Source organism: Spermophilus citellus (genome assembly GCF_964194105.1).
Source record: "Spermophilus citellus genome assembly, chromosome: 5".
Taxonomy (NCBI): Eukaryota; Metazoa; Chordata; class Mammalia; order Rodentia; family Sciuridae; genus Spermophilus; species Spermophilus citellus.
This window is the reverse complement of record NC_138186.1, coordinates 30,868,589-30,940,677: the sequence shown is the minus strand read 5'-3', so window position 1 is coordinate 30,940,677 and position 72,089 is coordinate 30,868,589.

The following is a 72,089-nucleotide window of genomic DNA, read 5'->3' as shown; positions in this document are numbered from 1 at the left end:
ATAGAAGAACGAAATTTGGTGAACCAAGTGGGCTTAGTGTACTGATCATTACCTGAAAGTATCATCCAGTTTGGGTGACAAAATATTTGCTGAGATTTCTGGAGATTCGTAATTTTTGGACGCTTGGCAACCCGTTTCCATGAAAATGTTTCTCGCCAGTCACTGCTAAGGGCTACATCAAGAGGAAACAAAACATAGAGACAGAACGTGAAACTACTTTATTGTGTCAAGTTTCAAGAAACTAGCACAAACCGTGTTGGATTTAGAGTTCCAAATACATCTATCAATATAGGAGAAAATAGAGTGAAACCTAAAAATTCAAACTGTTACTGGAAATGAACGCTTCAACATAGAAGGACGAAGTTGCGGGAACCAAGTCGCCTTAGTGTACTGATCATTACCTGAAAGTATCATCCAGTTTGGGTGAAAAAATATTTGCTGAGATTTCTGGAGATTCGTAATTTTTGGACGCTTGGCAACCCCTTTATATGGAAGTGTTCCTCGCCAGTCACTGCTTAGGGCTACATCAAGAGGAAACAAAACATAGAGATAGAACATGAAACTACATTATTTTGTCAAGTTTCAAGAAGCTAGCACAAACCGTGTTGTATTTAGAGTTCCAAATACTTCTATCAATATAGGAGAAAACAGAGTGAAACCGAAAAATTCAAACTGTTACTGGAAACGAACGCTTCAACATAGAAGAACGAAATTTGGTGAACCAGTGGGCTTAGTGTACTGATCATAACCTGAGAGTATCATCCAGTTTGGGTGAAAAAATATTTGCTGAGATTTCTGGAGATTCGTAATTTTTGGACGCTTGGCAACCCCTTTATATGGAAGTGTTTCTCGCCAGTCACTGCTTAGGGCTACATCAAGAGGAAACAAAACATAGAGATAGAACGTGAAACTACATTATTGTGTCAAGTTTCAAGAAGCTAGCACAAACCGTGTTGGATTTAGAGTTCCAAATACATCTATCAATATAGGAGAAAACAGAGTGAAACCTAAAAATTCAAACTGTTACTGGAAACGAACGCTTCAACATAGAAGAATTAAATTTGGGGAACCAAGTCAGCTTAGTGTACTGATCATTACCTGAAAGTATCATCCAGTTTGGGTGAAAAAATATTTGCTGAGATTTCTGGAGATTCGTAATTTTTGGACGCTTGGCAACCCGTTTCCATGAAAGTGTTTCTCCCAGTCACTGCTAAGGGCTACATCAAGAGGAAACAAAACATAGAGACAGAACGTGAAACTACTTTATTGTGTCAAGTTTCAAGAAGCTAGCACAAACCGTGTTGGATTTAGAGTTCCAAATACATCTATCAATATAGGAGAAAACAGAATGAAACCTAAAAATTCAAACTGTTACTGGAAATGAACGCTTCAACATAGAAGAACGAAGTTTCGGGAACCAAGTCGCCTTAGTGTACTGATCATTACCTGAAACTATCATCAAGTTTGGGTGAAAAAATATTTGCTGAGATTTCTGGAGATTCGTAATTTTTGGACGCTTGGCAACCCCTTTCCATGAAAGTGTTTCTCGCCAGTCACTGCTTAGGGCTACATCAAGAGGAAACAAAACATAGAGATAGAACGTGAAACTACTTTATTGTGTCAAGTTTCAAGAAGCTAGCACAAACCGTGTTGGATTTAGAGTTCCAAATACATCTATCAATATAGGAGAAAAAGTGTGAAACCTAAAAATTCAAACTGTTACTGGAAACGAACGCTTCAACATAGAAGAATGAAATTTGGGGAACCAAGTCGCCTTAGTGTACTGATCATTACCTGAAAGTATCATCCAGTTTGGGTGAAAAAATATTTGCTGAGATTTCTGGAGATTCGTAATTTTTGGACGCTTGGCAACCCCTTTATATGGAAGTGTTTCTCGCCAGTCACTGCTTAGGGCTACATCAAGAGGAAACAAAACATAGAGATAGAACGTGAAACTACATTATTGTGTCAAGTTTCAAGAAGCTAGCACAAACCGTGTTGGATTTAGAGTTCCAAATACATCTATCAATATAGGAGAAAACAGAGTGAAACCTAAAAATTCAAACTGTTACTGGAAACGAACGCTACAACATAGAAGAACGAAATTTGGTGAACCAAGTCAGCTTAGTGTACTGATCATTACCTGAAAGTATCATCCAGTTTGGGTGAAAAAATATTTGCTGAGATTTCTGGAGATTCGTCATTTTTGGACGCTTAGCAACCCCTTTATATGGAAGTGTTTCTCGCCAGTCACTGCTTAGGGCTACATCAAGAGGAAACAAAACATAGAGATAGAACGTGAAACTACATTATTGTGTCAAGTTTCAAGAAGCTAGCACAAACCGTGTTGTATTTAGAGTTCCAAATACGTGTATCAATATAGGAGAAAACAGAGTGAAACCGAAAAATTCAAACTGTTACTGGAAACAAACGCTTCAACATAGAAGAATTAAATTTGGGGAACCAAGTCAGCTTAGTGTACTGATCATTACCTGAAAGTATCATCCAGTTTGGGTGAAAAAATATTTGCTGAGATTTCTGGAGATTCGTAATTTTTGGACGCTTGGCAACCCCTTTATATGGAAGTGTTTCTCGCCAGTCACTGCTTAGGGCTACATCAAGAGGAAACAAAACATAGAGATAGAACGTGAAACTACTTTATTGTGTCAAGTTTCAAGAAGCTAGCACAAACCGTGTTGGATTTAGAGTTCCAAATACATCTATCAATATAGGAGAAAACAGAGTGAAACCGAAAAATTAAAACTGTTACTGGAAACGAACGCTACAACATAGAAGAACGAAATTTGGTGAACCAAGTCAGCTTAGTGTACTGATCATTACCTGAAAGTATCATCCAGTTTGGGTGAAAAAATATTTGCTGAGATTTCTGGAGATTCGTAATTTTTGGACGCTTGGCAACCCCTTTATATGGAAGTGTTTCTCGCCAGTCACTGCTTAGGGCTACATCAAGAGGAAACAAAACATAGAGATAGAACGTGAAACTACATTATTGTGTCAAGTTTCAAGAAGCTAGCACAAATCGTGTTGGATTTAGAGTTCCAAATACATCTATCAATATAGGAGAAAACAGAGTGAAACCTAAAAATTCAAACTGTTACTGGAAACGAACGCTACAACATAGAAGAACGAAATTTGGTGAACCAAGTCAGCTTAGTGTACTGATCATTACCTGAAAGTATCATCCAGTTTGGGTGAAAAAATATTTGCTGAGATTTCTGGAGATTCGTCATTTTTGGACGCTTGGCAACCCCTTTATATGGAAGTGTTTCTCGCCCGTCACTGCTTAGGTCTACATCAAGAGGAAACAAAACATAGAGATAGAACGTGAAACTACATTATTGTGTCAAGTTTCAAGAAGCTAGCACAAACCGTGTTGTATTTAGAGTTCCAAATACGTGTATCAATATAGGAGAAAACAGAGTGAAACCGAAAAATTCAAACTGTTACTGGAAACGAACGCTTCAACATAGAAGAACGAAATTTGGTGAACCAAGTGGGCTTAGTGTACTGATCATTACCTGAAAGTATCATCCAGTTTGGGTGACAAAATATTTGCTGAGATTTCTGGAGATTCGTAATTTTTGGACGCTTGGCAACCCGTTTCCATGAAAGTGTTTCTCGCCATTCACTGCTAAGGGCTACATCAAGAGGAAACAAAACATAGAGACAGAACGTGAAACTACTTTATTGTGTCAAGTTTCAAGAAACTAGCACAAACCGTGTTGGATTTAGAGTTCCAAATACATCTATCAATATAGGAGAAAATAGAGTGAAACCTAAAAATTCAAACTGTTACTGGAAATGAACGCTTCAACATAGAAGGACGAAGTTGCGGGAACCAAGTCGCCTTAGTGTACTGATCATTACCTGAAAGTATCATCCAGTTTGGGTGAAAAAATATTTGCTGAGATTTCTGGAGATTCGTAATTTTTGGACGCTTGGCAACCCCTTTATATGGAAGTGTTTCTCGCCAGTCACTGCTTAGGGCTACATCAAGAGGAAACAAAACATAGAGATAGAACATGAAACTACATTATTTTGTCAAGTTTCAAGAAGCTAGCACAAACCGTGTTGTATTTAGAGTTCCAAATACTTCTATCAATATAGGAGAAAACAGAGTGAAACCAAAAAATTCAAACTGTTACTGGAAACGAACGCTTCAACATAGAAGAACGAAATTTGGTGAACCAGTGGGCTTAGTGTACTGATCATAACCTGAGAGTATCATCCAGTTTGGGTGAAAAAATATTTGCTGAGATTTCTGGAGATTCGTAATTTTTGGACGCTTGGCAACCCCTTTATATGGAAGTGTTTCTCGCCAGTCCCTGCTTAGGGCTACATCAAGAGGAAACAAAACTTAGAGATAGAACGTGAAACTACATTATTGTGTCAAGTTTCAAGAAGCTAGCACAAACCGTGTTGGATTTAGAGTTCCAAATACATCTATCAATATAGGAGAAAACAGAGTGAAACCTAAAAATTCAAACTGTTACTGGAAACGAACGCTTCAACATAGAAGAATTAAATTTGGGGAACCAAGTCAGCTTAGTGTACTGATCATTACCTGAAAGTATCATCCAGTTTGGGTGAAAAAATATTTGCTGAGATTTCTGGAGATTCGTAATTTTTGGACGCTTGGCAACCCGTTTCCATGAAAGTGTTTCTCCCAGTCACTGCTAAGGGCTACATCAAGAGGAAACAAAACATAGAGACAGAACGTGAAACTACTTTATTGTGTCAAGTTTCAAGAAGCTAGCACAAACCGTGTTGGATTTAGAGTTCCAAATACATCTATCAATATAGGAGAAAACAGAATGAAACCTAAAAATTCAAACTGTTACTGGAAATGAACGCTTCAACATAGAAGAACGAAGTTTCGGGAACCAAGTCGCCTTAGTGTACTGATCATTACCTGAAACTATCATCAAGTTTGGGTGAAAAAATATTTGCTGAGATTTCTGGAGATTCGTAATTTTTGGACGCTTGGCAACCCCTTTATATGGAAGTGTTTCTCGCCAGTCACTGCTTAGGGCTACATCAAGAGGAAACAAAACATAGAGATAGAACGTGAAACTACTTTATTGTGTCAAGTTTCAAGAAGCTAGCACAAACCGTGTTGGATTTAGAGTTCCAAATACATCTATCAATATAGGAGAAAAAGTGTGAAACCTAAAAATTCAAACTGTTACTGGAAACGAACGCTTCAACATAGAAGAATGAAATTTGGGGAACCAAGTCGCCTTAGTGTACTGATCATTACCTGAAAGTATCATCCAGTTTGGGTGAAAAAATATTTGCTGAGATTTCTGGAGATTCGTAATTTTTGGACGCTTGGCAACCCCTTTATATGGAAGTGTTTCTCGCCAGTCACTGCTTAGGGCTACATCAAGAGGAAACAAAACATAGAGATAGAACGTGAAACTACATTATTGTGTCAAGTTTCAAGAAGCTAGCACAAACCGTGTTGGATTTAGAGTTCCAAATACATCTATCAATATAGGAGAAAACAGAGTGAAACCTAAAAATTCAAACTGTTACTGGAAACGAACGCTACAACATAGAAGAACGAAATTTGGTGAACCAAGTCAGCTTAGTGTACTGATCATTACCTGAAAGTATCATCCAGTTTGGGTGAAAAAATATTTGCTGAGATTTCTGGAGATTCGTCATTTTTGGACGCTTCGCAACCCCTTTATATGGAAGGGTTTCTCGCCAGTCACTGCTTAGGGCTACATCAAGAGGAAACAAAACATAGAGATAGAACGTGAAACTACATTATTGTGTCAAGTTTCAAGAAGCTAGCACAAACCGTGTTGTATTTAGAGTTTCAAATACATCTATCAATATAGGAGAAAACAGAGTGAAACCGAAAAATTCAAACTGTTACTGGAAACGAACGCTTCAACATAGAAGAACGAAATTTGGTGAACCAAGTCAGCTTAGTGTACTGATCATTACCTGAAAGTATCATCCAGTTTGGGTGAAAAAATATTTGCTGAGATTTCTGGAGATTCGTAATTTTTGGACGCTTGGCAACCCCTTTATATGGAAGTGTTTCTCGCCAGTCACTGCTTAGGGCTACATCAAGAGGAAACAAAACATAGAGATAGAACGTGAAACTACATTATTGTGTCAAGTTTCAAGAAGCTAGCACAAATCGTGTTGGATTTAGAGTTCCAAATACATCTATCAATATAGGAGAAAACAGAGTGAAACCTAAAAATTCAAACTGTTACTGGAAACGAACGCTACAACATAGAAGAACGAAATTTGGTGAACCAAGTCAGCTTAGTGTACTGATCATTACCTGAAAGTATCATCCAGTTTGGGTGAAAAAATATTTGCTGAGATTTCTGGAGATTCGTCATTTTTGGACGCTTGGCAACCCCTTTATATGGAAGTGTTTCTCGCCCGTCACTGCTTAGGTCTACATCAAGAGGAAACAAAACATAGAGATAGAACGTGAAACTACATTATTGTGTCAAGTTTCAAGAAGCTAGCACAAACCGTGTTGTATTTAGAGTTCCAAATACGTGTATCAATATAGGAGAAAACAGAGTGAAACCGAAAAATTCAAACTGTTACTGGAAACGAACGCTTCAACATAGAAGAACGAAATTTGGTGAACCAAGTGGGCTTAGTGTACTGATCATTACCTGAAAGTATCATCCAGTTTGGGTGACAAAATATTTGCTGAGATTTCTGGAGATTCGTAATTTTTGGACGCTTGGCAACCCGTTTCCATGAAAGTGTTTCTCGCCATTCACTGCTAAGGGCTACATCAAGAGGAAACAAAACATAGAGACAGAACGTGAAACTACTTTATTGTGTCAAGTTTCAAGAAACTAGCACAAACCGTGTTGGATTTAGAGTTCCAAATACATCTATCAATATAGGAGAAAATAGAGTGAAACCTAAAAATTCAAACTGTTACTGGAAATGAACGCTTCAACATAGAAGGACGAAGTTGCGGGAACCAAGTCGCCTTAGTGTACTGATCATTACCTGAAAGTATCATCCAGTTTGGGTGAAAAAATATTTGCTGAGATTTCTGGAGATTCGTAATTTTTGGACGCTTGGCAACCCCTTTATATGGAAGTGTTTCTCGCCAGTCACTGCTTAGGGCTACATCAAGAGGAAACAAAACATAGAGATAGAACATGAAACTACATTATTTTGTCAAGTTTCAAGAAGCTAGCACAAACCGTGTTGTATTTAGAGTTCCAAATACTTCTATCAATATAGGAGAAAACAGAGTGAAACCAAAAAATTCAAACTGTTACTGGAAACGAACGCTTCAACATAGAAGAACGAAATTTGGTGAACCAGTGGGCTTAGTGTACTGATCATAACCTGAGAGTATCATCCAGTTTGGGTGAAAAAATATTTGCTGAGATTTCTGGAGATTCGTAATTTTTGGACGCTTGGCAACCCCTTTATATGGAAGTGTTTCTCGCCAGTCCCTGCTTAGGGCTACATCAAGAGGAAACAAAACTTAGAGATAGAACGTGAAACTACATTATTGTGTCAAGTTTCAAGAAGCTAGCACAAACCGTGTTGGATTTAGAGTTCCAAATACATCTATCAATATAGGAGAAAACAGAGTGAAACCTAAAAATTCAAACTGTTACTGGAAACGAACGCTTCAACATAGAAGAATTAAATTTGGGGAACCAAGTCAGCTTAGTGTACTGATCATTACCTGAAAGTATCATCCAGTTTGGGTGAAAAAATATTTGCTGAGATTTCTGGAGATTCGTAATTTTTGGACGCTTGGCAACCCGTTTCCATGAAAGTGTTTCTCCCAGTCACTGCTAAGGGCTACATCAAGAGGAAACAAAACATAGAGACAGAACGTGAAACTACTTTATTGTGTCAAGTTTCAAGAAGCTAGCACAAACCGTGTTGGATTTAGAGTTCCAAATACATCTATCAATATAGGAGAAAACAGAATGAAACCTAAAAATTCAAACTGTTACTGGAAATGAACGCTTCAACATAGAAGAACGAAGTTTCGGGAACCAAGTCGCCTTAGTGTACTGATCATTACCTGAAACTATCATCAAGTTTGGGTGAAAAAATATTTGCTGAGATTTCTGGAGATTCGTAATTTTTGGACGCTTGGCAACCCCTTTATATGGAAGTGTTTCTCGCCAGTCACTGCTTAGGGCTACATCAAGAGGAAACAAAACATAGAGATAGAACGTGAAACTACTTTATTGTGTCAAGTTTCAAGAAGCTAGCACAAACCGTGTTGGATTTAGAGTTCCAAATACATCTATCAATATAGGAGAAAAAGTGTGAAACCTAAAAATTCAAACTGTTACTGGAAACGAACGCTTCAACATAGAAGAATGAAATTTGGGGAACCAAGTCGCCTTAGTGTACTGATCATTACCTGAAAGTATCATCCAGTTTGGGTGAAAAAATATTTGCTGAGATTTCTGGAGATTCGTAATTTTTGGACGCTTGGCAACCCCTTTATATGGAAGTGTTTCTCGCCAGTCACTGCTTAGGGCTACATCAAGAGGAAACAAAACATAGAGATAGAACGTGAAACTACATTATTGTGTCAAGTTTCAAGAAGCTAGCACAAACCGTGTTGGATTTAGAGTTCCAAATACATCTATCAATATAGGAGAAAACAGAGTGAAACCTAAAAATTCAAACTGTTACTGGAAACGAACGCTACAACATAGAAGAACGAAATTTGGTGAACCAAGTCAGCTTAGTGTACTGATCATTACCTGAAAGTATCATCCAGTTTGGGTGAAAAAATATTTGCTGAGATTTCTGGAGATTCGTCATTTTTGGACGCTTCGCAACCCCTTTATATGGAAGGGTTTCTCGCCAGTCACTGCTTAGGGCTACATCAAGAGGAAACAAAACATAGAGATAGAACGTGAAACTACATTATTGTGTCAAGTTTCAAGAAGCTAGCACAAACCGTGTTGTATTTAGAGTTTCAAATACATCTATCAATATAGGAGAAAACAGAGTGAAACCGAAAAATTCAAACTGTTACTGGAAACGAACGCTTCAACATAGAAGAACGAAATTTGGTGAACCAAGTCAGCTTAGTGTACTGATCATTACCTGAAAGTATCATCCAGTTTGGGTGAAAAAATATTTGCTGAGATTTCTGGAGATTCGTAATTTTTGGACGCTTGGCAACCCCTTTATATGGAAGTGTTTCTCGCCAGTCACTGCTTAGGGCTACATCAAGAGGAAACAAAACATAGAGATAGAACATGAAACTACATTATTTTGTCAAGTTTCAAGAAGCTAGCACAAACCGTGTTGTATTTAGAGTTCCAAATACTTCTATCAATATAGGAGAAAACAGAGTGAAACCGAAAAATTAAAACTGTTACTGGAAACGAACGCTTCAACATAGAAGAACGAAATTTGGTGAACCAGTGGGCTTAGTGTACTGATCATAACCTGAGAGTATCATCCAGTTTGGGTGAAAAAATATTTGCTGAGATTTCTGGAGATTCGTAATTTTTGGACGCTTGGCAACCCCTTTATATGGAAGTGTTTCTCGCCAGTCACTGCTTAGGGCTACATCAAGAGGAAACAAAACATAGAGATAGAACGTGAAACTGCATTATTGTGTCAAGTTTCAAGAAGCTAGCACAAACCGTGTTGGATTTAGAGTTCCAAATACATCTATCAATATAGGAGAAAACAGAGTGAAACCTAAAAATTCAAACTGTTACTGGAAACGAACGCTTCAACATAGAAGAATTAAATTTGGGGAACCAAGTCAGCTTAGTGTACTGATCATTACCTGAAAGTATCATCCAGTTTGGGTGAAAAAATATTTGCTGAGATTTCTGGAGATTCGTAATTTTTGGACGCTTGGCAACCCGTTTCCATGAAAGTGTTTCTCCCAGTCACTGCTAAGGGCTACATCAAGAGGAAACAAAACATAGAGACAGAACGTGAAACTACTTTATTGTGTCAAGTTTCAAGAAGCTAGCACAAACCGTGTTGGATTTAGAGTTCCAAATACATCTATCAATATAGGAGAAAACAGAATGAAACCTAAAAATTCAAACTGTTACTGGAAATGAACGCTTCAACATAGAAGAACGAAGTTTCGGGAACCAAGTCGCCTTAGTGTACTGATCATTACCTGAAACTATCATCAAGTTTGGGTGAAAAAATATTTGCTGAGATTTCTGGAGATTCGTAATTTTTGGACGCTTGGCAACCCCTTTCCATGAAAGTGTTTCTCGCCAGTCACTGCTTAGGGCTACATCAAGAGGAAACAAAACATAGAGATAGAACGTGAAACTACTTTATTGTGTCAAGTTTCAAGAAGCTAGCACAAACCGTGTTGGATTTAGAGTTCCAAATACATCTATCAATATAGGAGAAAATAGAGTGAAACCTAAAAATTCAAACTGTTACTGGAAATGAACGCTTCAAAATAGAAGGACGAAGTTGCGGGAACCAAGTCGCCTTAGTGTACTGATCATTACCTGAAAGTATCATCCAGTTTGGGTGAAAAAATATTTGCTGAGATTTCTGGAGATTCGTAATTTTTGGACGCTTGGCAACCCCTTTATATGGAAGTGTTTCTCGCCAGTCACTGCTTAGGGCTACATCAAGAGGAAACAAAACATAGAGATAGAACGTGAAACTACATTATTGTGTCAAGTTTCAAGAAGCTAGCACAAATCGTGTTGGATTTAGAGTTCCAAATACATCTATCAATATAGGAGAAAACAGAGTGAAACCTAAAAATTCAAACTGTTACTGGAAACGAACGCTACAACATAGAAGAACGAAATTTGGTGAACCAAGTCAGCTTAGTGTACTGATCATTACCTGAAAGTATCATCCATTTTGGGTGAAAAAATATTTGCTGAGATTTCTGGAGATTCGTCATTTTTGGACGCTTGGCAACCCCTTTATATGGAAGTGTTTCTCGCCAGTCACTGCTTAGGGCTACATCAAGAGGAAACAAAACATAGAGATAGAACGTGAAACTACATTATTGTGTCAAGTTTCAAGAAGCTAGCACAAACCGTGTTGTATTTAGAGTTCCAAATACGTGTATCAATATAGGAGAAAACAGAGTGAAACCGAAAAATTCAAACTGTTACTGGAAACGAACGCTTCAACATAGAAGAACGAAATTTGGTGAACCAAGTGGGCTTAGTGTACTGATCATTACCTGAAAGTATCATCCAGTTTGGGTGACAAAATATTTGCTGAGATTTCTGGAGATTCGTAATTTTTGGACGCTTGGCAACCCGTTTCCATGAAAGTGTTTCTCGCCAGTCACTGCTAAGGGCTACATCAAGAGGAAACAAAACATAGAGACAGAACGTGAAACTACTTTATTGTGTCAAGTTTCAAGAAACTAGCACAAACCGTGTTGGATTTAGAGTTCCAAATACATCTATCAATATAGGAGAAAATAGAGTGAAACCTAAAAATTCAAACTGTTACTGGAAATGAACGCTTCAACATAGAAGGACGAAGTTGCGGGAACCAAGTCGCCTTAGTGTACTGATCATTACCTGAAAGTATCATCCAGTTTGGGTGAAAAAATATTTGCTGAGATTTCTGGAGATTCGTAATTTTTGGACGCTTGGCAACCCCTTTATATGGAAGTGTTCCTCGCCAGTCACTGCTTAGGGCTACATCAAGAGGAAACAAAACATAGAGATAGAACATGAAACTACATTATTTTGTCAAGTTTCAAGAAGCTAGCACAAACCGTGTTGTATTTAGAGTTCCAAATACTTCTATCAATATAGGAGAAAACAGAGTGAAACCAAAAAATTCAAACTGTTACTGGAAACGAACGCTTCAACATAGAAGAACGAAATTTGGTGAACCAGTGGGCTTAGTGTACTGATCATAACCTGAGAGTATCATCCAGTTTGGGTGAAAAAATATTTGCTGAGATTTCTGGAGATTCGTAATTTTTGGACGCTTGGCAACCCCTTTATATGGAAGTGTTTCTCGCCAGTCACTGCTTAGGGCTACATCAAGAGGAAACAAAACATAGAGATAGAACGTGAAACTACATTATTGTGTCAAGTTTCAAGAAGCTAGCACAAACCGTGTTGGATTTAGAGTTCCAAATACATCTATCAATATAGGAGAAAACAGAGTGAAACCTAAAAATTCAAACTGTTACTGGAAACGAACGCTTCAACATAGAAGAATTAAATTTGGGGAACCAAGTCAGCTTAGTGTACTGATCATTACCTGAAAGTATCATCCAGTTTGGGTGAAAAAATATTTGCTGAGATTTCGGGAGATTCGTAATTTTTGGACGCTTGGCAACCCGTTTCCATGAAAGTGTTTCTCCCAGTCACTGCTAAGGGCTACATCAAGAGGAAACAAAACATAGAGACAGAACGTGAAACTACTTTATTGTGTCAAGTTTCAAGAAGCTAGCACAAACCGTGTTGGATTTAGAGTTCCAAATACATCTATCAATATAGGAGAAAACAGAATGAAACCTAAAAATTCAAACTGTTACTGGAAATGAACGCTTCAACATAGAAGAACGAAGTTTCGGGAACCAAGTCGCCTTAGTGTACTGATCATTACCTGAAACTATCATCAAGTTTGGGTGAAAAAATATTTGCTGAGATTTCTGGAGATTCGTAATTTTTGGACGCTTGGCAACCCCTTTCCATGAAAGTGTTTCTCGCCAGTCACTGCTTAGGGCTACATCAAGAGGAAACAAAACATAGAGATAGAACGTGAAACTACTTTATTGTGTCAAGTTTCAAGAAGCTAGCACAAACCGTGTTGGATTTAGAGTTCCAAATACATCTATCAATATAGGAGAAAAAGTGTGAAACCTAAAAATTCAAACTGTTACTGGAAACGAACGCTTCAACATAGAAGAATGAAATTTGGGGAACCAAGTCGCCTTAGTGTACTGATCATTACCTGAAAGTATCATCCAGTTTGGGTGAAAAAATATTTGCTGAGATTTCTGGAGATTCGTAATTTTTGGACGCTTGGCAACCCCTTTATATGGAAGTGTTTCTCGCCAGTCACTGCTTAGGGCTACATCAAGAGGAAACAAAACATAGAGATAGAACGTGAAACTACTTTATTGTGTCAAGTTTCAAGAAGCTAGCACAAACCGTGTTGGAATTAGAGTTCCAAATACATCTATCAATATAGGAGAAAATAGAGTGAAACCTAAAAATTCAAACTGTTACTGGAAATGAACGCTTCAAAATAGAAGGACGAAGTTGCGGGAACCAAGTCGCCTTAGTGTACTGATCATTACCTGAAAGTATCATCCAGTTTGGGTGAAAAAATATTTGCTGAGATTTCTGGAGATTCGTAATTTTTGGACGCTTGGCAACCCCTTTATATGGAAGTGTTTCTCGCCAGTCACTGCTTAGGGCTACATCAAGAGGAAACAAAACATAGAGATAGAACGTGAAACTACATTATTGTGTCAAGTTTCAAGAAGCTAGCACAAACCGTGTTGGATTTAGAGTTCCAAATACATTTATCAATATAGGAGAAAACAGAGTGAAACCTAAAAATTCAAACTGTTACTGGAAACGAACGCTACAACATAGAAGAACGAAATTTGGTGAACCAAGTCAGCTTAGTGTACTGATCATTACCTGAAAGTATCATCCAGTTTGGGTGAAAAAATATTTGCTGAGATTTCTGGAGATTCGTAATTTTTGGACGCTTGGCAACCCGTTTCCATGAAAGTGTTTCTCCCAGTCACTGCTAAGGGCTACATCAAGAGGAAACAAAACATAGAGACAGAACGTGAAACTACTTTATTGTGTCAAGTTTCAAGAAGCTAGCACAAACCGTGTTGGATTTAGAGTTCCAAATACATCTATCAATATAGGAGAAAACAGAATGAAACCTAAAAATTCAAACTGTTACTGGAAATGAACGCTTCAACATAGAAGAACGAAGTTTCGGGAACCAAGTCGCCTTAGTGTACTGATCATTACCTGAAACTATCATCAAGTTTGGGTGAAAAAATATTTGCTGAGATTTCTGGAGATTCGTAATTTTTGGACGCTTGGCAACCCCTTTATATGGAAGTGTTTCTCGCCAGTCACTGCTTAGGGCTACATCAAGAGGAAACAAAACATAGAGATAGAACGTGAAACTACTTTATTGTGTCAAGTTTCAAGAAGCTAGCACAAACCGTGTTGGATTTAGAGTTCCAAATACATCTATCAATATAGGAGAAAAAGTGTGAAACCTAAAAATTCAAACTGTTACTGGAAACGAACGCTTCAACATAGAAGAATGAAATTTGGGGAACCAAGTCGCCTTAGTGTACTGATCATTACCTGAAAGTATCATCCAGTTTGGGTGAAAAAATATTTGCTGAGATTTCTGGAGATTCGTAATTTTTGGACGCTTGGCAACCCCTTTATATGGAAGTGTTTCTCGCCAGTCACTGCTTAGGGCTACATCAAGAGGAAACAAAACATAGAGATAGAACGTGAAACTACATTATTGTGTCAAGTTTCAAGAAGCTAGCACAAACCGTGTTGGATTTAGAGTTCCAAATACATCTATCAATATAGGAGAAAACAGAGTGAAACCTAAAAATTCAAACTGTTACTGGAAACGAACGCTACAACATAGAAGAACGAAATTTGGTGAACCAAGTCAGCTTAGTGTACTGATCATTACCTGAAAGTATCATCCAGTTTGGGTGAAAAAATATTTGCTGAGATTTCTGGAGATTCGTCATTTTTGGACGCTTCGCAACCCCTTTATATGGAAGGGTTTCTCGCCAGTCACTGCTTAGGGCTACATCAAGAGGAAACAAAACATAGAGATAGAACGTGAAACTACATTATTGTGTCAAGTTTCAAGAAGCTAGCACAAACCGTGTTGTATTTAGAGTTTCAAATACATCTATCAATATAGGAGAAAACAGAGTGAAACCGAAAAATTCAAACTGTTACTGGAAACGAACGCTTCAACATAGAAGAACGAAATTTGGTGAACCAAGTCAGCTTAGTGTACTGATCATTACCTGAAAGTATCATCCAGTTTGGGTGAAAAAATATTTGCTGAGATTTCTGGAGATTCGTAATTTTTGGACGCTTGGCAACCCCTTTATATGGAAGTGTTTCTCGCCAGTCACTGCTTAGGGCTACATCAAGAGGAAACAAAACATAGAGATAGAACATGAAACTACATTATTTTGTCAAGTTTCAAGAAGCTAGCACAAACCGTGTTGTATTTAGAGTTCCAAATACTTCTATCAATATAGGAGAAAACAGAGTGAAACCGAAAAATTAAAACTGTTACTGGAAACGAACGCTTCAACATAGAAGAACGAAATTTGGTGAACCAGTGGGCTTAGTGTACTGATCATAACCTGAGAGTATCATCCAGTTTGGGTGAAAAAATATTTGCTGAGATTTCTGGAGATTCGTAATTTTTGGACGCTTGGCAACCCCTTTATATGGAAGTGTTTCTCGCCAGTCACTGCTTAGGGCTACATCAAGAGGAAACAAAACATAGAGATAGAACGTGAAACTGCATTATTGTGTCAAGTTTCAAGAAGCTAGCACAAACCGTGTTGGATTTAGAGTTCCAAATACATCTATCAATATAGGAGAAAACAGAGTGAAACCTAAAAATTCAAACTGTTACTGGAAACGAACGCTTCAACATAGAAGAATTAAATTTGGGGAACCAAGTCAGCTTAGTGTACTGATCATTACCTGAAAGTATCATCCAGTTTGGGTGAAAAAATATTTGCTGAGATTTCTGGAGATTCGTAATTTTTGGACGCTTGGCAACCCGTTTCCATGAAAGTGTTTCTCCCAGTCACTGCTAAGGGCTACATCAAGAGGAAACAAAACATAGAGACAGAACGTGAAACTACTTTATTGTGTCAAGTTTCAAGAAGCTAGCACAAACCGTGTTGGATTTAGAGTTCCAAATACATCTATCAATATAGGAGAAAACAGAATGAAACCTAAAAATTCAAACTGTTACTGGAAATGAACGCTTCAACATAGAAGAACGAAGTTTCGGGAACCAAGTCGCCTTAGTGTACTGATCATTACCTGAAACTATCATCAAGTTTGGGTGAAAAAATATTTGCTGAGATTTCTGGAGATTCGTAATTTTTGGACGCTTGGCAACCCCTTTCCATGAAAGTGTTTCTCGCCAGTCACTGCTTAGGGCTACATCAAGAGGAAACAAAACATAGAGATAGAACGTGAAACTACTTTATTGTGTCAAGTTTCAAGAAGCTAGCACAAACCGTGTTGGATTTAGAGTTCCAAATACATCTATCAATATAGGAGAAAATAGAGTGAAACCTAAAAATTCAAACTGTTACTGGAAATGAACGCTTCAAAATAGAAGGACGAAGTTGCGGGAACCAAGTCGCCTTAGTGTACTGATCATTACCTGAAAGTATCATCCAGTTTGGGTGAAAAAATATTTGCTGAGATTTCTGGAGATTCGTAATTTTTGGACGCTTGGCAACCCCTTTATATGGAAGTGTTTCTCGCCAGTCACTGCTTAGGGCTACATCAAGAGGAAACAAAACATAGAGATAGAACGTGAAACTACATTATTGTGTCAAGTTTCAAGAAGCTAGCACAAATCGTGTTGGATTTAGAGTTCCAAATACATCTATCAATATAGGAGAAAACAGAGTGAAACCTAAAAATTCAAACTGTTACTGGAAACGAACGCTACAACATAGAAGAACGAAATTTGGTGAACCAAGTCAGCTTAGTGTACTGATCATTACCTGAAAGTATCATCCAGTTTGGGTGAAAAAATATTTGCTGAGATTTCTGGAGATTCGTCATTTTTGGACGCTTGGCAACCCCTTTATATGGAAGTGTTTCTCGCCAGTCACTGCTTAGGGCTACATCAAGAGGAAACAAAACATAGAGATAGAACGTGAAACTACATTATTGTGTCAAGTTTCAAGAAGCTAGCACAAACCGTGTTGTATTTAGAGTTCCAAATACGTGTATCAATATAGGAGAAAACAGAGTGAAACCGAAAAATTCAAACTGTTACTGGAAACGAACGCTTCAACATAGAAGAACGAAATTTGGTGAACCAAGTGGGCTTAGTGTACTGATCATTACCTGAAAGTATCATCCAGTTTGGGTGACAAAATATTTGCTGAGATTTCTGGAGATTCGTAATTTTTGGACGCTTGGCAACCCGTTTCCATGAAAGTGTTTCTCGCCAGTCACTGCTAAGGGCTACATCAAGAGGAAACAAAACATAGAGACAGAACGTGAAACTACTTAATTGTGTCAAGTTTCAAGAAACTAGCACAAACCGTGTTGGATTTAGAGTTCCAAATACATCTATCAATATAGGAGAAAATAGAGTGAAACCTAAAAATTCAAACTGTTACTGGAAATGAACGCTTCAACATAGAAGGACGAAGTTGCGGGAACCAAGTCGCCTTAGTGTACTGATCATTACCTGAAAGTATCATCCAGTTTGGGTGAAAAAATATTTGCTGAGATTTCTGGAGATTCGTAATTTTTGGACGCTTGGCAACCCCTTTATATGGAAGTGTTCCTCGCCAGTCACTGCTTAGGGCTACATCAAGAGGAAACAAAACATAGAGATAGAACATGAAACTACATTATTTTGTCAAGTTTCAAGAAGCTAGCACAAACCGTGTTGTATTTAGAGTTCCAAATACTTCTATCAATATAGGAGAAAACAGAGTGAAACCAAAAAATTCAAACTGTTACTGGAAACGAACGCTTCAACATAGAAGAACGAAATTTGGTGAACCAGTGGGCTTAGTGTACTGATCATAACCTGAGAGTATCATCCAGTTTGGGTGAAAAAATATTTGCTGAGATTTCTGGAGATTCGTAATTTTTGGACGCTTGGCAACCCCTTTATATGGAAGTGTTTCTCGCCAGTCACTGCTTAGGGCTACATCAAGAGGAAACAAAACATAGAGATAGAACGTGAAACTACATTATTGTGTCAAGTTTCAAGAAGCTAGCACAAACCGTGTTGGAATTAGAGTTCCAAATACATCTATCAATATAGGAGAAAATAGAGTGAAACCTAAAAATTCAAACTGTTACTGGAAATGAACGCTTCAAAATAGAAGGACGAAGTTGCGGGAACCAAGTCGCCTTAGTGTACTGATCATTACCTGAAAGTATCATCCAGTTTGGGTGAAAAAATATTTGCTGAGATTTCTGGAGATTCGTAATTTTTGGACGCTTGGCAACCCCTTTATATGGAAGTGTTTCTCGCCAGTCACTGCTTAGGGCTACATCAAGAGGAAACAAAACATAGAGATAGAACGTGAAACTACATTATTGTGTCAAGTTTCAAGAAGCTAGCACAAACCGTGTTGGATTTAGAGTTCCAAATACATCTATCAATATAGGAGAAAACAGAGTGAAACCTAAAAATTCAAACTGTTACTGGAAACGAACGCTACAACATAGAAGAACGAAATTTGGTGAACCAAGTCAGCTTAGTGTACTGATCATTACCTGAAAGTATCATCCAGTTTGGGTGAAAAAATATTTGCTGAGATTTCTGGAGATTCGTCATTTTTGGACGCTTGGCAACCCCTTTATATGGAAGTGTTTCTCGCCAGTCACTGCTAAGGGCTACATCAAGAGGAAACAAAACATAGAGACAGAACGTGAAACTACTTTATTGCGTCAAGTTTCAAGAAGCTAGCACAAACCGTGTTGTATTTAGAGTTCCAAATACGTGTATCAATATAGGAGAAAACAGAGTGAAACCGAAAAATTCAAACTGTTACTGGAAACGAACGCTTCAACATAGAAGAACGAAATTTGGTGAACCAAGTGGGCTTAGTGTACTGATCATTACCTGAAAGTATCATCCAGTTTGGGTGACAAAATATTTGCTGAGATTTCTGGAGATTCGTAATTTTTGGACGCTTGGCAACCCGTTTCCATGAAAGTGTTTCTCGCCAGTCACTGCTAAGGGCTACATCAAGAGGAAACAAAACATAGAGACAGAACGTGAAACTACTTTATTGTGTCAAGTTTCAAGAAACTAGCACAAACCGTGTTGGATTTAGAGTTCCAAATACATCTATCAATATAGGAGAAAATAGAGTGAAACCTAAAAATTCAAACTGTTACTGGAAATGAACGCTTCAACATAGAAGGACGAAGTTGCGGGAACCAAGTCGCCTTAGTGTACTGATCATTACCTGAAAGTATCATCCAGTTTGGGTGAAAAAATATTTGCTGAGATTTCTGGAGATTCGTAATTTTTGGACGCTTGGCAACCCCTTTATATGGAAGTGTTTCTCGCCAGTCACTGCTTAGGGCTACATCAAGAGGAAACAAAACATAGAGATAGAACATGAAACTACATTATTTTGTCAAGTTTCAAGAAGCTAGCACAAACCGTGTTGGATTTAGAGTTCCAAATACTTCTATCAATATAGGAGAAAACAGAGTGAAACCAAAAAATTCAAACTGTTACTGGAAACGAACGCTTCAACATAGAAGAACGAAATTTGGTGAACCAGTGGGCTTAGTGTACTGATCATAACCTGAGAGTATCATCCAGTTTGGGTGAAAAAATATTTGCTGAGATTTCTGGAGATTCGTAATTTTTGGACGCTTGGCAACCCCTTTATATGGAAGTGTTTCTCGCCAGTCACTGCTTAGGGCTACATCAAGAGGAAACAAAACATAGAGATAGAACGTGAAACTACATTATTGTGTCAAGTTTCAAGAAGCTAGCACAAACCGTGTTGGATTTAGAGTTCCAAATACATCTATCAATATAGGAGAAAACAGAGTGAAACCTAAAAATTCAAACTGTTACTGGAAACGAACGCTTCAACATAGAAGAATTAAATTTGGGGAACCAAGTCAGCTTAGTGTACTGATCATTACCTGAAAGTATCATCCAGTTTGGGTGAAAAAATATTTGCTGAGATTTCTGGAGATTCGTAATTTTTGGACGCTTGGCAACCCGTTTCCATGAAAGTGTTTCTCCCAGTCACTGCTAAGGGCTACATCAAGAGGAAACAAAACATAGAGACAGAACGTGAAACTACTTTATTGTGTCAAGTTTCAAGAAGCTAGCACAAACCGTGTTGGATTTAGAGTTCCAAATACATCTATCAATATAGGAGAAAACAGAATGAAACCTAAAAATTCAAACTGTTACTGGAAATGAACGCTTCAACATAGAAGAACGAAGTTTCGGGAACCAAGTCGCCTTAGTGTACTGATCATTACCTGAAACTATCATCAAGTTTGGGTGAAAAAATATTTGCTGAGATTTCTGGAGATTCGTAATTTTTGGACGCTTGGCAACCCCTTTCCATGAAAGTGTTTCTCGCCAGTCACTGCTTAGGGCTACATCAAGAGGAAACAAAACATAGAGATAGAACGTGAAACTACTTTATTGTGTCAAGTTTCAAGAAGCTAGCACAAACCGTGTTGGATTTAGAGTTCCAAATACATCTATCAATATAGGAGAAAAAGTGTGAAACCTAAAAATTCAAACTGTTACTGGAAACGAACGCTTCAAAATAGAAGGACGAAGTTGCGGGAACCAAGTCGCCTTAGTGTACTGATCATTACCTGAAAGTATCATCCAGTTTGGGTGAAAAAATATTTGCTGAGATTTCTGGAGATTCGTAATTTTTGGACGCTTGGCAACCCCTTTATATGGAAGTGTTTCTCGCCAGCCACTGCTTAGGGCTACATCAAGAGGAAACAAAACATAGAGATAGAACATGGAACTACTTTATTGTGTCAAGCTTCAAGAATCTAGCACAAACCGTGTTGGATTTAGAGTTCCAAATACATCTATCAATATAGGAGAAAACAGAGTGAAACCTAAAAATTCAAACTGTTACTGGAAACGAACGCTTCAACATAGAAGAATGAAATTTGGGGAACCAAGTCAGCTTAGTGTACTGATCATTACCTGAAAGTATCATCCAGTTTGGGTGAAAAAATATTTGCTGAGATTTCTGGAGATTCGTAATTTTTGGACGCTTGGCAACCCGTTTCCATGAAAGTGTTTCTCGCCAGTCACTGCTAAGGGCTACATCAAGAGGAAACAAAACATAGAGACAGAACGTGAAACTACTTTATTGTGTCAAGTTTCAAAAAGCTAGCACAAACCGTGTTGGATTTAGAGTTCCAAATACATCTATCAATATAGGAGAAAATAGAGTGAAACCTAAAAATTCAAACTGTTACTGGAAATGAACGCTTCAAAATAGAAGGACGAAGTTGCGGGAACCAAGTCGCCTTAGTGTACTGATCATTACCTGAAAGTATCATCCAGTTTGGGTGAAAAAATATTTGCTGAGATTTCTGGAGATTCGTCATTTTTGGACGCTTGGCAACCCCTTTATATGGAAGTGTTTCTCGCCCGTCACTGCTTAGGGCTACATCAAGAGGAAACAAAACATAGAGATAGAACGTGAAACTACATTATTGTGTCACGTTTCAAGAAGCTAGCACAAACCGTGTTGGATTTAGAGTTCCAAATACGTGTATCAATATAGGAGAAAACAGAGTGAAACCGAAAAATTCAAACTGTTACTGGAATCGAACGCTTCAACATAGAAGAACGAAATTTGGTGAACCAAGTGGGCTTAGTGTACTGATCATTACCTGAAAGTATCATCCAGTTTGGGTGACAAAATATTTGCTGAGATTTCTGGAGATTCGTAATTTTTGGACGCTTGGCAACCCGTTTCCATGAAAGTGTTTCTCGCCAGTCACTGCTAAGGGCTACATCAAGAGGAAACAAAACATAGAGACAGAACGTGAAACTACTTTATTGTGTCAAGTTTCAAGAAACTAGCACAAACCGTGTTGGATTTAGAGTTCCAAATACATCTATCAATATAGGAGAAAATAGAGTGAAACCTATAAATTCAAACTGTTACTGGAAATGAACGCTTCAACATAGAAGGACGAAGTTGCGGGAACCAAGTCGCCTTAGTGTACTGATCATTACCTGAAAGTATCATCCAGTTTGGGTGAAAAAACATTTGCTGAGATTTCTGGAGATTCGTAATTTTTGGACGCTTGGCAACCCCTTTATATGGAAGTGTTTCTCGCCAGTCACTGCTTAGGGCTACATCAAGATGAAACAAAACATAGAGATAGAACATGAAACTACATTATTTTGTCAAGTTTCAAGAAGCTAGCACAAACCGTGTTGTATTTAGAGTTCCAAATACTTCTATCAATATAGGAGAAAACAGAGTGAAACCGAAAAATTCAAACTGTTACTGGAAACGAACGCTTCAACATAGAAGAACGAAATTTGGTGAACCAGTGGGCTTAGTGTACTGATCATAACCTGAGAGTATCATCCAGTTTGGGTGAAAAAATATTTGCTGAGATTTCTGGAGATTCGTAATTTTTGGACGCTTGGCAACCCCTTTATATGGAAGTGTTTCTCGCCAGTCACTGCTTAGGGCTACATCAAGAGGAAACAAAACATAGAGATAGAACGTGAAACTACATTATTGTGTCAAGTTTCAAGAAGCTAGCACAAACCGTGTTGGATTTAGAGTTCCAAATACATCTATCAATATAGGAGAAAACAGAGTGAAACCTAAAAATTCAAACTGTTACTGGAAACGAACGCTTCAACATAGAAGAATTAAATTTGGGGAACCAAGTCAGCTTAGTGTACTGATCATTACCTGAAAGTATCATCCAGTTTGGGTGAAAAAATATTTGCTGAGATTTCTGGAGATTCGTAATTTTTGGACGCTTGGCAACCCGTTTCCATGAAAGTGTTTCTCCCAGTCACTGCTAAGGGCTACATCAAGAGGAAACAAAACATAGAGACAGAACGTGAAACTACTTTATTGTGTCAAGTTTCAAGAAGCTAGCACAAACCGTGTTGGATTTAGAGTTCCAAATACATCTATCAATATAGGAGAAAACAGAATGAAACCTAAAAATTCAAACTGTTACTGGAAATGAACGCTTCAACATAGAAGAACGAAGTTTCGGGAACCAAGTCGCCTTAGTGTACTGATCATTACCTGAAACTATCATCAAGTTTGGGTGAAAAAATATTTGCTGAGATTTCTGGAGATTCGTAATTTTTGGACGCTTGGCAACCCCTTTCCATGAAAGTGTTTCTCGCCAGTCACTGCTTAGGGCTACATCAAGAGGAAACAAAACATAGAGATAGAACGTGAAACTACTTTATTGTGTCAAGTTTCAAGAAGCTAGCACAAACCGTGTTGGATTTAGAGTTCCAAATACATCTATCAATATAGGAGAAAAAGTGTGAAACCTAAAAATTCAAACTGTTACTGGAAACGAACGCTTCAACATAGAAGAATGAAATTTGGGGAACCAAGTCGCCTTAGTGTACTGATCATTACCTGAAAGTATCATCCAGTTTGGGTGAAAAAATATTTGCTGAGATTTCTGGAGATTCGTAATTTTTGGACGCTTGGCAACCCCTTTATATGGAAGTGTTTCTCGCCAGTCACTGCTTAGGGCTACATCAAGAGGAAACAAAACATAGAGATAGAACGTGAAACTACATTATTGTGTCAAGTTTCAAGAAGCTAGCACAAACCGTGTTGGATTTAGAGTTCCAAATACATCTATCAATATAGGAGAAAACAGAGTGAAACCTAAAAATTCAAACTGTTACTGGAAACGAACGCTACAACATAGAAGAACGAAATTTGGTGAACCAAGTCAGCTTAGTGTACTGATCATTACCTGAAAGTATCATCCAGTTTGGGTGAAAAAATATTTGCTGAGATTTCTGGAGATTCGTCATTTTTGGACGCTTGGCAACCCCTTTATATGGAAGTGTTTCTCGCCAGTCACTGCTTAGGGCTACATCAAGAGGAAACAAAACATAGAGATAGAACGTGAAACTACATTATTGTGTCAAGTTTCAAGAAGCTAGCACAAACCGTGTTGTATTTAGAGTTCCAAATACGTGTATCAATATAGGAGAAAACAGAGTGAAACCGAAAAATTCAAACTGTTACTGGAAACGAACGCTTCAACATAGAAGAATTAAATTTGGGGAACCAAGTCAGCTTAGTGTACTGATCATTACCTGAAAGTATCATCCAGTTTGGGTGAAAAAATATTTGCTGAGATTTCTGGAGATTCGTCATTTTTGGACGCTTGGCAACCCCTTTATATGGAAGTGTTTCTCGCCAGTCACTGCTTAGGGCTACATCAAGAGGAAACAAAACATAGAGATAGAACGTGAAACTACATTATTGTGTCAAGTTTCAAGAAGCTAGCACAAACCGTGTTGTATTTAGAGTTCCAAATACGTGTATCAATATAGGAGAAAACAGAGTGAAACCGAAAAATTCAAACTGTTACTGGAAACGAACGCTTCAACATAGAAGAATTAAATTTGGGGAACCAAGTCAGCTTAGTGTACTGATCATTACCTGAAAGTATCATCCAGTTTGGGTGAAAAAATATTTGCTGAGATTTCTGGAGATTCGTAATTTTTGGACGCTTGGCAACCCCTTTATATGGAAGTGTTTCTCGCCAGTCACTGCTTAGGGCTACATCAAGAGGAAACAAAACATAGAGATAGAACGTGAAACTACATTATTGTGTCAAGTTTCAAGAAGCTAGCACAAACCGTGTTGGATTTAGAGTTCCAAATACATCTATCAATATAGGAGAAAACAGAGTGAAACCTAAAAATTCAAACTGTTACTGGAAACGAACGCTTCAACATAGAAGAATGAAATTTGGGGAACCAAGTCAGCTTAGTGTACTGATCATTACCTGAAAGTATCATCCAGTTTGGGTGACAAAATATTTGCTGAGATTTCTGGAGATTCGTAATTTTTGGACGCTTGGCAACCCGTTTCCATGAAAGTGTTTCTCGCCAGTCACTGCTAAGGGCTACATCGAGAGGAAAAAAAGCATAGAGACAGAACGTGAAAATACTTTATTGTGTCAAGTTTCAAGAAGCTAGCACAAACCGTGTTGGATTTAGACTTCCAAATACATCTATCAATATAGGAGAAAATAGAGTGAAACCTAAAAATTCAAACTGTTACTGGAAATGAACGCTTCAAAATAGAAGAATGAAGTTGCGGGAACCAAGTCGCCTTAGTGTACTGATCATTACCTGAAAGTATCATCCAGTTTGGGTGAAAAAATATTTGCTGAGATTTCTGGAGATTCGTAATTTTTGGACGCTTGGCAACCCCTTTATATGGAAGTGTTTCTCGCCAGCCACTGCTTAGGGCTACATCAAGAGGAAACAAAACATAGAGATAGAACATGGAACTACTTTATTGTGTCAAGCTTCAAGAATCTAGCACAAACCGTGTTGGATTTAGAGTTCCAAATACATCTATCAATATAGGAGAAAACAGAGTGAAACCTAAAAATTCAAACTGTTACTGGAAACGAACGCTTCAACATAGAAGAATGAAATTTGGGGAACCAAGTCAGCTTAGTGTACTGATCATTACCTGAAAGTATCATCCAGTTTGGGTGACAAAATATTTGCTGAGATTTCTGGAGATTCGTAATTTTTGGACGCTTGGCAACCCGTTTCCATGAAAGTGTTTCTCGCCAGTCACTGCTAAGGGCTACATCAAGAGGAAAGAAAACATAGAGACAGAACGTGAAACTACTTTATTGTGTCAAGTTTCAAGAAGCTAGCACAAACCGTGTTGGATTTAGAGTTCCAAATACATCTATCAATATAGGAGAAAACAGAATGAAACCTAAAAATTCAAACTGTTACTGGAAATGAACTCTTCAACATAGAAGAACGAAGTTTCGGGAACCAAGTCGCCTTAGTGTACTGATCATTACCTGAAACTATCATCAAGTTTGGGTGAAAAAATATTTGCTGAGATTTCTGGAGATTCGTAATTTTTGGACGCTTGGCAACCCCTTTCCATGAAAGTGTTTCTCGCCAGTCACTGCTTAGGGCTACATCAAGAGGAAACAAAACATAGAGATAGAACGTGAAACTACTTTATTGTGTCAAGTTTCAAGAAGCTAGCACAAACCGGGTTGGATTTAGAGTTCCAAATACATCTATCAATATAGGAGAAAATAGAGTGAAACCTAAAAATTCAAACTGTTACTGGAAATGAACGCTTCAAAATAGTAGGACGAAGTTGCGGGAACCAAGTCGCCTTAGTGTACTGATCATTACCTGAAAGTATCATCCAGTTTGGGTGAAAAAATATTTGCTGAGATTTCTGGAGATTCGTAATTTTTGGACGCTTGGCAACCCCTTTATATGGAAGTGTTTCTCGCCAGCCACTGCTTAGGGCTACATCAAGAGGAAACAAAACATAGAGATAGAACATGGAACTACTTTATTGTGTCAAGCTTCAAGAATCTAGCACAAACCGTGTTGGATTTAGAGTTCCAAATACATCTATCAATATAGGAGAAAACAGAGTGAAACCTAAAAATTCAAACTGTTACTGGAAACGAACGCTTCAACATAGAAGAATGAAATTTGGGGAACCAAGTCAGCTTAGTGTACTGATCATTACCTGAAAGTATCATCCAGTTTGGGTGAAAAAATATTTGCTGAGATTTCTGGAGATTCGTAATTTTTGGACGCTTGGCAACCCGTTTCCATGAAAGTGTTTCTCGCCAGTCACTGCTAAGGGCTACATCAAGAGGAAACAAAACATAGAGACAGAACGTGAAACTACTTTATTGTGTCAAGTTTCAAAAAGCTAGCACAAACCGTGTTGGATTTAGAGTTCCAAATACATCTATCAATATAGGAGAAAATAGAGTGAAACCTAAAAATTCAAACTGTTACTGGAAATGAACGCTTCAAAATAGAAGGACGAAGTTGCGGGAACCAAGTCGCCTTAGTGTACTGATCATTACCTGAAAGTATCATCCAGTTTGGGTGAAAAAATATTTGCTGAGATTTCTGGAGATTCGTCATTTTTGGACGCTTGGCAACCCCTTTATATGGAAGTGTTTCTCGCCCGTCACTGCTTAGGGCTACATCAAGAGGAAACAAAACATAGAGATAGAACGTGAAACTACATTATTGTGTCACGTTTCAAGAAGCTAGCACAAACCGTGTTGGATTTAGAGTTCCAAATACGTGTATCAATATAGGAGAAAACAGAGTGAAACCGAAAAATTCAAACTGTTACTGGAATCGAACGCTTCAACATAGAAGAACGAAATTTGGTGAACCAAGTGGGCTTAGTGTACTGATCATTACCTGAAAGTATCATCCAGTTTGGGTGACAAAATATTTGCTGAGATTTCTGGAGATTCGTAATTTTTGGACGCTTGGCAACCCGTTTCCATGAAAGTGTTTCTCGCCAGTCACTGCTAAGGGCTACATCAAGAGGAAACAAAACATAGAGACAGAACGTGAAACTACTTTATTGTGTCAAGTTTCAAGAAACTAGCACAAACCGTGTTGGATTTAGAGTTCCAAATACATCTATCAATATAGGAGAAAATAGAGTGAAACCTAAAAATTCAAACTGTTACTGGAAATGAACGCTTCAACATAGAAGGACGAAGTTGCGGGAACCAAGTCGCCTTAGTGTACTGATCATTACCTGAAAGTATCATCCAGTTTGGGTGAAAAAATATTTGCTGAGATTTCTGGAGATTCGTAATTTTTGGACGCTTGGCAACCCCTTTATATGGAAGTGTTTCTCGCCAGTCACTGCTTAGGGCTACATCAAGATGAAACAAAACATAGAGATAGAACATGAAACTACATTATTTTGTCAAGTTTCAAGAAGCTAGCACAAACCGTGTTGTATTTAGAGTTCCAAATACTTCTATCAATATAGGAGAAAACAGAGTGAAACCGAAAATTTCAAACTGTTACTGGAAAGGAACGCTTCAACATAGAAGAACGAAATTTGGTGAACCAGTGGGCTTAGTGTACTGATCATAACCTGAGAGTATCATCCAGTTTGGGTGAAAAAATATTTGCTGAGATTTCTGGAGATTCGTAATTTTTGGACGCTTGGCAACCCCTTTATATGGAAGTGTTTCTCGCCAGTCACTGCTTAGGGCTACATCAAGAGGAAACAAAACATAGAGATAGAACGTGAAACTACATTATTGTGTCAAGTTTCAAGAAGCTAGCACAAACCGTGTTGGATTTAGAGTTCCAAATACATCTATCAATATAGGAGAAAACAGAGTGAAACCTAAAAATTCAAACTGTTACTGGAAACGAACGCTTCAACATAGAAGAATGAAATTTGGGGAACCAAGTCGCCTTAGTGTACTGATCATTACCTGAAAGTATCATCCAGTTTGGGTGAAAAAATATTTGCTGAGATTTCTGGAGATTCGTAATTTTTGGACGCTTGGCAACCCCTTTATATGGAAGTGTTTCTCGCCAGTCACTGCTTAGGGCTACATCAAGAGGAAACAAAACATAGAGATAGAACGTGAAACTACATTATTGTGTCAAGTTTCAAGAAGCTAGCACAAACCGTGTTGGATTTAGAGTTCCAAATACATCTATCAATATAGGAGAAAACAGAGTGAAACCTAAAAATTCAAACTGTTACTGGAAACGAACGCTACAACATAGAAGAATGAAATTTGGTGAACCAAGTCAGCTTAGTGTACTGATCATTACCTGAAAGTATCATCCAGTTTGGGTGAAAAAATATTTGCTGAGATTTCTGGAGATTCGTCATTTTTGGACGCTTGGCAACCCCTTTATATGGAAGTGTTTCTCGCCAGTCACTGCTTAGGGCTACATCAAGAGGAAACAAAACATAGAGATAGAACGTGAAACTACATTATTGTGTCAAGTTTCAAGAAGCTAGCACAAACCGTGTTGTATTTAGAGTTCCAAATACGTGTATCAATATAGGAGAAAACAGAGTGAAACCGAAAAATTCAAACTGTTACTGGAAACGAACGCTTCAACATAGAAGAATGAAATTTGGGGAACCAAGTCAGCTTAGTGTACTGATCATTACCTGAAAGTATCATCCAGTTTGGGTGAAAAAATATTTGCTGAGATTTCTGGAGATTCGTAATTTTTGGACGCTTGGCAACCCCTTTATATGGAAGTGTTTCTCGCCAGTCACTGCTTAGGGCTACATCAAGAGGAAACAAAACATAGAGATAGAACGTGAAACTACATTATTGTGTCAAGTTTCAAGAAGCTAGCACAAACCGTGTTGGATTTAGAGTTCCAAATACATCTATCAATATAGGAGAAAACAGAGTGAAACCTAAAAATTCAAACTGTTACTGGAAACGAACGCTTCAACATAGAAGAATGAAATTTGGGGAACCAAGTCAGCTTAGTGTACTGATCATTACCTGAAAGTATCATCCAGTTTGGGTGACAAAATATTTGCTGAGATTTCTGGAGATTCGTAATTTTTGGACGCTTGGCAACCCGTTTCCATGAAAGTGTTTCTCGCCAGTCACTGCTAAGGGCTACATCGAGAGGAAAAAAAGCATAGAGACAGAACGTGAAACTACTTTATTGTGTCAAGTTTCAAGAAGCTAGCACAAACCGTGTTGGATTTAGAGTTCCAAATACATCTATCAATATAGGAGAAAATAGAGTGAAACCTAAAAATTCAAACTGTTACTGGAAATGAACGCTTCAAAATAGAAGGATGAAGTTGCGGGAACCAAGTCGCCTTAGTGTACTGATCATTACCTGAAAGTATCATCCAGTTTGGGTGAAAAAATATTTGCTGAGATTTCTGGAGATTCGTAATTTTTGGACGCTTGGCAACCCCTTTATATGGAAGTGTTTCTCGCCAGCCACTGCTTAGGGCTACATCAAGAGGAAACAAAACATAGAGATAGAACATGGAACTACTTTATTGTGTCAAGCTTCAAGAATCTAGCACAAACCGTGTTGGATTTAGAGTTCCAAATACATCTATCAATATAGGAGAAAACAGAGTGAAACCTAAAAATTCAAACTGTTACTGGAAACGAACGCTTCAACATAGAAGAATGAAATTTGGGGAACCAAGTCAGCTTAGTGTACTGATCATTACCTGAAAGTATCATCCAGTTTGGGTGACAAAATATTTGCTGAGATTTCTGGAGATTCGTAATTTTTGGACGCTTGGCAACCCGTTTCCATGAAAGTGTTTCTCGCCAGTCACTGCTAAGGGCTACATCAAGAGGAAAGAAAACATAGAGACAGAACGTGAAACTACTTTATTGTGTCAAGTTTCAAGAAGCTAGCACAAACCGTGTTGGATTTAGAGTTCCAAATACATCTATCAATATAGGAGAAAACAGAATGAAACCTAAAAATTCAAACTGTTACTGGAAATGAACTCTTCAACATAGAAGAACGAAGTTTCGGGAACCAAGTCGCCTTAGTGTACTGATCATTACCTGAAACTATCATCAAGTTTGGGTGAAAAAATATTTGCTGAGATTTCTGGAGATTCGTAATTTTTGGACGCTTGGCAACCCCTTTCCATGAAAGTGTTTCTCGCCAGTCACTGCTTAGGGCTACATCAAGAGGAAACAAAACATAGAGATAGAACGTGAAACTACTTTATTGTGTCAAGTTTCAAGAAGCTAGCACAAACCGTGTTGGATTTAGAGTTCCAATTACATCTATCAATATAGGAGAAAATAGAGTGAAACCTAAAAATTCAAACTGTTACTGGAAATGAACGCTTCAAAATAGAAGGACGAAGTTGCGGGAACCAAGTCGCCTTAGTGTACTGATCATTACCTGAAAGTATCATCCAGTTTGGGTGAAAAAATATTTGCTGAGATTTCTGGAGATTCGTAATTTTTGGACGCTTGGCAACCCCTTTATATGGAAGTGTTTCTCGCCAGCCACTGCTTAGGGCTACATCAAGAGGAAACAAAACATAGAGATAGAACATGGAACTACTTTATTGTGTCAAGCTTCAAGAATCTAGCACAAACCGTGTTGGATTTAGAGTTCCAAATACATCTATCAATATAGGAGAAAACAGAGTGAAACCTAAAAATTCAAACTGTTACTGGAAACGAACGCTTCAACATAGAAGAATGAAATTTGGGGAACCAAGTCAGCTTAGTGTACTGATCATTACCTGAAAGTATCATCCAGTTTGGGTGAAAAAATATTTGCTGAGATTTCTGGAGATTCGTAATTTTTGGACGCTTGGCAACCCGTTTCCATGAAAGTGTTTCTCGCCAGTCACTGCTAAGGGCTACATCAAGAGGAAACAAAACATAGAGACAGAACGTGAAACTACTTTATTGTGTCAAGTTTCAAAAAGCTAGCACAAACCGTGTTGGATTTAGAGTTCCAAATACATCTATCAATATAGGAGAAAATAGAGTGAAACCTAAAAATTCAAACTGTTACTGGAAATGAACGCTTCAAAATAGAAGGACGAAGTTGCGGGAACCAAGTCGCCTTAGTGTACTGATCATTACCTGAAAGTATCATCCAGTTTGGGTGAAAAAATATTTGCTGAGATTTCTGGAGATTCGTCATTTTTGGACGCTTGGCAACCCCTTTATATGGAAGTGTTTCTCGCCCGTCACTGCTTAGGGCTACATCAAGAGGAAACAAAACATAGAGATAGAACGTGAAACTACATTATTGTGTCACGTTTCAAGAAGCTAGCACAAACCGTGTTGGATTTAGAGTTCCAAATACGTGTATCAATATAGGAGAAAACAGAGTGAAACCGAAAAATTCAAACTGTTACTGGAATCGAACGCTTCAACATAGAAGAACGAAATTTGGTGAACCAAGTGGGCTTAGTGTACTGATCATTACCTGAAAGTATCATCCAGTTTGGGTGACAAAATATTTGCTGAGATTTCTGGAGATTCGTAATTTTTGGACGCTTGGCAACCCGTTTCCATGAAAGTGTTTCTCGCCAGTCACTGCTAAGGGCTACATCAAGAGGAAACAAAACATAGAGACAGAACGTGAAACTACTTTATTGTGTCAAGTTTCAAGAAACTAGCACAAACCGTGTTGGATTTAGAGTTCCAAATACATCTATCAATATAGGAGAAAATAGAGTGAAACCTAAAAATTCAAACTGTTACTGGAAATGAACGCTTCAACATAGAAGGACGAAGTTGCGGGAACCAAGTCGCCTTAGTGTACTGATCATTACCTGAAAGTATCATCCAGTTTGGGTGAAAAAATATTTGCTGAGATTTCTGGAGATTCTTAATTTTTGGACGCTTGGCAACCCCTTTATATGGAAGTGTTTCTCGCCAGTCACTGCTTAGGGCTACATCAAGATGAAACAAAACATAGAGATAGAACATGAAACTACATTATTTTGTCAAGTTTCAAGAAGCTAGCACAAACCGTGTTGTATTTAGAGTTCCAAATACTTCTATCAATATAGGAGAAAACAGAGTGAAACCTAAAAATTCAAACTGTTACTGGAAACGAACGCTTCAACATAGAAGAACGAAATTTGGTGAACCAGTGGGCTTAGTGTACTGATCATAACCTGAGAGTATCATCCAGTTTGGGTGAAAAAATATTTGCTGAGATTTCTGGAGATTCGTAATTTTTGGACGCTTGGCAACCCCTTTATATGGAAGTGTTTCTCGCCAGTCACTGCTTAGGGCTACATCAAGAGGAAACAAAACATAGAGATAGAACGTGAAACTACATTATTGTGTCAAGTTTCAAGAAGCTAGCACAAACCGTGTTGGATTTAGAGTTCCAAATACATCTATCAATATAGGAGAAAACAGAGTGAAACCGAAAAATTCAAACTGTTACTGGAAACGAACGCTTCAACATAGAAGAATTAAATTTGGGGAACCAAGTCGCCTTAGTGTACTGATCATTACCTGAAAGTATCATCCAGTTTGGGTGAAAAAATATTTGCTGAGATTTCTGGAGATTCGTAATTTTTGGACGCTTGGCAACCCGTTTCCATGAAAGTGTTTCTCCCAGTCACTGCTAAGGGCTACATCAAGAGGAAACAAAACATAGAGACAGAACGTGAAACTACTTTATTGTGTCAAGTTTCAAGAAGCTAGCACAAACCGTGTTGGATTTAGAGTTCCAAATACATCTATCAATATAGGAGAACACAGAATGAAACCTAAAAATTCAAACTGTTACTGGAAATGAACGCTTCAACATAGAAGAACGAAGTTTCGGGAACCAAGTCGCCTTAGTGTACTGATCATTACCTGAAAGTATCATCCAGTTTGGGTGAAAAAATATTTGCTGAGATTTCTGGAGATTCGTAATTTTTGGACGCTTGGCAACCCCTTTCCATGAAAGTGTTTCTCGCCAGTCACTGCTTAGGGCTACATCAAGAGGAAACAAAACATAGAGATAGAACGTGAAACTACTTTATTGTGTCAAGTTTCAAGAAGCTAGCACAAACCGTGTTGGATTTAGAGTTCCAAATACATCTATCAATATAGGAGAAAAAGTGTGAAACCTAAAAATTCAAACTGTTACTGGAAACGAACGCTTCAACATAGAAGAATGAAATTTGGGGAACCAAGTCGCCTTAGTGTACTGATCATTACCTGAAAGTATCATCCAGTTTGGGTGAAAAAATATTTGCTGAGATTTCTGGAGATTCGTAATTTTTGGACGCTTGGCAACCCCTTTATATGGAAGTGTTTCTCGCCAGTCACTGCTTAGGGCTACATCAAGAGGAAACAAAACATAGAGATAGAACGTGAAACTACATTATTGTGTCAAGTTTCAAGAAGCTAGCACAAACCGTGTTGGATTTAGAGTTCCAAATACATCTATCAATATAGGAGAAAACAGAGTGAAACCTAAAAATTCAACCTGTTACTGGAAACGAACGCTTCAACATAGAAGAACTAAATTTGGTGAACCAAGTGGGCTTAGTGTACTGATCATTACCTGAAAGTATCATCCAGTTTGGGTGACAAAATATTTGCTGAGATTTCTGGAGATTCGTAATTTTTGGACGCTTGGCAACCCCTTTCCATGAAAGTGTTTCTCGCCAGTCACTGCTTAGGGCTACATCAAGAGGAAACAAAACATAGAGATAGAACGTGAAACTACTTTATTGTGTCAAGTTTCAAGAAGCTAGCACAAACCGTGTTGGATTTAGAGTTCCAAATACATCTATCAATATAGGAGAAAAAGTGTGAAACCTAAAAATTCAAACTGTTACTGGAAACGAACGCTTCAACATAGAAGAATTAAATTTGGGGAACCAAGTCAGCTTAGTGTACTGATCATTACCTGAAAGTATCATCCAGTTTGGGTGAAAAAATATTTGCTGAGATTTCTGGAGATTCGTAATTTTTGGACGCTTGGCAACCCCTTTATATGGAAGTGTTTCTCGCCAGTCACTGCTTAGGGCTACATCAAGAGGAAACAAAACATAGAGATAGAACGTGAAACTACATTATTGTGTCAAGTTTCAAGAAGCTAGCACAAACCGTGTTGGATTTAGAGTTCCAAATACATCTATCAATATAGGAGAAAACAGAGTGAAACCTAAAAATTCAAACTGTTACTGGAAACGAACGCTTCAACATAGAAGAATGAAATTTGGGGAACCAAGTCAGCTTAGTGTACTGATCATTACCTGAAAGTATCATCCAGTTTGGGTGACAAAATATTTGCTGAGATTTCTGGAGATTCGTAATTTTTGGACGCTTGGCAACCCCTTTCCATGAAAGTGTTTCTCGCCAGTCACTGCTTAGGGCTACATCAAGAGGAAACAAAACATAGATATAGAACGTGAAACTACTTTATTTTGTCAAGTTTCAAGAAGCTAGCACAAACCGTGTTGGATTTAGAGTTCCAAATACATCTATCAATATAGGAGAAAATAGAGTGAAACCTAAAAATTCAAACTGTTACTGGAAATGAACGGTTCAAAATAGAAGGACGAAGTTGCGGGAACCAAGTCGCCTTAGTGTACTGATCATTACCTGAAAGTATCATCCAGTTTGGGTGAAAAAATATTTGCTGAGATTTCTGGAGATTCGTAATTTTTGGACGCTTGGCAACCCCTTTATATGGAAGTGTTTCTCGCCAGCCACTGCTTAGGGCTACATCAAGAGGAAACAAAACATAGAGATAGAACATGGAACTACTTTATTGTGTCAAGTTTCAAGAATCTAGCACAAACCGTGTTGGATTTAGAGTTCCAAATACATCTATCAATATAGGAGAAAACAGAGTGAAACCTAAAAATTCAAACTGTTACTGGAAACGAACGCTTCAACATAGAAGAATGAAATTTGGGAACCAAGTCAGCTTAGTGTACTGATAATTACCTGAAAGTATCATCCAGTTTGGGTGAAAAAATATTTGCTGAGATTTCTGGAGATTCGTAATTTTTGGACGCTTGGCAACCCGTTTCCATGAAAGTGTTTCTCGCCAGTCACTGCTAAGGGCTACATCAAGAGGAAACAAAACATAGAGACAGAACGTGAAACTACTTTATTGTGTCAAGTTTCAAAAAGCTAGCACAAACCGTGTTGGATTTAGAGTTCCAAATACATCTATCAATATAGGAGAAAATAGAGTGAAACCTAAAAATTCAAACTGTTACTGGAAATGAACGCTTCAAAATAGAAGGACGAAGTTGCGGGAACCAAGTCGCCTTAGTGTACTGATCATTACCTGAAAGTATCATCCAGTTTGGGTGAAAAAATATTTGCTGAGATTTCTGGAGATTCGTAATTTTTGGACGCTTGGCAACCCCTTTATATGGAAGTGTTTCTCGCCAGCCACTGCTTAGGGCTACATCAAGAGGAAACAAAACATAGAGATAGAACATGGAACTACATTATTGTGTCAAGTTTCAAGAATCTAGCACAAACCGTTTTGGATTTAGAGTTCCAAATACATCTATCAATATAGGAGAAAACAGAGTGAAACCTAAAAATTCAAACTGTTACTGGAAACGAACGCTTCAACATAGAAGAATGAAATTTGGGGAACCAAGTCAGCTTAGTGTACTGATCATTACCTGAAAGTATCATCCAGTTTGGGTGAAAAAATATTTGCTGAGATTTCTGGAGATTCGTAATTTTTGGACGCTTGGCAACCCGTTTCCATGAAAGTGTTTCTCCCAGTCACTGCTAAGGGCTACATCAAGAGGAAACAAAACATAGAGACAGAACGTGAAACTACTTTATTGTGTCAAGTTTCAAGAAGCTAGCACAAACCGTGTTGGATTTAGAGTTCCAAATATCTATCAATATAGGAGAAAACAGAATGAAACCTAAAAATTCAAACTGTTACTGGAAATGAACGCTTCAACATAGAAGAACGAAGTTTCGGGAACCAAGTCGCCTTAGTGTACTGATCATTACCTGAAAGTATCATCCAGTTTGGGTGAAAAAATATTTGCTGAGATTTCTGGAGATTCGTAATTTTTGGATGCTTGGCAACCCCTTTCCATGAAAGTGTTTCTCGCCAGTCACTGCTTAGGGCTACATCAAGAGGAAACAAAACATAGAGATAGAACGTGAAACTAATTTATTGTGTCAAGTTTCAAGAAGCTAGCACAAACCGTGTTGGATTTAGAGTTCCAAATACATCTATCAATATAGGAGAAAAAGTGTGAAACCTAAAAATTCAAACTGTTACTGGAAACGAACGCTTCAACATAGAAGAATGAAATTTGGGGTACCAAGTCGCCTTAGTGTACTGATCATTACCTGAAAGTATCATCCAGTTTGGGTGAAAAAATATTTGCTGAGATTTCTGGAGATTCGTAATTTTTGGACGCTTGGCAACCCCTTTATATGGAAGTGTTTCTCGCCAGTCACTGCTTAGGGCTACATCAAGAGGAAACAAAACATAGAGATAGAACGTGAAACTACATTATTGTGTCAAGTTTCAAGAAGCTAGCACAAACCGTGTTGGATTTAGAGTTCCAAATACATCTATCAATATAGGAGAAAACAGAGTGAAACCTAAAAATTCAAACTGTTACTGGAAACGAACGCTTCAACATAGAAGAATTAAATTTGGGGAACCAAGTCAGCTTAGTGTACTGATCATTACCTGAAAGTATCATCCAGTTTGGGTGAAAAAATATTTGCTGAGATTTCTGGAGATTCGTAATTTTTGGACGCTTGGCAACCCGTTTCCAAGAAAGTGTTTCTCCCAGTCACTGCTAAGGGCTACATCAAGAGGAAACAAAACATAGAGACAGAACGTGAAACTACTTTATTGTGTCAAGTTTCAAGAAGCTAGCACAAACCGTGTTGGATTTAGAGTTCCAAATACATCTATCAATATAGGAGAAAACAGAATGAAACCTAAAAATTCAAACTGTTACTGGAAATGAACGCTTCAACATAGAAGAACGAAGTTTCGGGAACCAAGTCGCCTTAGTGTACTGATCATTACCTGAAACTATCATCAAGTTTGGGTGAAAAAATATTTGCTGAGATTTCTGGAGATTCGTAATTTTTGGACGCTTGGCAACCACTTTATATGGAAGTGTTTCTCGCCAGTCACTGCTTAGGGCTACATCAAGAGGAAACAAAACATAGAGATAGAACGTGAAACTACATTATTGTGTCAAGTTTCAAGAAGCTAGCACAAATCGTGTTGGATTTAGAGTTCCAAATACATCTATCAATATAGGAGAAAACAGAGTGAAACCTAAAAATTCAAACTGTTACTGGAAACGAACGCTACAACATAGAAGAACGAAATTTGGTGAACCAAGTCAGCTTAGTGTACTGATCATTACCTGAAAGTATCATCCAGTTTGGGTGAAAAAATATTTGCTGAGATTTCTGGAGATTCGTCATTTTTGGACGCTTGGCAACCCCTTTATATGGAAGTGTTTCTCGCCTTTCACTGCTTAGGGCTACATCAAGAAGAAACAAAACATAGAGATAGAACGTGAAACTACATTATTGTGTCAAGTTTCAAGAAGCTAGCACAAACCGTGTTGTATTTAGAGTTCCAAATACGTGTATCAATATAGGAGAAAACAGAGTGAAACCGAAAAATTCAAACTGTTACTGGAAACGAACGCTTCAACATAGAAGAACGAAATTTGGTGAACCAAGTGGGCTTAGTGTACTGATCATTACCTGAAAGTATCATCCAGTTTGGGTGACAAAATATTTGCTGAGATTTCTGGAGATTCGTAATTTTTGGACGCTTGGCAACCCGTTTCCATGAAAGTGTTTCTCGCCAGTCACTGCTAAGGGCTACATCAAGAGGAAACAAAACATAGAGACAGAACGTGAAACTACTTTATTGTGTCAAGTTTCAAGAAACTAGCACAAACCGTGTTGGATTTAGAGTTCCAAATACATCTATCAATATAGGAGAAAATAGAGTGAAACCTAAAAATTCAAACTGTTACTGGAAATGAACGCTTCAACATAGAAGGACGAAGTTGCGGGAACCAAGTCGCCTTAGTGTACTGATCATTACCTGAAAGTATCATCCAGTTTGGGTGAAAAAATATTTGCTGAGATTTCTGTAGATTCGTAATTTTTGGACGCTTGGCAACCCCTTTATATGGAAGTGTTTCTCGCCAGTCACTGCTTAGGGCTACATCAAGAGGAAACAAAACATAGAGAGAGAACGTGAAACTACATTATTTTGTCAAGTTTCAAGAAGCTAGCACAAACCGTGTTGTATTTAGAGTTCCAAATACTTCTATCAATATAGGAGAAAACAGAGTGAAACCTAAAAATTCAAACTGTTACTGGAAACGAACGCTTCAACATAGAAGAATGAAATTTGGGGAACCAAGTCAGCTTAGTGTACTGATCATTACCTGAAAGTATCATCCAGTTTGGGTGAAAAAATATTTGCTGAGATTTCTGGAGATTCGTAATTTTTGGACGCTTGGCAACCCCTTTATATGGAAGTGTTTCTCGCCAGTCACTGCTTAGGGCTACATCAAGAGGAAACAAAACATAGAGATAGAACGTGAAACTACATTATTGTGTCAAGTTTCAAGAAGCTAGCATAAACCGTGTTGGATTTAGAGTTCCAAATACATCTATCAATATAGGAGAAAACAGAGTGAAACCTAAAAATTCAAACTGTTACTGGAAACGAACGCTTCAACATAGAAGAATGAAATTTGGGGAACCAAGTCAGCTTAGTGTACTGATCATTACCTGAAATTATCATCCAGTTTGGGTGAAAAAATATTTGCTGAGATTTCTGGAGATTCGTAATTTTTGGACGCTTGGCAACCCGTTTCCATGAAAGTGTTTCTCCCAGTCACTGCTAAGGGCTACATCAAGAGGAAACAAAACATAGAGACAGAACGTGAAACTACTTTATTGTGTCAAGTTTCAAGAAGCTAGCACAAACCGTGTTGGATTTAGAGTTCCAAATACATCTATCAATATAGGAGAAAACAGAATGAAACCTAAAAATTCAAACTGTTACTGGAAATGAACGCTTCAACATAGAAGAACGAAGTTTCGGGAACCAAGTCGCCTTAGTGTACTGATCATTACCTGAAACTATCATCAAGTTTGGGTGAAAAAATATTTGCTGAGATTTCTGGAGATTCGTAATTTTTGGACGCTTGGCAACCCCTTTCCATGAAAGTGTTTCTCGCCAGTCACTGCTTAGGGCTACATCAAGAGGAAACAAAACATAGAGATAGAACGTGAAACTACTTTATTGTGTCAAGTTTCAAGAAGCTAGCACAAACCGTGTTGGATTTAGAGTTCCAAATACATCTATCAATATAGGAGAAAATAGAGTGAAACCTAAAAATTCAAACTGTTACTGGAAATGAACGCTTCAAAATAGAAGGACGAAGTTGCGGGAACCAAGTCGCCTTAGTGTACTGATCATTACCTGAAAGTATCATCCAGTTTGGGTGAAAAAATATTTGCTGAGATTTCTGGAGATTCGTAATTTTTGGACGCTTGGCAACCCCTTTATATGGAAGTGTTTCTCGCCAGTCACTGCTTAGGGCTACATCAAGAGGAAACAAAACATAGAGATAGAACGTGAAACTACATTATTGTGTCAAGTTTCAAGAAGCTAGCACAAATCGTGTTGGATTTAGAGTTCCAAATACATCTATCAATATAGGAGAAAACAGAGTGAAACCTAAAAATTCAAACTGTTACTGGAAACGAACGCTTCAAAATAGAAGGACGAAGTTGCGGGAACCAAGTCGCCTTAGTGTACTGATCATTACCTGAAAGTATCATCCAGTTTGGGTGAAAAAATATTTGCTGAGATTTCTGGAGATTCGTAATTTTTGGACGCTTGGCAACCCCTTTATATGGAAGTGTTTCTCGCCAGCCACTGCTTAGGGCTACATCAAGAGGAAACAAAACATAGAGATAGAACGTGAAACTACATTATTGTGTCAAGTTTCAAGAAGCTAGCACAAACCGTGTTGTATTTAGAGTTCCAAATACGTGTATCAATATAGGAGAAAACAGAGTGAAACCGAAAAATTCAAACTGTTACTGGAAACGAACGCTTCAACATAGAAGAACGAAATTTGGTGAACCAAGTGGGCTTAGTGTACTGATCATTACCTGAAAGTATCATCCAGTTTGGGTGACAAAATATTTGCTGAGATTTCTGGAGATTCGTAATTTTTGGACGCTTGGCAACCCGTTTCCATGAAAGTGTTTCTCGCCAGTCACTGCTAAGGGCTACATCAAGAGGAAACAAAACATAGAGACAGAACGTGAAACTACTTTATTGTGTCAAGTTTCAAGAAACTAGCACAAACCGTGTTGGATTTAGAGTTCCAAATACATCTATCAATATAGGAGAAAATAGAGTGAAACCTAAAAATTCAAACTGTTACTGGAAATGAACGCTTCAACATAGAAGGACGAAGTTGCGGGAACCAAGTCGCCTTAGTGTACTGATCATTACCTGAAAGTATCATCCAGTTTGGGTGAAAAAATATTTGCTGAGATTTCTGTAGATTCGTAATTTTTGGACGCTTGGCAACCCCTTTATATGGAAGTGTTTCTCGCCAGTCACTGCTTAGGGCTACATCAAGAGGAAACAAAACATAGAGATAGAACGTGAAACTACATTATTTTGTCAAGTTTCAAGAAGCTAGCACAAACCGTGTTGTATTTAGAGTTCCAAATACTTCTATCAATATAGGAGAAAACAGAGTGAAACCTAAAAATTCAAACTGTTACTGGAAACGAACGCTTCAACATAGAAGAATGAAATTTGGGGAACCAAGTCAGCTTAGTGTACTGATCATTACCTGAAAATATCATCCAGTTTGGGTGAAAAAATATTTGCTGAGATTTCTGGAGATTCGTAATTTTTGGACGCTTGGCAACCCCTTTATATGGAAGTGTTTCTCGCCAGTCACTGCTTAGGGCTACATCAAGAGGAAACAAAACATAGAGATAGAACGTGAAACTACATTATTGTGTCAAGTTTCAAGAAGCTAGCACAAACCGTGTTGGATTTAGAGTTCCAAATACATCTATCAATATAGGAGAAAACAGAATGAAACCTAAAAATTCAAACTGTTACTGGAAATGAACGCTTCAACATAGAAGAACGAAGTTTCGGGAACCAAGTCGCCTTAGTGTACTGATCATTACCTGAAACTATCATCAAGTTTGGGTGAAAAAATATTTGCTGAGATTTCTGGAGATTCGTAATTTTTGGACGCTTGGCAACCCCTTTCCATGAAAGTGTTTCTCGCCAGTCACTGCTTAGGGCTACATCAAGAGGAAACAAAACATAGAGATAGAACGTGAAACTACTTTATTGTGTCAAGTTTCAAGAAGCTAGCACAAACCGTGTTGGATTTAGAGTTCCAAATACATCTATCAATATAGGAGAAAACAGAGTGAAACCTAAAAATTCAAACTGTTACTGGAAATGAACGCTTCAAAATAGAAGGACGAAGTTGCGGGAACCAAGTCGCCTTAGTGTACTGATCATTACCTGAAAGTATCATCCAGTTTGGGTGAAAAAATATTTGCTGAGATTTCTGGAGATTCGTAATTTTTGGACGCTTGGCAACCACTTTATATGGAAGTGTTTCTCGCCAGTCACTGCTTAGGGCTACATCAAGAGGAAACAAAACATAGAGATAGAACGTGAAACTACATTATTGTGTCAAGTTTCAAGAAGCTAGCACAAATCGTGTTGGATTTAGAGTTCCAAATACATCTATCAATATAGGAGAAAACAGAGTGAAACCTAAAAATTCAAACTGTTACTGGAAACGAACGCTACAACATAGAAGAACGAAATTTGGTGAACCAAGTCAGCTTAGTGTACTGATCATTACCTGAAAGTATCATCCAGTTTGGGTGAAAAAATATTTGCTGAGATTTCTGGAGATTCGTCATTTTTGGACGCTTGGCAACCCCTTTATATGGAAGTGTTTCTCGCCCGTCACTGCTTAGGGCTACATCAAGAGGAAACAAAACATAGAGATAGAACGTGAAACTACATTATTGTGTCAAGTTTCAAGAAGCTAGCACAAACCGTGTTGTATTTAGAGTTCCAAATATGTGTATCAATATAGGAGAAAACAGAGTGAAACCGAAAAATTCAAACTGTTACTGGAAACGAACGCTTCAACATAGAAGAACGAAATTTGGTGAACCAAGTGGGCTTAGTGTACTGATCATTACCTGAAAGTATCATCCAGTTTGGGTGACAAAATATTTGCTGAGATTTCTGGAGATTCGTAATTTTTGGACGCTTGGCAACCCGTTTCCATGAAAGTGTTTCTCGCCAGTCACTGCTAAGGGCTACATCAAGAGGAAACAAAACATAGAGACAGAACGTGAAACTACTTTATTGTGTCAAGTTTCAAGAAACTAGCACAAACCGTGTTGGATTTAGAGTTCCAAATACATCTATCAATATAGGAGAAAATAGAGTGAAACCTAAAAATTCAAACTGTTACTGGAAATGAACGCTTCAACATAGAAGGACGAAGTTGCGGGAACCAAGTCGCCTTAGTGTACTGATCATTACCTGAAAGTATCATCCAGTTTGGGTGAAAAAATATTTGCTGAGATTTCTGTAGATTCGTAATTTTTGGACGCTTGGCAACCCCTTTATATGGAAGTGTTTCTCGCCAGTCACTGCTTAGGGCTACATCAAGAGGAAACAAAACATAGAGATAGAACATGAAACTACATTATTTTGTCAAGTTTCAAGAAGCTAGCACAAACCGTGTTGTATTTAGAGTTCCAAATACTTCTATCAATATAGGAGAAAACAGAGTGAAACCTAAAAATTCAAACTGTTACTGGAAACGAACGCTTCAACATAGAAGAATGAAATTTGGGGAACCAAGTCAGCTTAGTGTACTGATCATTACCTGAAAGTATCATCCAGTTTGGGTGAAAAAATATTTGCTGAGATTTCTGGAGATTCGTAATTTTTGGACGCTTGGCAATCCCTTTATATGGAAGTGTTTCTCGCCAGTCACTGCTTAGGGCTACATCAAGAGGAAACAAAACATAGAGATAGAACGTGAAACTACATTATTGTGTCAAGTTTCAAGAAGCTAGCACAAACCGTGTTGGATTTAGAGTTCCAAATACATCTATCAATATAGGAGAAAACAGAGTGAAACCTAAAAATTCAAACTGTTACTGGAAACGAACGCTTCAACATAGAAGAATGAAATTTGGGGAACCAAGTCAGCTTAGTGTACTGATCATTACCTGAAATTATCATCCAGTTTGGGTGAAAAAATATTTGCTGAGATTTCTGGAGATTCGTAATTTTTGGACGCTTGGCAACCCGTTTCCATGAAAGTGTTTCTCCCAGTCACTGCTAAGGGCTACATCAAGAGGAAACAAAACATAGAGACAGAACGTGAAACTACTTTATTGTGTCAAGTTTCAAGAAGCTAGCACAAACCGTGTTGGATTTAGAGTTCCAAATACATCTATCAATATAGGAGAAAACAGAATGAAACCTAAAAATTCAAACTGTTACTGGAAATGAACGCTTCAACATAGAAGAACGAAGTTTCGGGAACCAAGTCGCCTTAGTGTACTGATCATTACCTGAAACTATCATCAAGTTTGGGTGAAAAAATATTTGCTGAGATTTCTGGAGATTCGTAATTTTTGGACGCTTGGCAACCCCTTTCCATGAAAGTGTTTCTCGCCAGTCACTGCTTAGGGCTACATCAAGAGGAAACAAAACATAGAGATAGAACGTGAAACTACTTTATTGTGTCAAGTTTCAAGAAGCTAGCACAAACCGTGTTGGATTTAGAGTTCCAAATACATCTATCAATATAGGAGAAAATAGAGTGAAACCTAAAAATTCAAACTGTTACTGGAAATGAACGCTTCAAAATAGAAGGACGAAGTTGCGGGAACCAAGTCGCCTTAGTGTACTGATCATTACCTGAAAGTATCATCCAGTTTGGGTGAAAAAATATTTGCTGAGATTTCTGGAGATTCGTAATTTTTGGACGCTTGGCAACCCCTTTATATGGAAGTGTTTCTCGCCAGTCACTGCTTAGGGCTACATCAAGAGGAAACAAAACATAGAGATAGAACGTGAAACTACATTATTGTGTCAAGTTTCAAGAAGCTAGCACAAATCGTGTTGGATTTAGAGTTCCAAATACATCTATCAATATAGGAGAAAACAGAGTGAAACCTAAAAATTCAAACTGTTACTGGAAACGAACGCTACAACATAGAAGAACGAAATTTGGTGAACCAAGTCAGCTTAGTGTACTGATCATTACCTGAAAGTATCATCCAGTTTGGGTGAAAAAATATTTGCTGAGATTTCTGGAGATTCGTCATTTTTGGACGCTTGGCAACCCCTTTATATGGAAGTGTTTCTCGCCCGTCACTGCTTAGGGCTACATCAAGAGGAAACAAAACATAGAGATAGAACGTGAAACTACATTATTGTGTCAAGTTTCAAGAAGCTAGCACAAACCGTGTTGTATTTAGAGTTCCAAATACGTGTATCAATATAGGAGAAAACAGAGTGAAACCGAAAAATTCAAACTGTTACTGGAAACGAACGCTTCAACATAGAAGAACGAAATTTGGTGAACCAAGTGGGCTTAGTGTACTGATCATTACCTGAAAGTATCATCCAGTTTGGGTGAAAAAATATTTGCTGAGATTTCTGGAGATTCGTAATTTTTGGACGCTTGGCAACCCCTTTATATGGAAGTGTTTCTCGCCAGTCACTGCTTAGGGCTACATCAAGAGGAAACAAAACATAGAGATAGAACGTGAAACTACATTATTGTGTCAAGTTTCAAGAAGCTAGCACAAATCGTGTTGGATTTAGAGTTCCAAATACATCTATCAATATAGGAGAAAACAGAGTGAAACCTAAAAATTCAAACTGTTACTGGAAACGAACGCTACAACATAGAAGAACGAAATTTGGTGAACCAAGTCAGCTTAGTGTACTGATCATTACCTGAAAGTATCATCCAGTTTGGGTGAAAAAATATTTGCTGAGATTTCTGGAGATTCGTCATTTTTGGACGCTTGGCAACCCCTTTATATGGAAGTGTTTCTCGCCCGTCACTGCTTAGGGCTACATCAAGAGGAAACAAAACATAGAGATAGAACGTGAAACTACATTATTGTGTCAAGTTTCAAGAAGCTAGCACAAACCGTGTTGTATTTAGAGTTCCAAATACGTGTATCAATATAGGAGAAAACAGAGTGAAACCGAAAAATTCAAACTGTTACTGGAAACGAACGCTTCAACATAGAAGAACGAAATTTGGTGAACCAAGTGGGCTTAGTGTACTGATCATTACCTGAAAGTATCATCCAGTTTGGGTGAAAAAATATTTGCTGAGATTTCTGGAGATTCGTAATTTTTGGACGCTTGGCAACCCCTTTATATGGAAGTGTTTCTCGCCAGTCACTGCTTAGGGCTACATCAAGAGGAAACAAAACATAGAGATAGAACGTGAAACTACATTATTGTGTCAAGTTTCAAGAAGCTAGCACAAACCGTGTTGGATTTAGAGTTCCAAATACATCTATCAATATAGGAGAAAACAGAGTGAAACCTAAAAATTCAAACTGTTACTGGAAACGAACGCTTCAACATAGAAGAATGAAATTTGGGGAACCAAGTCAGCTTAGTGTACTGATCATTACCTGAAAGTATCATCCAGTTTGGGTGACAAAATATTTGCTGAGATTTCTGGAGATTCGTAATTTTTGGACGCTTGGCAACCCGTTTCCATGAAAGTGTTTCTCGCCAGTCACTGCTAAGGGCTACATCGAGAGGAAACAAAGCATAGAGACAGAACGTGAAACTACTTTATTGTGTCAAGTTTCAAGAAGCTAGCACAAACCGTGTTGGATTTAGAGTTCCAAATACAACTATCAATATAGGAGAAAATAGAGTGAAACGTAAAAATTCAAACTGTTACTGGAAATGAACGCTTCAAAATAGAAGGACGAAGTTGCGGGAACCAAGTCGCCTTAGTGTACTGATCATTACCTGAAAGTATCATCCAGTTTGGGTGAAAAAATATTTGCTGAGATTTCTGGAGATTCATAATTTTTGGACGCTTGGCAACCCCTTTATATGGAAGTGTTTCTCGCCAGTCACTGCTTAGGGCTACATCAAGAGGAAACAAAACATAGAGATAGAACGTGAAACTACATTATTGTGTCAAGTTTCAAGAAGCTAGCACAAACCGTGTTGTATTTAGAGTTCCAAATACGTCTATCAATATAGGAGAAAACAGAGTGAAACCGAAAAATTCAAACTGTTACTGGAAACGAACGCTTCAACATAGAAGAACCAAATTTGGTGAACCAAGTGGGCTTAGTGTACTGATCATTACCTGAAAGTATCATCCAGTTTGGGTGAAAAAATATTTGCTGAGATTTCTGGAGATTCGTAATTTTTGGACGCTTGACAACCCGTTTCCATGAAAGTGTTTCTCCCAGTCACTGCTAAGGGCTACATCAAGAGGAAACAAAACATAGAGATAGAACGTGAAACTACATTATTGTGTCAAGTTTCAAGAAGCTAGCACAAACCGTGTTGGATTTAGAGTTCCAAATACATCTATCAATATAGGAGAAAACAGAGTGAAACCTAAAAATTCAAACTGTTACTGGAAACGAACGCTTCAACATAGAAGAATGAAATTTGGGGAACCAAGTCAGCTTAGTGTACTGATCATTACCTGAACGTATCATCCAGTTTGGGTGAAAAAATATTTGCTGAGATTTCTGGAGATTCGTAATTTTTGGACGCTTGGCAACCCGTTTCCATGAAAGTGTTTCTCGCCAGTCACTGCTAAGGGCTACATCAAGAGGAAACAAAACATAGAGACAGAACGTGAAACTACTTTATTGTGTCAAGTTTCAAGAAGCTAGCACAAACCGTGTTGGATTTAGAGTTCCAAATACATCTATCAATATAGGAGAAAATAGAGTGAAACCTAAAAATTCAAACTGTTACTGGAAATGAACGCTTCAAAATAGAAGGACGAAGTTGCGGGAACCAAGTCGCCTTAGTGTACTGATCATTACCTGAAAGTATCATCCAGTTTGGGTGAAAAAATATTTGCTGAGATTTCTGGAGATTCGTAATTTTTGGACGCTTGGCAACCCCTTTATATGGAAGTGTTTCTCGCCAGCCACTGCTTAGGGCTACATCAAGAGGAAACAAAACATAGAGATAGAACATGGAACTACATTATTGTGTCAAGTTTCAAGAATCTAGCACAAACCGTGTTGGATTTAGAGTTCCAAATACATCTATCAATATAGGAGAAAACAGAGTGAAACCTAAAAATTCAAACTGTTACTGGAAACGAACGCTTCAACATAGAAGAATGAAATTTGGGGAACCAAGTCAGCTTAGTGTACTGATCATTACCTGAAAGTATCATCCAGTTTGGGTGAAAAAATATTTGCTGAGATTTCTGGAGATTCGTAATTTTTGGACGCTTGGCAACCCGTTTCCATGAAAGTGTTTCTCGCCAGTCACTGCTAAGGGCTACATCAAGAGGAAACAAAACATAGAGACAGAACGTGAAACTACTTTATTGTGTCAAGTTTCAAGAAGCTAGCACAAACCGTGTTGGATTTAGAGTTCCAAATACATCTATCAATATAGGAGAAAATAGAGTGAAACCTAAAAATTCAAACTGTTACTGGAAATGAACGCTTCAAAATAGAAGGACGAAGTTGCGGGAACCAAGTCGCCTTAGTGTACTGATCATTACCTGAAAGTATCATCCAGTTTGGGTGAAAAAATATTTGCTGAGATTTCTGGAGATTCGTAATTTTTGGACGCTTGGCAACCCGTTTCCATGAAAGTGTTTCTCGCCAGTCACTGCTAAGGGCTACATCAAGAGGAAACAAAACATAGAGACAGAACGTGAAACTACTTTATTGTGTCAAGTTTCAAGAAACTAGCACAAACCGTGTTGGATTTAGAGTTCCAAATACATCTATCAATATAGGAGAAAATAGAGTGAAACCTAAAAATTCAAACTGTTACTGGAAATGAACGCTTCAACATAGAAGGACGAAGTTGCGGGAACCAAGTCGCCTTAGTGTACTGATCATTACCTGAAAGTATCATCCAGTTTGGGTGAAAAAATATTTGCTGAGATTTCTGGAGATTCGCAATTTTTGGACGCTTGGCAACCCCTTTATATGGAAGTGTTTCTCGCCAGTCACTGCTTAGGGCTACATCAAGAGGAAACAAAACATAGAGATAGAACTTGAAACTACACTATTGTGTCAAGTTTCAAGAAGCTAGCACAAACCGTGTTGGATTTAGAGTTCCAAATACATCTATCAATATAGGAGAAAACAGAGTGAAACCTAAAAATTCAAACTGCTACTGGAAATGAACGCTACAACATAGAAGAACGAAATTTGGTGAACCAAGTCAGCTTAGTGTACTGATCATTACCTGAAAGTATCATCCAGTTTGGGTGAAAAAATATTTGCTGAGATTTCTGGAGATTCGTAATTTTTGGACGCTTGGCAACCCCTTTATATGGAAGTGTTTCTCGCCAGTCACTGCTTAGGGCTACATCAAGAGGAAACAAAACATAGTGATAGAACGTGAAACTACATTATTGTGTCAAGTTTCAAGAAGCTAGCACAAACCGTGTTGGATTTAGAGTTCCAAATACATCTATCAATATAGGAGAAAACAGAGTGAAACCTAAAAATTCAAACTGTTACTGGAAACGAACGCTTCAACATAGAAGAATTAAATTTGGGGAACCAAGTCAGCTAAGTGTACTGATCATTACCTGCAAGTATCATCCAGTTTGGGTGAAAAAATATTTGCTGAGATTTCTGGAGATTCGTAATTTTTGGACGCTTGGCAACCCGTTTCCATGAAAGTGTTTCTCCCAGTCACTGCTAAGGGCTACATCAAGAGGAAACAAAACATAGAGACAGAACGTGAAACTACTTTATTGTGTCAAGTTTCAAGAAGCTAGCACAAACCGTGTTGGATTTAGAGTTCCAAATACATCTATCAATATAGGAGAAAACAGAATGAAACCTAAAAATTCAAACTGTTACTGGAAATGAACGCTTCAACATAGAAGAACGAAGTTTCGGGAACCAAGTCGCCTTAGTGTACTGATCATTACCTGAAACTATCATCAAGTTTGGGTGAAAAAATATTTGCTGAGATTTCTGGAGATTCGTAATTTTTGGACGCTTGGCAACCCCTTTCCATGAAAGTGTTTCTCGCCAGTCACTGCTTAGGGCTACATCAAGAGGAAACAAAACATAGAGATAGAACGTGAAACTACTTTATTGTGTCAAGTTTCAAGAAGCTAGCACAAACCGTGTTGGATTTAGAGTTCCAAATACATCTATCAATATAGGAGAAAATAGAGTGAAACCTAAAAATTCAAACTGTTACTGGAAATGAACGCTTCAAAATAGAAGGACGAAGTTGCGGGAACCAAGTCGCCTTAGTGTACTGATCATTACCTGAAAGTATCATCCAGTTTGGGTGAAAAAATATTTGCTGAGATTTCTGGAGATTCGTAATTTTTGGACGCTTGGCAACCACTTTATATGGAAGTGTTTCTCGCCAGTCACTGCTTAGGGCTACATCAAGAGGAAACAAAACATAGAGATAGAACGTGAAACTACATTATTGTGTCAAGTTTCAAGAAGCTAGCACAAATCGTGTTGGATTTAGAGTTCCAAATACATCTATCAATATAGGAGAAAACAGAGTGAAACCTAAAAATTCAAACTGTTACTGGAAACGAACGCTACAACATAGAAGAACGAAATTTTGGTGAACCAAGTCAGCTTAGTGTACTGATCATTACCTGAAAGTATCATCCAGTTTGGGTGAAAAAATATTTGCTGAGATTTCTGGAGATTCGTCATTTTTGGACGCTTGGCAACCCCTTTATATGGAAGTGTTTCTCGCCTTTCACTGCTTAGGGCTACATCAAGAAGAAACAAAACATAGAGATAGAACGTGAAACTACATTATTGTGTCAAGTTTCAAGAAGCTAGCACAAACCGTGTTGTATTTAGAGTTCCAAATACGTGTATCAATATAGGAGAAAACAGAGTGAAACCGAAAAATTCAAACTGTTACTGGAAACGAACGCTTCAACATAGAAGAACGAAATTTGGTGAACCAAGTTGGCTTAGTGTACTGATCATTACCTGAAAGTATCATCCAGTTTGGGTGACAAAATATTTGCTGAGATTTCTGGAGATTCGTAATTTTTGGACGCTTGGCAACCCGTTTCCATGAAAGTGTTTCTCGCCCGTCACTGCTAAGGGCTACATCAAGAGGAAACAAAACATAGAGACAGAACGTGAAACTACTTTATTGTGTCAAGTTTCAAGAAACTAGCACAAACCGTGTTGGATTTAGAGTTCCAAATACATCTATCAATATAGGAGAAAATAGAGTGAAACCTAAAAATTCAAACTGTTACTGGAAATGAACGCTTCAACATAGAAGGACGAAGTTGCGGGAACCAAGTCGCCTTAGTGTACTGATCATTACCTGAAAGTATCATCCAGTTTGGGTGAAAAAATATTTGCTGAGATTTCTGGAGATTCGTAATTTTTGGACGCTTGGCAACCCCTTTATATGGAAGTGTTTCTCGCCAGTCACTGCTTAGGGCTACATCAAGAGGAAACAAAACATAGAGATAGAACATGAAACTACATTATTTTGTCAAGTTTCAAGAAGCTAGCACAAACCGTGTTGTATTTAGAGTTCCAAATACTTCTATCAATATAGGAGAAAACAGAGTGAAACCTAAAAATTCAAACTGTTACTGGAAACGAACGCTTCAACATAGAAGAATGAAATTTGGGGAACCAAGTCAGCTTAGTGTACTGATCATTACCTGAAAGTATCATCCAGTTTGGGTGAAAAAATATTTGCTGAGATTTCTGGAGATTCGTAATTTTTGGACGCTTGGCAACCCCTTTATATGGAAGTGTTTCTCGCCAGTCACTGCTTAGGGCTACATCAAGAGGAAACAAAACATAGAGAGAGAACGTGAAACTACATTATTGTGTCAAGTTTCAAGAAGCTAGCACAAACCGTGTTGGATTTAGAGTTCCAAATACATCTATCAATATAGGAGAAAACAGAGTGAAACCTAAAAATTCAAACTGTTACTGGAAACGAACGCTTCAACATAGAAGAATTAAATTTGGGGAACCAAGTCAGCTTAGTGTACTGATCATTACCTGAAAGTATCATCCAGTTTGGGTGACAAAATATTTGCTGAGATTTCTGGAGATTCGTAATTTTTGGACGCTTGGCAACCCGTTTCCATTAAAGTGTTTCTCCCAGTCACTGCTAAGGGCTACATCAAGAGGAAACAAAACATAGAGACAGAACGTGAAACTACTTTATTGTGTCAAGTTTCAAGAAGCTAGCACAAACCGTGTTGGATTTAGAGTTCCAAATACATCTATCAATATAGGAGAAAACAGAATGAAACCTAAAAATTCAAACTGTTACTGGAAACGAACGCTTCAACATAGAAGAATGAAATTTGGGGAACCAAGTCGCCTTAGTGTACTGATCATTACCTGAAACGATCATCAAGTTTGGGTGAAAAAATATTTGCTGAGATTTCTGGAGATTCGTAATTTTTGGACGCTTGGCAACCCCTTTCCATGAAAGTGTTTCTCACCAGTCACTGCTTAGGGCTACATCAAGAGGAAACAAAACATAGAGATAGAACGTGAAACTACTTTATTGTGTCAAGTTTCAAGAAGCTAGCACAAACCGTGTTGGATTTAGAGTTCCAAATACATCTATCAATATAGGAGAAAACAGAGTGAAACCTAAAAATTCAAACTGTTACTGGAAACGAACGCTACAACATAGAAGAACGAAATTTGGTGAACCAAGTCAGCTTAGTGTACTGATCATTACCTGAAAGTATCATCCAGTTTGGGTGAAAAAATATTTGCTGAGATTTCTGGAGATTTGTCATTTTTGGACGCTTGGCAACCCCTTTATATGGAAGTGTTTCTCGCCCGTCACTGCTTAGGGCTACATCAAGAGGAAACAAAACATAGAGATAGAACGTGAAACTACATTATTGTGTCAAGTTTCAAGAAGCTAGCACAAACCGTGTTGTATTTAGAGTTCCAAATACGTGTATCAATATAGGAGAAAACAGAGTGAAACCGAAAAATTCAAACTGTTACTGGAAACGAACGCTTCAACATAGAAGAACGAAATTTGGTGAACCAAGTGGGCTTAGTGTACTGATCATTACCTGAAAGTATCATCCAGTTTGGGTGAAAAAATATTTGCTGAGATTTCTGGAGATTCGTAATTTTTGGACGCTTGGCAACCCCTTTATATGGAAGTGTTTCTCGCCAGTCACTGCTTAGGGCTACATCAAGAGGAAACAAAACGTAGAGATAGAACGTGAAACTACATTATTGTGTCAAGTTTCAAGAAGCTAGCACAAACCGTGTTGGATTTAGAGTTCCAAATACATCTATCAATATAGGAGAAAACAGAGTGAAACCTAAAAATTCAAACTGTTACTGGAAACGAACGCTTCAACATAGAATAATGAAATTTGGGGAACCAAGTCAGCTTAGTGTACTGATCATTACCTGAAAGTATCATCCAGTTTGGGTGACAAAATATTTGCTGAGATTTCTGGAGATTCGTAATTTTTGGACGCTTGGCAACCCGTTTCCATGAAAGTGTTTCTCGCCAGTCACTGCTAAGGGCTACATCGAGAGGAAACAAAGCATAGAGACAGAACGTGAAACTACTTTATTGTGTCAAGTTTCAAGAAGCTAGCACAAACCGTGTTGGATTTAGAGTTCCAAATACAACTATCAATATAGGAGAAAATAGAGTGAAACCTAAAAATTCAAACTGTTACTGGAAATGAACGCTTCAAAATAGAAGGACGAAGTTGCGGGAACCAAGTCGCCTTAGTGTACTGATCATTACCTGAAAGTATCATCCAGTTTGGGTGACAAAATATTTGCTGAGATTTCTGGAGATTCGTAATTTTTGGACGCTTGGCAACCCGTTTCCATTAAAGTGTTTCTCCCAGTCACTGCTAAGGGCTACATCAAGAGGAAACAAAACATAGAGACAGAACGTGAAACTACTTTATTGTGTCAAGTTTCAAGAAGCTAGCACAAACCGTGTTGGATTTAGAGTTCCAAATACATCTATCAATATAGGAGAAAACAGAATGAAACCTAAAAATTCAAACTGTTACTGGAAACGAACGCTTCAACATAGAAGAATGAAATTTGGGGAACCAAGTCGCCTTAGTGTACTGATCATTACCTGAAACGATCATCAAGTTTGGGTGAAAAAATATTTGCTGAGATTTCTGGAGATTCGTAATTTTTGGACGCTTGGCAACCCCTTTCCATGAAAGTGTTTCTCGCCAGTCACTGCTTAGGGCTACATCAAGAGGAAACAAAACATAGAGATAGAACGTGAAACTACTTTATTGTGTCAAGTTTCAAGAAGCTAGCACAAACCGTGTTGGATTTAGAGTTCCAAATACATCTATCAATATAGGAGAAAACAGAGTGAAACCTAAAAATTCAAACTGTTACTGGAAACGAACGCTACAACATAGAAGAACGAAATTTGGTGAACCAAGTCAGCTTAGTGTACTGATCATTACCTGAAAGTATCATCCAGTTTGGGTGAAAAAATATTTGCTGAGATTTCTGGAGATTTGTCATTTTTGGACGCTTGGCAACCCCTTTATATGGAAGTGTTTCTCGCCCGTCACTGCTTAGGGCTACATCAAGAGGAAACAAAACATAGAGATAGAACGTGAAACTACATTATTGTGTCAAGTTTCAAGAAGCTAGCACAAACCGTGTTGTATTTAGAGTTCCAAATACGTGTATCAATATAGGAGAAAACAGAGTGAAACCGAAAAATTCAAACTGTTACTGGAAACGAACGCTTCAACATAGAAGAACGAAATTTGGTGAACCAAGTGGGCTTAGTGTACTGATCATTACCTGAAAGTATCATCCAGTTTGGGTGAAAAAATATTTGCTGAGATTTCTGGAGATTCGTAATTTTTGGACGCTTGGCAACCCCTTTATATGGAAGTGTTTCTCGCCAGTCACTGCTTAGGGCTACATCAAGAGGAAACAAAACGTAGAGATAGAACGTGAAACTACATTATTGTGTCAAGTTTCAAGAAGCTAGCACAAACCGTGTTGGATTTAGAGTTCCAAATACATCTATCAATATAGGAGAAAACAGAGTGAAACCTAAAAATTCAAACTGTTACTGGAAACGAACGCTTCAACATAGAATAATGATATTTGGGGAACCAAGTCAGCTTAGTGTACTGATCATTACCTGAAAGTATCATCCAGTTTGGGTGACAAAATATTTGCTGAGATTTCTGGAGATTCGTAATTTTTGGACGCTTGGCAACCCGTTTCCATGAAAGTGTTTCTCGCCAGTCACTGCTAAGGGCTACATCGAGAGGAAACAAAGCATAGAGACAGAACGTGAAACTACTTTATTGTGTCAAGTTTCAAGAAGCTAGCACAAACCGTGTTGGATTTAGAGTTCCAAATACAACTATCAATATAGGAGAAAATAGAGTGAAACCTAAAAATTCAAACTGTTACTGGAAATGAACGCTTCAAAATAGAAGGACGAAGTTGCGGGAACCAAGTCGCCTTAGTGTACTGATCATTACCTGAAAGTATCATCCAGTTTGGGTGAAAAAATATTTGCTGAGATTTCTGGAGATTCATAATTTTTGGACGCTTGGCAACCCCTTTATATGGAAGTGTTTCTCGCCAGTCACTGCTTAGGGCTACATCAAGAGGAAACAAAACATAGAGATAGAACATGAAACTACATTATTTTTTCAAGTTTCAAGAAGCTAGCACAAACCGTGTTGGATTTAGAGTTCCAAATACATCTATCAATATAGGAGAAAACAGAGTGAAACCTAAAAATTCAAACTGTTACTGGAAACGAACGCTTCAACATAGAAGAATGAAATTTGGGGAACTAAGTCAGCTTAGTGTACTGATCATTACCTGAAAGTATCATCCAGTTTGGGTGAAAAAATATTTGCTGAGATTTCTGGAGATTCGTAATTTTTGGACGCTTGGCAACCCGTTTCCATGAAAGTGTTTCTCCCAGTCACTGCTAAGGGCTACATCAAGAGGAAACAAAACATAGAGACAGAACGTGAAACTACTTTATTGTGTCAAGTTTCAAGAAGCTAGCACAAACCGTGTTGGATTTAGAGTTCCAAATACATCTATCAATATAGGAGAAAACCGAATGAAACCTAAAAATTCAAACTGTTACTGGAAATGAACTCTTCAACATAGAAGAACGAAGTTTCAGGAACCAAGTCGCCTTAGTGTACTGATCATTACCTGAAATTATCATCAAGTTTGGGTGAAAAAATATTTGCTGAGATTTCTGGAGATTCGTAAATTTTGGACGCTTGGCAACCCCTTTCCATGAAAGTGTTTCTCGCCAGTCACTGCTTAGGGCTACATCAAGAGGAAACAAAACATAGAGATAGAACGTGAAACTACTTTATTGTGTCAAGTTTCAAGAAGCTAGCACAAACCGTGTTGGATTTAGAGTTCCAAATACATCTATCAATATAGGAGAAAATAGAGTGAAACCTAAAAATTCAAACTGTTACTGGAAATGAACGCTTCAAAATAGAAGGACGAAGTTGCGGGAACCAAGTCGCCTTAGTGTACTGATCATTACCTGAAAGTATCATCCAGTTTGGGTGAAAAAATATTTGCTGAGATTTCTGGAGATTCGTAATTTTTGGACGCTTGGCAACCCCTTTATATGGAAGTGTTTCTCGCCAGCCACTGCTTAGGGCTACATCAAGAGGAAACAAAACATAGAGATAGAACATGGAACTACTTTATTGTGTCAAGTTTCAAGAATCTAGCACAAACCGTGTTGGATTTAGAGTTCCAAATACATCTATCAATATAGGAGAAAACAGAGTGAAACCTAAAAATTCAAACTGTTACTGGAAACGAACGCTTCAACATAGAAGAATGAAATTTGGGGAACCAAGTCAGCTTAGTGTACTGATCATTACCTGAAAGTATCATCCAGTTTGGGTGAAAAAATATTTGCTGAGATTTCTGGAGATTCGTAATTTTTGGACGCTTGGCAACCCGTTTCCATGAAAGTGTTTCTCGCCAGTCACTGCTAAGGGCTACATCAAGAGGAAACAAAACATAGAGACAGAACGTGAAACTACTTTATTGTGTCAAGTTTCAAAAAGCTAGCACAAACCGTGTTGGATTTAGAGTTCCAAATACATCTATCAATATAGGAGAAAATAGAGTGAAACCTAAAAATTCAAACTGTTACTGGAAATGAACGCTTCAAAATAGAAGGACGAAGTTGCGGGAACCAAGTCGCCTTAGTGTACTGATCATTACCTGAAAGTATCATCCAGTTTGGGTGAAAAAATATTTGCTGAGATTTCTGGAGATTCGTAATTTTTGGACGCTTGGCAACCCCTTTATATGGAAGTGTTTCTCGCCAGCCACTGCTTAGGGCTACATCAAGAGGAAACAAAACATAGAGATAGAACATGGAACTACATTATTGTGTCAAGTTTCAAGAATCTAGCACAAACCGTGTTGGATTTAGAGTTCCAAATACATCTATCAATATAGGAGAAAACAGAGTGAAACCTAAAAATTCAAACTGTTACTGGAAACGAACGCTTCAACATAGAAGAATGAAATTTGGGGAACCAAGTCAGCTTAGTGTACTGATCATTACCTGAAAGTATCATCCAGTTTGGGTGAAAAAATATTTGCTGAGATTTCTGGAGATTCGTAATTTTTGGACGCTTGGCAACCCGTTTCCATGAAAGTGTTTCTCCCAGTCACTGCTAAGGGCTACATCAAGAGGAAACAAAACATAGAGACAGAACGTGAAACTACTTTATTGTGTCAAGTTTCAAGAAGCTAGCACAAACCGTGTTGGATTTAGAGTTCCAAATATCTATCAATATAGGAGAAAACAGAATGAAACCTAAAAATTCAAACTGTTACTGGAAATGTACGCTTCAACATAGAAGAACGAAGTTTCGGGAACCAAGTCGCCTTAGTGTACTGATCATTACCTGAAACTATCATCAAGTTTGGGTGAAAAAATATTTGCTGAGATTTCTGGAGATTCGTAATTTTTGGATGCTTGGCAACCCCTTTCCATGAAAGTGTTTCTCGCGATTCACTGCTTAGGGCTACATCAAGAGGAAACAAAACATAGAGATAGAACGTGAAACTAATTTATTGTGTCAAGTTTCAAGAAGCTAGCACAAACCGTGTTGGATTTAGAGTTCCAAATACATCTATCAATATAGGAGAAAAAGTGTGAAACCTAAAAATTCAAACTGTTACTGGAAACGAACGCTTCAACATAGAAGAATGAAATTTGGGGAACCAAGTCGCCTTAGTGTACTGATCATTACCTGAAAGTATCATCCAGTTTGGGTGAAAAAATGTTTGCTGAGATTTCTGGAGATTCGTAATTTTTGGACGCTTGGCAACCCCTTTATATGGAAGTGTTTCTCGCCATCACTGCTTAGGGCTACATCAAGAGGAAACAAAACATAGAGATAGAACCTGAAACTACATTATTTTGTCAAGTTTCAAGAAGCTAGCACAAACCGTGTTGGATTTAGAGTTCCAAGTACATCTATCAATATAGGAGAAAACAGAGTGAAACCTAAAAATTCAAACTGTTACTGGAAACGAACGCTTCAACATAGAAGAATGAAATTTGGGGAACCAAGTCAGCTTAGTGTACTGATCATTACCTGAAATTATCATCCAGTTTGGGTGAAAAAATATTTGCTGAGATTTCTGGAGATTCGTAATTTTTGGACGCTTGGCAACCCGTTTCCATGAAAGTGTTTCTCCCAGTCACTGCTAAGGGCTACATCAAGAGGAAACAAAACATAGAGACAGAACGTGAAACTACTTTATTGTGTCAAGTTTCAAGAAGCTAGCACAAACCGTGTTGGATTTAGAGTTCCAAATACATCTATCAATATAGGAGAAAACAGAATGAAACCTAAAAATTCAAACTGTTACTGGAAATGAACGCTTCAACATAGAAGAACGAAGTTTCGGGAACCAATTCGCCTTAGTGTACTGATCATTACCTGAAACTATCATCAAGTTTGGGTGAAAAAATATTTGCTGAGATTTCTGGAGATTTGTAATTTTTGGATGCTTGGCAACCCCTTTCCATGAAAGTGTTTCTCGCCAGTCACTGCTTAGGGCTACATCAAGAGGAAACAAAACATAGAGATAGAACATGAAACTACTTTATTGTGTCAAGTTTCAAGAAGCTAGCACAAACCATGTTGGATTTAGAGTTCCAAATACATCTATCAATATAGGAGAAAACAGAGTGAAACCTAAAAATTCAAACTGTTACTGGAAACGAACGCTTCAACATAGAAGAATGAAATTTGGGGAACCAAGTCGCCTTAGTGTACTGATCATTACCTGAAAGTATCATCCAGTTTGGGTGAAAAAATATTTGCTGAGATTTCTGGAGATTCGTAATTTTTGGACGCTTGGCAACCCCTTTATATGGAAGTGTTTCTCGCCAGTCACTGCTTAGGGCTACATCAAGAGGAAACAAAACATAGAGATAGAACGTGAAACTACATTATTGTGTCAAGTTTCAAGAAGCTAGCACAAACCGTGTTGGATTTAGAGTTCCAAATACATCTATCAATATAGGAGAAAACAGAGTGAAACCTAAAAATTCAAACTGTTACTGGAAACGAATGCTACAACATAGAAGAACGAAATTTGGTGAACCAAGTCAGCTTAGTGTACTGATCATTACCTGAAAGTATCATCCAGTTTGGGTGAAAAAATATTTGCTGAGATTTCTGGAGATTCGTCATTTTTGGACGCTTGGCAACCCCTTTATATGGAAGTGTTTCTCGCCAGTCACTGCTTAGGGCTACATCAAGAGGAAACAAAACATAGAGATAGAACGTGAATCTACATTATTGTGTCAAGTTTCAAGAAGCTAGCACAAACCGTGTTGTATTTAGAGTTCCAAATACGTCTATCAATATAGGAGAAAACAGAGTGAAACCGAAAAATTCAAACTGTTACTGGAAACGAACACTTCAACATAGAAGAACGAAATTTGGTGAACCAAGTGGGCTTAGTGTACTGATCATTACCTGAAAGTATCATCCAGTTTGGGTGAAAAAATATTTGCTGAGATTTCTGGAGATTCGTAGTTTTTGGACGCTTCGCAACCCGTTTCCATGAAAGTGTTTCTCCCAGTCACTGCTAAGGGCTACATCAAGAGGAAACAAAACATAGAGATAGAACGTGAAACTACATTATTGTGTCAAGTTTCAAGAAGCTAGCACAAACCGTGTTGGATTTAGAGTTCCACATACATCTATCAATATAGGAGAAAACAGAGTGAAACCTAAAAATTCAAACTGTTAATGGAAACGAACGCTTCAACATAGAAGAATGAAATTTGGGGAACCAAGTCAGCTTAGTGTACTGATCATTACCTGAAAGTATCATCCAGTTTGGGTGAAAAAATATTTGCTGAGATTTCTGGAGATTCGTAATTTTTGGACGCTTGGCAACCCGTTTCCATGAATGTGTTTCTCGCCAGTCACTGCTAAGGGCTACATCAAGAGGAAACAAAACATAGAGACAGAACGTGAAACTACTTTATTGTGTCAAGTTTCAAGAAGCTAGCACAAACCGTGTTGGATTTAGAGTTCCAAATACATCTATCAATATAGGAGAAAACAGAATGAAACCTAAAAATTCAAACTGTTACTGGAAATGAACGCTTCAAAATAGAAGGACGAAGTTGCGGGAACCAAGTCGCCTTAGTGTACTGATCATTACCTGAAAGTATCATCCAGTTTGGGTGAAAAAATATTTGCTGAGATTTCTGGAGACTCGTAATTTTTGGACGCTTGGCAACCCCTTTATATGGAAGTGTTTCTCGCCAGCCACTGCTTAGGGCTACATCAAGAGGAAACAAAACATAGAGATAGAACATGGAACTACATTATTGTGTCAAGTTTCAAGAATCTAGCACAAACCGTGTTGGATTTAGAGTTCCAAATACATCTATCAATATAGGAGAAAACAGAGTGAAACCTAAAAATTCAAACTGTTACTGGAAACGAACGCTTCAACATAGAAGAATGAAATTTGGGGAACCAAGTCAGCATAGTGTACTGATCATTACCTGAAAGTATCATCCAGTTTGGGTGAAAAAATATTTGCTGAGATTTCTGGAGATTCGTCATTTTTGGACGCTTGGCAACCCCTTTATATGGAAGTGTTTCTCGCCAGTCACTGCTTAGGGCTACATCAAGAGGAAACAAAACATAGAGATAGAACGTGAAACTACATTATTGTGTCAAGTTTCAAGAAGCTAGCACAAACCGTGTTGTATTTAGAGTTCCAAATACGTCTATCAATATAGGAGAAAACAGAGTGAAACCGAAAAATTCAAACTGTTACTGGAAACGAACACTTCAACATAGAAGAACGAAATTTGGTGAACCAAGTGGGCTTAGTGTACGGATCATTACCTGAAAGTATCATCCAGTTTGGGTGAAAAAATATTTGCTGAGATTTCTGGAGATTCGTAATTTTTGGACGCTTCGCAACCCGTTTCCATGAAAGTGTTTCTCCCAGTCACTGCTAAGGGCTACATCAAGAGGAAACAAAACATAGAGATAGAACGTGAAACTACATTATTGTGTCAAGTTTCAAGAAGCTAGCACAAACCGTGTTGGATTTAGAGTTCCAAATACATCTATCAATATAGGAGAAAACAGAGTGAAACCTAAAAATTCAAACTGTTACTGGAAACGAACGCTTCAACATAGAAGAATGAAATTTGGGGAACCAAGTCAGCTTAGTGTACTGATCATTACCTGAAAGTATCATCCAGTTTGGGTGAAAAAATATTTGCTGAGATTTCTGGAGATTCGTAATTTTTGGACGCTTGGCAACCCGTTTCCATGAAAGTGTTTCTCGCCAGTCACTGCTAAGGGCTACATCAAGAGGAAACAAAACATAGAGACAGAACGTGAAACTACTTTATTGTGTCAAGTTTCAAGAAGCTAGCACAAACCGTGTTGGATTTAGAGTTCCAAATACATCTATCAATATAGGAGAAAATAGAGTGAAACCTAAAAATTCAAACTGTTACTGGAAATGAACGCTTCAAAATAGAAGGACGAAGTTGCGGGAACCAAGTCGCCTTAGTGTACTGATCATTACCTGAAAGTATCATCCAGTTTGGGTGAAAAAATATTTGCTGAGATTTCTGGAGATTCGTAATTTTTGGACGCTTGGCAACCCCTTTATATGGAAGTGTTTCTCGCCAGCCACTTCTTAGGGCTACATCAAGAGGAAACAAAACATAGAGATAGAACATGGAACTACATTATTGTGTCAAGTTTCAAGAATCTAGCACAAACCGTGTTGGATTTAGAGTTCCAAATACATCTATCAATATAGGAGAAAACAGAGTGAAACCTAAAAATTCAAACTGTTACTGGAAACGAACGCTTCAACATAGAAGAATGAAATTTGGGGAACCAAGTCAGCATAGTGTACTGATCATTACCTGAAAGTATCATCCAGTTTGGGTGAAAAAATATTTGCTGAGATTTCTGGAGATTCGTAATTTTTGGACGCTTGGCAACCCGTTTCCATGAAAGTGTTTCTCGCCAGTCACTGCTAAGGGCTACATCAAGAGGAAACAAAACATAGAGACAGAACGTGAAACTACTTTATTGTGTCAAGTTTCAAGAAACTAGCACAAACCGTGTTGGATTTAGAGTTCCAAATACATCTATCAATATAGGAGAAAATAGAGTGAAACCTAAAAATTCAAACTGTTACTGGAAATGAACGCTTCAACATAGAAGGACGAAGTTGCGGGAACCAAGTCGCCTTAGTGTACTGATCATTACCTGAAAGTATCATCCAGTTTGGGTGAAAAAATATTTGCTGAGATTTCTGGAGATTCGTAATTTTTGGACGCTTGGCAACCCCTTTATATGGAAGTGTTTCTCGCCAGTCACTGCTTAGGGCTACATCAAGAGGAAACAAAACATAGAGATAGAACATGAAACTACATTATTTTGTCAAGTTTCAAGAAGCTAGCACAAACCGTGTTGTATTTAGAGTTCCAAATACTTCTATCAATATAGGAGAAAACAGAGTGAAACCTAAAAATTCAAACTGTTACTGGAAACGAACGCTTCAACATAGAAGAATGAAATTTGGGGAACCAAGTCAGCTTAGTGTACTGATCATTACCTGAAAGTATCATCCAGTTTGGGTGAAAAAATATTTGCTGAGATTTCTGGAGATTCGTAATTTTTGGACGTTTGGCAACCCCTTTATATGGAAGTGTTTCTCGCCAGTCACTGCTTAGGGCTACATCAAGAGGAAACAAAACATAGAGATAGAACGTGAAACTACATTATTGTGTCAAGTTTCAAGAAGCTAGCACAAACCGTGTTGGATTTAGAGTTCCAAATACATCTATCAATATAGGAGAAAACAGAGTGAAACCTAAAAATTCAAACTGTTACTGGAAACGAACGCTTCAACATAGAAGAATTAAATTTGGGGAACCAAGTCAGCTTAGTGTACTGATCATTACCTGAAAGTATCATCCAGTTTGGGTGAAAAAATATTTGCTGAGATTTCTGGAGATTCGTAATTTTTGGACGCTTGGCAACCCGTTTCCATGAAAGTGTTTCTCCCAGTCACTGCTAAGGGCTACATCAAGAGGAAACAAAACATAGAGACAGAACGTGAAACTACTTTATTGTGTCAAGTTTCAAGAAGCTAGCACAAACCGTGTTGGATTTAGAGTTCCAAATACATCTATCAATATAGGAGAAAACAGAATGAAACCTAAAAATTCAAACTGTTACTGGAAATGAACGCTTCAACATAGAAGAACGAAGTTTCGGGAACCAATTCGCCTTAGTGTACTGATCATTACCTGAAACTATCATCAAGTTTGGGTGAAAAAATATTTGCTGAGATTTCTGGAGATTCGTAATTTTTGGACGCTTGGCAACCCCTTTATATGGAAGTGTTTCTCGCCAGTCACTGCTTAGGGCTACATCAAGAGGAAACAAAACATAGAGATAGAACGTGAAACTACATTATTGTGTCAAGTTTCAAGAAGCTAGCACAAACCGTGTTGGATTTAGAGTTCCAAATACATCTATCAATATAGGAGAAAACAGAGTGAAACCTAAAAATTCAAACTGTTACTGGAAACGAATGCTACAACATAGAAGAACGAAATTTGGTGAACCAAGTCAGCTTAGTGTACTGATCATTACCTGAAAGTATCATCCAGTTTGGGTGAAAAAATATTTTCTGAGATTTCTGGAGATTCGTCATTTTTGGACGCTTGGCAACCCCTTTATATGGAAGTGTTTCTCGCCAGTCACTGCTTAGGGCTACATCAAGAGGAAACAAAACATAGAGATAGAACGTGAAACTACATTATTGTGTCAAGTTTCAAGAAGCTAGCACAAACCGTGTTGTATTTAGAGTTTCAAATACGTCTATCAATATAGGAGAAAACAGAGTGAAACCGAAAAATTCAAACTGTTACTGGAAATGAACACTTCAACATAGAAGAACGAAATTTGGTGAACCAAGTGGGCTTAGTGTACTGATCATTACCTGAAAGTATCATCCAGTTTGGGTGAAAAAATATTTGCTGAGATTTCTGGAGATTCGTAATTTTTGGACGCTTCGCAACCCGTTTCCATGAAAGTGTTTCTCCCAGTCACTGCTAAGGGCTACATCAAGAGGAAACAAAACATAGAGATAGAACGTGAAACTACATTATTGTGTCAAGTTTCAAGAAGCTAGCACAAACCGTGTTGGATTTAGAGTTCCAAATACATCTATCAATATAGGAGAAAACAGAGTGAAACCTAAAAATTCAAACTGTTACTGGAAACGAACGCTTCAACATAGAAGAATTAAATTTGGGGAACCAAGTCAGCTTAGTGTACTGATCATTACCTGAAAGTATCATCCAGTTTGGGTGAAAAAATATTTGCTGAGATTTCTGGAGATTCGTAATTTTTGGACGCTTGGCAACCCGTTTCCATGAAAGTGTTTCTCGCCAGTCACTGCTAAGGGCTACATCAAGAGGAAACAAAACATAGAGACAGAACGTGAAACTACTTTATTGTGTCAAGTTTCAAGAAGCTAGCACAAACCGTGTTGGATTTAGAGTTCCAAATACATCTATCAATATAGGAGAAAACAGAATGAAACCTAAAAATTCAAACTGTTACTGGAAATGAACGCTTCAAAATAGAAGGACGAAGTTGCGGGAACCAAGTCGCCTTAGTGTACTGATCATTACCTGAAAGTATCATCCAGTTTGGGTGAAAAAATATTTGCTGAGATTTCTGGAGACTCGTAATTTTTGGACGCTTGGCAACCCCTTTATATGGAAGTGTTTCTCGCCAGCCACTGCTTAGGGCTACATCAAGAGGAAACAAAACATAGAGATAGAACATGGAACTACATTATTGTGTCAAGTTTCAAGAATCTAGCACAAACCGTGTTGGATTTAGAGTTCCAAATACATCTATCAATATAGGAGAAAACAGAGTGAAACCTAAAAATTCAAACTGCTACTGGAAACGAACGCTTCAACATAGAAGAATGAAATTTGGGGAACCAAGTCAGCATAGTGTACTGATCATTACCTGAAAGTATCATCCAGTTTGGGTGAAAAAATATTTGCTGAGATTTCTGGAGATTCGTCATTTTTGGACGCTTGGCAACCCCTTTATATGGAAGTGTTTCTCGCCAGTCACTGCTTAGGGCTACATCAAGAGGAAACAAAACAAAGAGATTGAACGTGAAACTACATTATTGTGTCAAGTTTCAAGAAGCTAGCACAAACCGTGTTGTATTTAGAGTTCCAAATACGTCTATCAATATAGGAGAAAACAGAGTGAAACCGAAAAATTCAAACTGTTACTGGAAACGAACACTTCAACATAGAAGAACGAAATTTGGTGAACCAAGTGGGCTTAGTGTACGGATCATTACCTGAAAGTATCATCCAGTTTGGGTGAAAAAATATTTGCTGAGATTTCTGGAGATTCGTAATTTTTGGACGCTTCGCAACCCGTTTCCATGAAAGTGTTTCTCCCAGTCACTGCTAAGGGCTACATCAAGAGGAAACAAAACATAGAGATAGAACGTGAAACTACATTATTGTGTCAAGTTTCAAGAAGCTAGCACAAACCGTGTTGGATTTAGAGTTCCAAATACATCTATCAATATAGGAGAAAACAGAGTGAAACCGAAAAATTCAAACTGTTACTGGAAACGAACGCTTCAACATAGAAGAACGAAATTTGGTGAACCAAGTGGGCTTCGTGTACTGATCATTACCTGAAAGTATCATCCAGTTTGGGTGAAAAAATATTTGCTGAGATTTCTGGAGATTCGTAATTTTTGGACGCTTGGCAACCCCTTTATATGGAAGTGTTTCTCGCCAGTCACTGCTTAGGGCTACATCAAGAGGAAACAAAACATAGAGATAGAACATGAAACTACATTATTTTGTCAAGTTTCAAGAAGCTAGCACAAACCGTGTTGTATTTAGAGTTCCAAATACTTCTATCAATATAGGAGAAAACAGAGTGAAACCTAAAAATTCAAACTGTTACTGGAAACGAACGCTTCAACATAGAAGAATGAAATTTGGGGAACCAAGTCAGCTTAGTGTACTGATCATTACCTGAAAGTATCATCCAGTTTGGGTGAAAAAATATTTGCTGAGATTTCTGGAGATTCGTAATTTTTGGACGCTTGGCAACCCCTTTATATGGAAGTGTTTCTCGCCAGTCACTGCTTAGGGCTACATCAAGAGGAAACAAAACATAGAGATAGAACGTGAAACTACATTATTGTGTCAAGTTTCAAGAAGCTAGCACAAACCGTGTTGGATTTAGAGTTCCAAATACATCTATCAATATAGGAGAAAACAGAGTGAAACCTAAAAATTCAAACTGTTACTGGAAACGAACGCTTCAACATAGAAGAATTAAATTTGGGGAACCAAGTCAGATTAGTGTACTGATCATTACCTGAAAGTATCATCCAGTTTGGGTGAAAAAATATTTGCTGAGATTTCTGGAGATTCGTAATTTTTGGACGCTTGGCAACCCGTTTCCATGAAAGTGTTTCTCCCAGTCACTGCTAAGGGCTACATCAAGAGGAAACAAAACATAGAGACAGAACGTGAAACTACTTTATTGTGTCAAGTTTCAAGAAGCTAGCACAAACCGTGTTGGATTTAGAGTTCCAAATACATCTATCAATATAGGAGAAAACAGAATGAAACCTAAAAATTCAAACTGTTACTGGAAATGAACGCTTCAACATAGAAGAACGAAGTTTCGGGAACCAAGTCGCCTTAGTGTACTGATCATTACCTGAAACTATCATCAAGTTTGGGTGAAAAAATATTTGCTGAGATTTCTGGAGATTCGTAATTTTTGGACGGTTGGCAACCCCTTTCCATGAAAGTGTTTCTCGCCAGTCACTGCTTAGGGCTACATCAAGAGGAAACAAAACATAGAGATAGAACGTGAAACTACCTTATTGTGTCAAGTTTCAAGAAGCTAGCACAAACCGTGTTGGATTTAGAGTTCCAAATACGTGTATCAATATAGGAGAAAACAGAGTGAAACCGAAAAATTCAAACTGTTACTGGAAACGAACGCTTCAACATAGAAGAACGAAATTTGGAGAACCAAGTGGGCTTAGTGTACTGATCATTACCTGAAAGTATCATCCAGTTTGGGTGAAAAAATATTTGCTGAGATTTCTGGAGATTCGTAATTTTTGGACGCTTGGCAACCCCTTTATATGGAAGTGTTTCTCGCCAGTCACTGCTTAGGGCTACATCAAGAGGAAACAAAACATAGAGATAGAACGTGAAACTACATTATTGTGTCAAGTTTCAAGAAGCTAGCACAAACCGTGTTGGATTTAGAGTTCCAAATACATCTATCAATATAGGAGAAAACAGAGTGAAACCTAAAAATTCAAACTGTTACTGGAAACGAACGCTTCAACATAGAAGAATGAAATTTGGGGAACCAAGTCAGCTTAGTGTACTGATCATTACCTGAAAGTATCATCCAGTTTGGGTGACAAAATATTTGCTGAGATTTCTGGAGATTCGTAATTTTTGGACGCTTGGCAACCCGTTTCCATGAAAGTGTTTCTCGCCAGTCACTGCTAAGGGCTACATCGAGAGGAAACAAAGCATAGAGACAGAACGTGAAACTACTTTATTGTGTCAAGTTTCAAGAAGCTAGCACAAACCGTGTTGGATTTAGAGTTCCAAATACAACTATCAATATAGGAGAAAATAGAGTGAAACCTAAAAATTCAAACTGTTACTGGAAATGAACGCTTCAAAATAGAAGGACGAAGTTGCGGGAACCAAGTCGCCTTAGTGTACTGATCATTACCTGAAACTATCGTCAAGTTTGGGTGAAAAAATATTTGCTGAGATTTCTGGAGATTCGTAATTTTTGGATGCTTGGCAACCCCTTTTCATGAAAGTGTTTCTCGCCAGTCACTGCTTAGGGCTACATCAAGAGGAAACAAAACATAGAGATAGAACGTGAAACTAATTTATTGTGTCAAGTTTCAAGAAGCTAGCACAAACCGTGTTGGATTTAGAGTTCCAAATACATCTATCAATATAGGAGAAAAAGTGTGAAACCTAAAAATTCAAACTGTTACTGGAAACGAACGCTTCAACATAGAAGAATGAAATTTGGGGAACCAAGTCGCCTTAGTGTACTGATCATTACCTGAAAGTATCATCCAGTTTGGGTGAAAAAATATTTGCTGAGATTTCTGGAGATTCGTAATTTTTGGACGCTTGGCAACCCCTTTATATGGAAGTGTTTCTCGCCAGTCACTGCTTAGGGCAACATCAAGAGGAAACAAAACAGAGATAGAACGTGAAACTACATTATTGTGTCAAGTTTCAAGAAGCTAGCACAAACCGTGTTGGATTTAGAGTTCCAAATACATCTATCAATATAGGAGAAAACAGAGTGAAACCTAAAAATTCAAACTGTTACTGGAAATGAACGCTTCAACATAGAAGAATGAAATTTGGGGAACCAAGTCAGCTTAGTGTACTGATCATTACCTGAAAGTATCATCCAGTTTGGGTGAAAAAATATTTGCTGAGATTTCTGGAGATTCGTAATTTTTGGACGCTTGGCAACCCGTTTCCATGAAAGTGTTTCTCCCAGTCACTGTTAAGGGCTACATCAGAGGAAACAAAACATAGAGACAGAACGTGAAACTACTTTATTGTGTCAAGTTTCAAGAAGCTAGCACAAACCGTGTTGGATTTAGAGTTCCAAATATCTATCAATATAGGAGAAAACAGAATGAAACCTAAAAATTCAAACTGTTACTGGAAATGAACGCTTCAACATAGAAGAACGAAGTTTCGGGAACCAAGTCGCCTTAGTGTACTGATCATTACCTGAAACTATCATCAAGTTTGGGTGAAAAAATATTTGCTGAGATTTCTGGAGATTCGTAATTTTTGGATGCTTGGCAACCCCTTTCCATGAAAGTGTTTCTCGCCAGTCACTGCTTAGGGCTACATCAAGAGGAAACAAAACATAGAGATAGAACGTGAAACTAATTTATTGTGTCAAGTTTCAAGAAGCTAGCACAAACCCTGTTGGATTTAGAGTTCCAAATACATCTATCAATATAGGAGAAAAAGTGTGAAACCTAAAAATTCAAACTGTTACTGGAAACGAACGCTTCAACATAGAAGAATGAAATTTGGGGAACCAAGTCGCCATAGTGTACTGATCATTACCTGAAAGTATCATCCAGTTTGGGTGAAAAAATATTTGCTGAGATTTCTGGAGATTCGTAATTTTTGGACGCTTGGCAACCCCTTTATATGGAAGTGTTTCTCGCCAGTCACTGCTTAGGGCTACATCAAGAGGAAACAAAACATAGAGATAGAACGTGAAACTACATTATTGTGTCAAGTTTCAAGAAGCTAGCACAAACCGTGTTGGATTTAGAGTTCCAAATACATCTATCAATATAGGAGAAAACAGAGTGAAACCTAAAAATTCAAACTGTTACTGGAAACGAACGCTACAACATAGAAGAACGAAATTTGGTGAACCAAGTCAGCTTAGTGTACTGATCATTACCTGAAAGTATCATCCAGTTTGGGTGAAAAAATATTTGCTGAGATTTCTGGAGATTCGTCATTTTTGGACGCTTGGCAACCCCTTTATATGGAAGTGTTTCTCGCCAGTCACTGCTTAGGGCTACATCAAGAGGAAACAAAACATAGAGATAGAACGTGAAACTACATTATTGTGTCAAGTTTCAAGAAGCTAGCACAAACCGTGTTGTATTTAGAGTTCCAAATACGTGTATCAATATAGGAGAAAACAGAGTGAAACCGAAAAATTCAAACTGTTACTGGAAACGAACGCTTCAACATAGAAGAATTAAATTTGGGGAACCAAGTCAGCTTAGTGTACTGATCATTACCTGAAAGTATCATCCAGTTTGGGTGAAAAAAATATTTGCTGAGATTTCTGGAGATTCGTAATTTTTGGACGCTTGGCAACCCCTTTATATGGAAGTGTTTCTCGCCAGTCACTGCTTAGGGCTACATCAAGAGGAAACAAAACATAGAGATAGAACGTGAAACTACATTATTGTGTCAAGTTTCAAGAAGCTAGCACAAACCGTGTTGGATTTAGAGTTCCAAATACATCTATCAATATAGGAGAAAACAGAGTGAAACCTAAAAATTCAAACTGTTACTGGAAACGAACGCTTCAACATAGAAGAATGAAATTTGGGGAACCAAGTCAGCTTAGTGTACTGATCATTACCTGAAAGTATCATCCAGTTTGGGTGAAAAAATATTTGCTGAGATTTCTGGAGATTCGTAATTTTTGGACGCTTGGCAACCCGTTTCCAAGAAAGTGTTTCTCCCAGTCACTGCTAAGGGCTACATCAAGAGGAAACAAAACATAGAGACAGAACGTGAAACTACTTTATTGTGTCAAGTTTCAAGAAGCTAGCACAAACCGTGTTGGATTTAGAGTTCCAAATACATCTATCAATATAGGAGAAAACAGAATGAAACCTAAAAATTCAAACTGTTACTGGAAATGAACGCTTCAACATAGAAGAACGAAGTTTCGGGAACCAAGTCACCTTAGTGTACTGATCATTACCTGAAACTATCATCAAGTTTGGGTGAAAAAATATTTGCTGAGATTTCTGGAGATTCGTAATTTTTGGACGCTTGGCAACCCCTTTCCATGAAAGTGTTTCTCGCCAGTCACTGCTTAGGGCTACATCAAGAGGAAACAAAACATAGAGATAGAACGTGAAACTACATTATTGTGTCAAGTTTCAAGAAGCTAGCACAAACCGTGTTGGATTTAGAGTTCCAAATACATCTATCAATATAGGAGAAAACAGAGTGAAACCTAAAAATTCAAACTGTTACTGGAAACGAACGCTACAACATAGAAGAACGAAATTTGGTGAACCAAGTCAGCTTAGTGTACTGATCATTACCTGAAAGTATCATCCAGTTTGGGTGAAAAAATATTTGCTGAGATTTCTGGAGATTCGTCATTTTTGGACGCTTGGCAACCCCTTTATATGGAAGTGTTTCTCGCCAGTCACTGCTTAGGGCTACATCAAGAGGAAACAAAACATAGAGATAGAACGTGAAACTACATTATTGTGTCAAGTTTCAAGAAGCTAGCACAAACCGTGTTGTATTTAGAGTTCCAAATACGTGTATCAATATAGGAGAAAACAGAGTGAAACCGAAAAATTCAAACTGTTACTGGAAACGAACGCTTCAACATAGAAGAATTAAATTTGGGGAACCAAGTCAGCTTAGTGTACTGATCATTACCTGAAAGTATCATCCAGTTTGGGTGAAAAAAATATTTGCTGAGATTTCTGGAGATTCGTAATTTTTGGACGCTTGGCAACCCCTTTATATGGAAGTGTTTCTCGCCAGTCACTGCTTAGGGCTACATCAAGAGGAAACAAAACATAGAGATAGAACGTGAAACTACATTATTGTGTCAAGTTTCAAGAAGCTAGCACAAACCGTGTTGGATTTAGAGTTCCAAATACATCTATCAATATAGGAGAAAACAGAGTGAAACCTAAAAATTCAAACTGTTACTGGAAACGAACGCTTCAACATAGAAGAATGAAATTTGGGGAACCAAGTCAGCTTAGTGTACTGATCATTACCTGAAAGTATCATCCAGTTTGGGTGAAAAAATATTTGCTGAGATTTCTGGAGATTCGTAATTTTTGGACGCTTGGCAACCCGTTTCCAAGAAAGTGTTTCTCCCAGTCACTGCTAAGGGCTACATCAAGAGGAAACAAAACATAGAGACAGAACGTGAAACTACTTTATTGTGTCAAGTTTCAAGAAGCTAGCACAAACCGTGT